The following is a 72,089-nucleotide window of genomic DNA, read 5'->3' on the forward strand; positions in this document are numbered from 1 at the left end:
TTGTTTGTTTTAAATAGATTTTGGGAAACACACACACAACAAAAGAAAATAATTCACCCCAAAGGCATTCAGTGGAATAGTTTTCTTATCATTTCGATCTATTTCACCCCAAGCTCACTGTCCTAGGACACTTCTGAATGTTGAATTAGAATGAATAGGCTAAGGGCACAGTTTGGCGGCTTTGAATAAGTAGCCTTAACTCTGTATCTTAGCTCTTCAAGAATAAGGACAAGGAATGAGACAGACGTTCTGGCTACAGTGGGATAAGTAGTAGGCCATAAGAGTGTCAGTACTCTGTGCTCCATTTCAAACAAAGCACAGGCTCACTGGAGAATCCATGCAAAGATTGTTTGTAGTTATATGCTTTTGAGTGATGCTGTCAACAGCTAAATAACTCTAAATTGTCTCTAAAAGACCAGCCTGGTCTCATAGACTAGACATAAAATAGTAAACGTAAATCCAGGACATTTAAATGTGTATGATATGTTACGTTTGGTAAGGTTACATATGACAATAGGTTACTTAAGGCAAAAACAAAAGTATGGGTGGGCATGTTACTCAAAGATCTAACATCCAGAAGGTTGCGTGTTCAAATCTCATCACAGACAACTTTTGAATTTTAGCTAATTAGTATCTTAGTATGCAACTACTTACTACTTTTTAGCTACTTTTCAACTATTTAGCATGTTAGAGTATCCTTCACCTAACACTAACCTTAACCTAACTCCTAACCCCAACCCCTAGCCTAGCTAACATTAGCCACATAGCTAACATTAGTGTTATCCACCTAGCTAACTTTAGCCACAACAAATTGGAATTTGTAACATATTATATATTTGGCAAATTCGTAACATATTGTACAAATTGCAATTCATAACATATTGTAATACTTGCAATTTGTAATTCGTATTATATCATACGAAATGGATGATGGACATCCACAAATTAATACATACCATATGAAAGGTAACAAATCATACTAATTGGAGTGTTGTGGATTTACATTTGCTATGTTACGTCTACCCCTGGGTCCAGGTTGAAAAGACAAACCTGAAGCGTCAAAAGATGTGTGTTTTGGCACTTTAGTCCAAGGGTAGGATTTATTGAGCGCCACCATTTCGCCTTGAGGGCAAGAGGGAGAGATAAAAAAGGTTTGACTGGAGCCAATGAGAACGCAGCATCCATCCCAGAACTCTATAATTCAGTTTCACTGGCGTAGAGTGCTGCCACAATCGAGTTACTACAGCTAGGAGAGTTTGAGAAGGACTTGCTCTCCAAGGACTTGCGTTCAGGGCACGACTGACTACATCTATTCACTGCGATTTCTTTGAACACTACTGCACAAACGTCCTGTGTTTACGAATTAACGTGGACTTTATTTTCTTTGGGGGGCTGCGACCCATGATGAGCGGACAGACTTATGAGAAGAAGGTAGCGAGCATTTTGACCGATCTCCCCGGATCTATGAGTTGCCATCCGAGCTCCAAGGACTCTCCGACTCTCCCCGAGTCCTCAGTCACGGACATGGGCTACTACAGCGGACAGACGGCTCACAGCCATCACGAATATTACCAGAGTCAAACCTACGGGCAACAAATGAATGCCTACCATCACCAATTTAACCTGAATGGAATGGGTGGTGCAGGAGTTTATCCCACCAAGTCTGAATACCCTTACACAAATTCCTACAGACAATATGGACATTACAACAGAGATCATCTGCAGGCTTCACCTCAAAGCTCAGGTAAATACTTAAGTATTAGCATTATTTCTGTGTTATATTTTGCCTGTTTCGTTGTATGCGTAAAGAGAGGGAGAAGAATGCATGCATACTCTGGAAAAACATTAGGGTAGTGTCTTGGGTAGTTTTATGTTAAATAGGCCCGCACAATTTAGAAACATTTGCATTGGTGTAATCTATACTGGTTGACTATTACAGCTGAAAGAAATATAATGAGATAGCAGAGATAGCAAAAACATTGTAAGGGTGAAAAGTCATATTTGGGTTTCAGACATTCATAAAGTGTTAAATTAATATTTTGTAAAGGTGGGATTTATTACAAGTTACTAGTAAAACTACAATACGGAAGTTGGAACCATGCTGCTAATTTTTGGCTTTTGATGAAGAATAGACAGCTATTAACAGGTAGTCATAAAACGATTATGGTTAGTAATTGCACTGATAGCAACTGTCTGCGAATCACTGGGCAAATATTTAGGGTTATTATACAAAACACTGACTGATTATTGAGGATATTATTGCAGGGTGAGCATGATCAAGACTTTTTGCATTTATTTGAGCGTTGCTATTGCAACTGCAACTAGCCTATAACAATGTAATAAAGATTATAGTAAACATATATTAATTAACACAATAATAAAATGAAGTTAATCATGATGATGACTTATTATAATTACGTTGTTTTGGCATTGTTTAAATGTTTTTCATAACTGATACTGAGAACTAATGAAACAATTGTTGCTTCTTTCTTTGTAGTGAAAGAAGAATCCGAGCCTGAAGTTCGTATGGTGAATGGAAAACCAAAGAAAATCCGCAAGCCGAGAACAATTTACTCCAGCTACCAACTAGCAGCGTTGCAGAGACGTTTTCAGAAAGCGCAGTACCTCGCCCTCCCCGAGAGAGCCGAACTTGCTGCTCAAATGGGACTGACGCAGACACAGGTAAATATCATCACGATTACACACATTGTAAGTGCAGCCACCCTTACCTCATAACAATTACCTCATGCTTTGACTTCTGTAGGTTGTCCTCAAATAGTGAAATGTCTCATATCTGGCGTACCTCGCCATATTAATCATCGGAAGCCTATAGGATATTTTTCATTGACAAATGTTTGTATTGTCAAAAAGCATTGGTTATTATATTGCATTTGAATGTTGGCCACATTTGTTCACACAATTTATTTAAAATGTGTGTTCTTGGCCAGATGTCCTTATAATGTAGGCCTATAGGCCTAGCTTTTATATTTAGACCGAGGCCTACTGATGTAAGCCACCATGATTAATGAACTATTTAAAATGCAGATGATTTGTTGAAAATTATATTTTCCTCTTTTGACATGACATTTAGACTAACAACGTTAATCTTTTCCCTAACAGGTTAAGATTTGGTTCCAAAACCGGAGGTCCAAATTCAAGAAGCTCTACAAGAACGGCGAGGTTCCCCTTGACCACAGCCCAAACGCCAGCGACTCCATGGCGTGCAACTCCCCGCCATCCCCGACGGTCTGGGACAATAACTCTCTCACTACCCCGCCCAGCAGGCCCCAAATCCCGCAGCCACCCCTCAGCTCGTCGCCCCCCTACCTGGAGGATTATAACAACCACTGGTACCAACAGGGATCGCATCTACAGCACCCGGGCGCAGTGCACCACCCAGTAGTACCACAGCAAAGCGTTGGGGCTGCTTATTAACAAAGACTATAGAGTTTTAATACGAGGCCCTTCCAAATCAACGGAACTTTATAGAGCTCTAAAAGTATAAACTGGCCGTTTTTGGACGTAGACCTGACAAAGGTGAAACATTGGTTATTTTGGATAATGTTGAGCGCAGTAGGTATTTCCCTGAAACGTTGGGTAAACCATTTTTACTGTAGGCTACCTACCATGGGAATATTCGTTGCAAAACTCAGTCTCAAATTCACAAGCACATAAGAGATGTCGAATCACATGTAGCCTATTTAAAGGAAGTCTGGCGTGGTTTTAAATTATTTATCACTTCCATTGTATTTCTTTTTTTCTTTTTGTAAATGACTATGCAAAATCATATTTTAACAAGATCCAAAACTCAATCATGAAAAAACTGCAGTTGATCCATATCACGGTTATGGGTTTGCAGAGCGCACGTCAGAAACTCAGGTCATAATTTATATCGATTTGTAGCCTACAAAATGTCGAAGGCTGTACATAGGTGTTAGTAGAAAGCAGAACCACTAAGATCATATTTGTTTGGAACGGAAGTACTGCACTGCTGCAAACCTTTTTATATTACTGTTGCAATTAGTATGTTTTTATTGTCTTTCTGTCAAAACAAATAAAGATATCAATTTAATATTGTTTTTCACTTGTCCATTTTTACAACGTTTTTACTCACTTTTAATTAATCACATATATGAATTGTTTCCTCTGTATTTGGCTTGTCCAGTCGACAGGAAATAATGGAACAAACGTGGCAGCTTAATTATACGTGTATTTTAGATTTGTTGATACTATCTCGTAAATGTTTCATTAAATAACTGTTTTCTTCAATGCTGAGTGTTGCACCAAATGTCCAACACCAGGAAAGGGTTAAATCGGTCTGTGTGACAGCTTGCCTGCCTCCCTGAAGGTTGACACAGTCATAATCGGTCCAGGTTTGTTTTTTAGGGCTGCGTGCAAAGAGGCCATAGGAGGCGAAAGGCAAACAGACATGCTTGAGTCTCTTGATTTTATTAGTATTCTATTGCCAGATTACAAGAAAGAATAGAGCAAGTCACAAGGTCCAAGTCCAATTACAACCGGTCTAGTCTTGAGTCAAGTCCAAGTCGGGCATTCTAAGAGCAAGTCGAGTCACAAGTTTTTTCAAGTCTCAAGTCAAGTAAAACAAATATATAGGCTACAGGCAATGACTTCTTCAAATACAAATCTTTGTCTACTTGTTGAGGCTACCAGACAGCCTTTTTCATTATTTTGTCTACAACACATTTTGATGATGTAATAATTCATTTTTAACAACAAATTCAAAATTCATAACTAAATGATTCATTTCAAGCAATTTTAACATACCAAAAGACCGGTAGGCCTGTGTTAGGGTTAGGGGTTTGCCCCATTGCTGGTGAGCTTGCAAAGTAAATTATTATTATTATGGTAATCCTGTCTCCCTACAATTTGAAGTTTGCTCTGTACCGGATCCTATAACTGTACATCAAATCAGCAATTGTTCACTAGCTCAGTGGTTTTCACACTTTTTGATCCACAACCCCCAAAAAGGAGTGGTTCAAAGCTTGCGCCCCCATGCACGCACATGCACGCGCGCAAGGGGAAACACCCGAGCACAATCGCGGCGCAAATGCAGCCTATCCTGACAGCAATAAACGATCAAGCATTTTCAAAACGCAAGATACAGAAAAATAAACGGTGTTTTACAACTGGATTTTGAGCTGAAAGTCATTCATGTTAGCAGTCAATATCAACTAGGGATATTATGTCACATTGTCACTTTGGAGTTCAGAGCAAGCAGGATCATATGGCCTACCTGTGGGCCTATGCAGCGGAGGTTGCAGGATCGGATGGAAAGCATGCTCCTTGTCTGTAGCCTTTTTCTTCCTCACAAATATCGCAATTAATTCGCCAGAGTATGTTACATCTTCATCCCATAAGTGAAGGTGGTGCGATGTTTCTGCTATCCTTAGACATATAGCCAGTACCACCACTGACGTAGGCCTGTATAACCCACACAAAATAAGTCAATTATCAATGAAATCACCAGTGTCCTCATTTATAAACTTTGCAAATTAACAAAATATGCCCCAAAACATGTGTGAACCAATTTTCACGCAAAAGTTGACATTTATAAAAACTGAACTTGAAGTGGGGATGTGCTTATACTGCTTAGACCATGCGTACTCAGTTTCTAGTGGTTGAAGTCTTGCATTGCAAGGCCAAAAAAGTGTCCTAGTAGCCTTTTGCAAATTAGGAATATATGACAACACTCTTATTCATAACAACAACACATAAACAGGTAGGTCTAGCTAAATGTAATAACAAGGTGCAATCATTTACCATTAGTACATTCTTTGAATTCTAAAATAATTTGAAATAGGAATATATTTCCTTTTATTTATTTCATGTCCATGATCATTGCAGAATACAGTCCTCACCTTTTCTGACTGTAATGGTTTCATAGGCTACTCAAAAAATAGCCTATAGGCCTACAACAGGTTTGGTTAGACTACCATTCGTCCCATCTCTCATTTAATTGGACCCACTACACAGTAGTAAATAGAGAAGGTCTTTCAAGTCGTCTATTTTGCTTTTCCGATCCTACGGTGGAACAGACGGTTCACCTTTTCCATTGACGTTTGTAGGCTACATCTGAGTACTGTAATGTGATTTCTAGCGTAGGCAATATTTCATTTATGAACATAATACATACACTACCGTTCAAAAAGTTTGGGGTCACTTAGAAATGTTCTGGTTTTTGAAAGAAAAGCACATTTTGTTGTCCATTAAAATAACATCAAATTGATCAGAAATACCGTGTAGATGTTGGTAATATTGTAAATGACTATTGAAAACGGCTGATTTTTAATGGAATATCTACATAGGCGTACAGAGGCCCATTATCAGCAACCATCACTCTGTCACGCCTGCTCCCGCTCCCTCTCCCTGGCTCCCCAGCATTACGCACACCTGCGTATCAGCGTATTATTGGACTCACCTGGTCTCAATCACCTGTTTATTACCTCCCCTATATTTTTCAGTTCCCATCTCTGTTCCCCGCTGCTGCATTGATTGCCGTATGTCGTTGTTTTGCCCGTGTGCTGACGCTGTGCCTGCCTGTCTTGTTTCATGTCCTTATTAAATGTTGACTCCACGTACCTGTTTCTCATCCACGGCGTTGGTCCTTACACACTCCTTTGTTCCAATGGCACGTTGTGTTAGCTAATCCAAGTTTATCATTTTAAAAGTGTTATAGTGTGGACACTATATAAATAATGACATGGTTATTATTGGCATTGACCGTGACCTTTCCCTTTTGATGATGTCATCACTAAGAGTGAGTTCTGTGCAAGGTGATTCTACCACCAGTTGAGTGGGTTATATAGTTCTGCTATATTTGTACCGTTTGTACGTGGCAATACACTTTTAGGTTTGGGTTGAAAGTAAAGGAAAGTAATATCGAAATGCGTGTGGGCATTCCTTGTCAAGTTACTACACCTTTTTGGCGACGAGGATAAAACTTTATCACCTTGTACAGGGCGAGGTGCTAGCTAGCTAAGAACATTGGAGGCAGTCAGTTAGCTAGCTAGCTTAATGAGCGACGGAGAGCAGGTGCCACTGGACGGAAACGCCGACGGGGACAATCAGCAGCAAGTGCAAATCGCTAACGAGGATCAAGGACAAGTTGGCGTTATAATGGCATTGTTTGGGACTATCACTGAGTTTGTGGAAGAGAACGAGGACTGGACGGAATATGTGGAAAGGTTAGGACATTTTTTCTTGGCAAATGGAATCATAGATGAGGCTAAACAGCGCTCTATTCTCTTGAGTGTGTGTGGGGCTAAAACCTACAAGCTAATGAGGAATTTGGCTACACCACGGAGACCGGGAGAAATTCCTTTTGGGGATCTAGTTGCTCTCGTTCAGACTCACCACAATCCAAAGCCGTCAGTGATTGTCCAGAGGTTCAAGTTTAACTGCCATTTTCGGAAAACAGGTCAGTCTGTTGCTAACTTTGTTGCTGAATTACGTGAACTCTCTGAACATTGTGAGTTTGGGGCTATGTTAGAGGACATGCTCCGTGACAGATTAGTCTGTGGCATTAATGAGGACAGCATACAGCGCAGGTTGCTGGGGGAAGCCACACTGACTTTCAAGAGAGCATTGGAACTATCTCAAGGGATGGAGATGGCCGCTAGTAATGTGAAAAATATTCAAAAGGCCAACAGTGAAAGTTGTGCAGTGCATCAGGTGACAAAAGAGGTGGCAGGAAAAAGGGGAAAAGCAGTGGAATGTTTCAGATGTGGAGGGACACATTATGGTAACAACTGTAAGTTCATGGAGACTGTCTGTCACAATTGCAACAAAAAGGGACATTTAGCAAAAAAATGCAGGGGTCCTAGGAGCAAGCCAGAGGGTGGGCGGACTGGGCTGGGCAAGTTCACAGCACCAAAGTCTCAGTCAGCAGCGCACCACCTAGAGAGCACAGAGGAGGAGGAAGAGCATTGTTCCTACAACATGTTTAATGTGAGGGAGCCACGCGCAGAGCCTATCTATGCTACAGTGGAGGTAGATGGAAAGCAGATGAGGATGGAGGTTGACACGGGGGCCTCTGCCTCTGTCATAAGTGAGGAGACCTACAAACAAAAATGGGGCTCAAGACAGGTTTCTGCCCTCACACCGGCAGGGATCAGACTGCGTACGTACACCGGGGAGACCATACCATTGCTGGGGGCTCTAGAGGTGGACATTGCATACAACAGCCAGGAAGCGAGAGCACGGCTCCTGGTGGTGAAAGGGAATGGGCCCAGTTTACTAGGGCGTGACTGGCTAAACAAAATACAACTGAGCTGGGGTGAGATAAAACACACCCGAGTGACTGAGGATGTCATTCAAAAGTATCCAGAGATTTTCAAAGATGAACTGGGCACACTGCAGGGCACTGCAGTTAAGCTGTTTGTGGATCCTCAGGCCGAGCCTCGCTTTTTCAAGCCCAGAACAGTGCCTTACGCCATGAAAAAGAAAGTGGAAGATGAGTTGGAGCGGCTGCAGGAAGCAAACGTCATTACTCCCGTTCAGTTCTCCCGCTGGGCAGCTCCTATTGTTCCCGTTCTGAAAAGTGACGGCACGGTGTGTATATGTGGGGACTACAAACTCACCATCAACAGGGCCTCTAAGCTAGACGCTTATCCGCTGCCACGGGTGGAGGACTTGTTCACGACACTGGCAGGAGGCAAGACGTTCTCAAAGATTGACATGAGTCACGCCTACCAACAGCTGCTCCTGGACGAGGACTCAAAAGAGTATGTCACAGTGAACACGCACAAAGGCTTGTTCAGGTACAACCGCTTGGTTTTCGGAGTGGCGTCCAGCCCAGCCATTTTCCAGAGGACAATGGACAATCTGCTGCAGGGGATCCCTCATGTAGCAGTGTACCTGGATGACATCCTGGTTACAGGGGAGACGGAGGAGGAGCACCTCCACCATCTGGACCAGGTGTTAAAGAGATTCTCTGAGGCAGGGCTGCGCCTGAAGCGTAGCAAGTGCACATTCCAAGCACAGAGTGTGACATACCTAGGTCATAAGATCACAGCGCAGGGTCTGTGTCCTGTGGAGGACAACGTCAGGGCAATCAAGGATGCTCCAAACCCCAAGAATGGGTCAGAGCTCAGGTCGTTCCTGGGCATGGTGAACTACTATGGTAAGTTCCTCCCGGAGCTGTCAACAGTGTTGGCTCCACAAAGACTGTAAATGGAAGTGGGGGCCAGCACAAGAGAAAGCTTTCAAGGAAGTTAAAGCACTACTACAATCAGCACAACTTCTGGTTCATTTTGACCAAGACAAAGAGATCATCCTGTCATGTGACGCCTCACCCTATGGCGTCGGGGCAGTACTCTCTCATCAGATGGAGGACGGGTCAGAGAGACCCATTGGATTCGCATCACGTAAGCTGACGAGTGCTGAGAAGGGTTATTCACATTTTGACAAGGAAGGTCTGGCCATAGTCTTTGCTGTGAAACGCTTCCATCAGTACCTCTACGGTTGTCATTTCACCATATGCACTGACCACAAACCACTGATGAGCCTTTTTAGTGAAGCAAGATGCATTCCGCCCATGGCTTCAGCAAGGTTACAGCGCTGGGCCCTGACACTGTCAGCTTACCAGTACACGATAGTGTATAGAGCGGGGAAGGACAATGCAAATGCAGATGCGCTCAGCCGTCTCCCGCTACCAGAGATGCCTGCCACAACGGTGGTGCCTCCCGAGACAATTTTCCTAATGGAGAGATTGCCAAACTCACCTGTGAATGCCAAACAGATCAAACAGTGGACAGACCGGAAACCCGGGTGCCTCCCGGATGAAAAGTTTAGCCAGATCTTACATCTGGTGGCCTAACATGGATCAGTAGGTAGAAGACAAAGTTAAATCATGTTCTGAGTGCCAGATCAACCAGAAGATGGCCCTGCCCGCGCCACTACATCTGTGGGAGTGGCCTGACCGCCCATGGTCCAGGCTGCATATAGATTTTGCAGGCCCTTTCATGGGTCACATGTTCCTTGTCATGGTGGACGCACACTCCAAGTGGCTGGAGGCGCACATCATGAGCAACATCACAGCGACCACAACCATCGAAAAGCTTCGGCAGGTGTTTTCAACCCATGGTCTGCCGGACTCTCTGGTGTCCGACAACGCAACAACGTTTACCGGTGACTTGTTCCAAGAATTCATGCGGAGAAACGGGATCTGCCATGTCCGCAGCGCCGCGTTTCACCCGGCCTCAAATGGCTTAGCGGAGCGGGCTGTGCAGACACTGAAAGAGGGGCTCAAAAGGATGACTGGGGAACCATCACAACTAAGCTCTCTCGGTTCTTGTTCCAGTACCGCATCACGCCACAAACAACAACAGGACAGGCTCCAGCGGTGATGTTAATGGGCAGAAAGCCAAAAGCTCACCTGGATCTACTGCGTCCGAACATCAGAGCACGAGTGGAACGGAAGCAGGAAAAACAAAAAGAGAGACATGACCACCACGCGAGGGAGAGAGAGTTAAAACCCAATGACACTGTCTACATCCGCAACTTCACAAGCAGCCAACGCTGGTTGCCAGGTGTCATTCTGAGCCAGAGTGGTCCCGTCTCCTTTGTGGTCAAACTGACTGATGGTCGAGTCATACGCAGACACCAGGACCACCTCCGCCTGCGCTATGGCAAAGACAAGACCATGTTTTCAGACGGAACAGCTGTGGGTGGTAGTATACAAGTTGAAATCCCACAGGAAACAGCATCTGAGGAACAAGGGCATTCAGTGGTTCCAGCAGAGGGTGATGGACATTCTCTCACAAACACCCAACCTGCTCCTGTGCCCTCAGACCCAGCTCCACTGGGACATGCCTTACCTGTGTCTCGTAGCACACCAGGAGTACTGCGCAGATCACAGTGTAGTCACAAGCCTTCTGAAATACTAACTCTGTAGTTGAGACTGAGAGACTCGTGGTGTTAGTGTTTGTTTGGAGCAGCAGACCTAGTTGAAAAAAAAATAAGGACTGTCATTTTGTTGTTGTTGTTTTGTTTACATTTACGGTAACACCAGCAGAAGTTCTACAGTGTGGTGTAGTAAAGAAAAGAAAACACTGATGTGGTTTACTTGTTAACCTTATGTTTTCCTTACAGGGGGGATATTTAAATTGAGGGGGGAGAAGTGTTATAGTGTGGACACTATATAAATAATGACATGGTTATTATTGGCATTGACCATGACCTTTCCCTTTTGATGATGTCATCACTAAGAGTGAGTTCTGTGCAAGGTGATTCTACCACCAGTTGAGTGGGTTATATAGTTCTGCTATATTTGTACCGTTTGTACCTGGCAATACACTTTTAGGTTTGGGTTGAAAGTAAAGGAAAGTAATATCGAAATGCGTGTGGGCATTCCTTGTCAAGTTACTACAAAAAGGCTAAGTGATCATTAGAAAACCCTTTTGCAATTATGTTAGCATAGCTGAAAAACTGTTTTCCTGATTAAAGAAGCAATAAAACTGGCCTTCTTTAGACTAGTTGAGTATCTGGAGCATCAGCATTTGTGGGTTCGATTACAGGCTCAAAATGTCCAGAAACAAATAACTTTCTTCTGAAACTAGTCAGTCTATTCTTGTTCTGAGAAATGATGGCTATTCCATGTGAGAAATTGCCAAGAAACTGAAGATCTCGAACTACTTCCTTCACAGAACAGCGTAAACTGGTTCTAACAAGAATACAAAGAGTGGGAGGCCCCGGTGCACAACTGAACAAGAGGACAAGTAAATTAGTGTCTAGTTTGAGAAACAGACAAGTCCTCAACTGGCAGCTTCATTAAATAATAGATGCAAACACCAGTCTCCACGTCAACAGTGAAGAGTCGACTCCGGGATGCTGGCCTTCTAGGCAGAGTTGCAAAGAAAAAGCCATATCTCAGACTGGCCAATAAAAAGAAAAGATTTAAGATGGGCAAAAGAACACAGACACTGGACAGAGGAAGATTGGAAAAAAGTGTTATGAACAGACGAATCTAAGTTTGAGGTGTTTGGATCACAACGAAGAACATTCAGGAGACGCAGAAAAAATGAAAAGATGCTGGTGGAGTGCTTGATGCCATCAGTCAAGAATGGTGGAGGCAATGTGATGGTCTGGGGGTGCTTTGGTGGTAGTAAAGTGGGAGATTTGTACAGGGTAAAAAGGATCTTGAAGAAGGAAGGCTATCACTCCATTTTTGCCATGGCATATCCTGTGGACAGCGCTTAAATGGAGCCAATTTCCTCCTACAACAAGACAATGACCCAAAGCACAGCTCCAAACTGTGCAATAACTATTTAGGAAAGAAGCAGTCAGCTAATATTATGTCTATAATGGAGTGGCCAGCACAGTCACCGGATCTCAACCCTATTGAGCTGTTGTGGGAGCAGCTTGACCGTATGGTACGTAAGAAGTGCCCATCAAGCCAATCCAATTTGTGGGAGGTGCTTCAGGAAGCATGGGGTGAAATCTCATCAGATTACCTCAACAAATTGACAACTAGAATGCCAAGGGTCTGCAAGGCTGTAATTGCTGCAAATCGAGGATTCTTTGACGAAAGCAAAGTTTGAAGGACACAATTACTATTTATAACATTGTCAACGTCTTGACTACATTTCCTAATCATTTTGCAACTAATTTCATGCATGTTTTCACGAAAAACAAGGACATTTATAAAGTGAGCCCAAACCTTTGAACGGTATTGTATCATAACCATTGCGGAATCAATTCCTCTCCTTTTCTGGCCATGAGTTAATATTCCCATAGTAGCCATACACCAAATTACCATGCGCATCTCTCATTTAACTGGGACTATTAGTTAGGGTATTATAATTTCAAGTTTTTGCTCTATGCATCCGATAGGGTGCGCGTTTTTTTTAAACATATTTTGCGTTGAAGAGTGTAGATAAAAATAAAAAAAACAGAATTAGTGGGCAGTGCAGTGTATTTAAATTCGGGGGAAAGTGAACGCAACACATTATTGCATTCAAACGATCTGTTTACAGGTCCACAACAATTTGCAATTGTTTTAGTCTTTCAGAAACGGTCAGATACCGCAAATGTCACTGCAAAAGAAAACACTCTGCCAACACCTCCAAAGACATTTCATCAAATTCGACATTGCTATTTCCTTTAGATAGCCTACTGTTTTGGCCTAATTCCAATACTTCCAAACTATACATGAGCAAATAAGGGTGTTATTGTCACCATAAAAGGTACAAGTATGGGTGTTTTTCAGGAGGACTTATAATGCTCGTTCACACGTGCACAGTTAAGAGGACAGGTCTGATTTATAACGGGAAACATGCGTTTGTACGTTTTGCGCCAAATTGAGAAAACTCTGCGCACGCAGATATTTAGTGTTAAATTTATGCAGCGGATATAAATTAGGACCCGGCTATTGCTGTGGCAAAGATGTATCTGTAGCAGATTGCCAAATGGTTAGTCTACTTTATATGGATAATATTAACATACGTAGGCTACTCTGTTTTTCCAGTCAAAACCCGAGAAAATTAAACAAGGTCTTTCTGGTCACTAATCTGGTGATGTGCGCCCGCCTTTGCGCGCCAATGCTGATGACTGGTCATTGGTCAACAGTCAAGACACGCAATTTTTGGGTTCTGAAGCAGAGATGAGATGTTTTTGAAAGGAGAATTTGGTCCAATGCAGTAAATGTATGTTATTGACCAGATCGAACACTCAAAGATATAAATATAAAATACAAATGGTATATGTGGCCTATAAAATGTGTTTTGTTTGTTTTCCCATTCAGTTTCCCACTATCAACCCCTTCAAACCTTCTCAATGCTCTGGCTCAGTGGTTCCCAAACTTTTTATAGTCCTGTAACCCTTCAAACATTCAACCTCCAGTTGTGTACCCCCTCTAGCACCAGGGTCAGCGCACTCTCAAATGTTGTTTTTTGCCATCAGCCACACATGCACTGTGGCAGGCTTACAATTTATTAAACATAAGAATGATTGTGAGTTTTTGTCACAATCCGGCTCTTGGGAAGTGACAAAGAGCTCTTATAGGACCTGGGCACAAATAATAATAATCAATAATTTTGCTCTTTATATAACCATCTTACATATAAAACCTTATTTGTTCATCGAAAATTGTGAATAACTCACCACAGGTTAATGAGATTGGTATGCTTGAAAGGATGCACATAACTCTGCAATGTTGGGTTTTATTGGAGAGAATCTCAGACTTAAATCCTTTCCCCCACACAGTCTGTGCCTGTATTTAGTTTTCATTCTAGTGAGGGCCGAGAATCCATTCTCACATAGGTACGTGGTTGCAAAGGGCATCAGTGTCTTAACAGCACGATTTTCCAAGGCAGGATACTTTGAGCGCAGCCCAATCCAGAAATCTGGCAGTGGTTTATGAAACTTCTTAAGGCTAGGCGTCCTGCTAGCGGGACAACTTCCGGTGAAACTGAAGAGCGCGCAATTGAAATAAATAATCATAAAAATTATGAATATTAAACATTTAGGTACATACAAGTGTCTTATATCGGTTGAAAGCTTAAACTCTTGTTAATCTAACTGCACTGTCTGATTTACAGTAGCTATTACAGCGAAAGCATGCCATGCAATTGTTTGAGGACGGCGCCCCACATCAAAATATTTTTCCACCGGCACAGGTTTCAAAAATTCACAAATAGCAATTGAATATTCACTTACTTTTTGAAAATCTTCCTCTGATTTGTCATCCAAAGGGTCCCAGCTATAACATGTAGTGTTGTTTTGTTAGATAAAATCCTTCTTTATGTCCCAAAAAGTCAGTTTAGTTGGCGCCATCGATTTCAGTAATCCACTCGTTCAACATGCAGAGAAACGAATCCATAAATCTACCGCTAAACGAATCCATAAATCTACCGCTAAACTTTGTTAAAACAAGTCAAAATGTGTTTCTATTGACTCCTCAGATACTCTAAAATGTAATCAAACTATAATATTTAATTCGGAAAGAAGTATGTTCAATCGGAAACCGATATTTGCAGGTGCGTCTTGTCTTCATCGCGCGCGCATACACAAATTTCCAAGAGTGTGCCCCAGTACTGAAACTCATTATTCTTATTTGTTTTGGAAGAAACAAGCCTGAAACCCTGAACATAGAGCGCTGACACCCAGTGGAAGCCATAGGACTGCACCCTGAGAGCTATATTTCAGAATGCCCCTATACTTTCCATTGCAACAGCATGGGCTCTAAAAAAAACCCAAAAAAATCTGGTTGGTTTTTCTTTGAATTTTCTCCTAACATATCTATTGTGTTATAGTGTCCGACATTATTTTAACATTTCTACAAACTACAAACTGTTTTCTTTCCAATGATACCAATTATATGCATATCCTGGCTTCAGGGCCTGAGCTACAGGCAGTTTACTTTGGCCACGTCAGTCAGGCGGAAAATTAGAAAAAAGGACTCTATCCCAAAGAAGATTTATTAAAATCAATATTCACAGAACTGCTTGTTGCACTTTCAATGAAGCTTTCTTGTTCAGATATCGGTAAGTGGACTGGAGGCAGGGCATGAAAGGGATAACAAATCCAGCTGTTTGTGTCATCCATTTTGGGAAAGTACCTGCGTATTTGCACACCCAACACACTCAGGTGATTCACTAGCTATATAACATTTACATTACGTTTTAGTCATTTAGCAGACGCTCTTATCCAGAGCGACTTACAGTAGTGAATGCGTACATTTCATGCATTTAAAAAAAAAATAATTACTGGCCCCCCGTGGGAATTGAACGCACAACCCTGGCGTTGCACACACCATGCTTTACCAACTGAGCCACAGGGAAGACTGTGGCTTAGTAACATTTGACATTGTCTGTAAGCTTGAGTTCATTTGCACACACAAAAAATCATACAATGATGGAAAGACCTGTGTGTTGTGCTTGTTAATGCAGACCGAGAAGAGCTTCAATTTCGTCCAGCACATTGAATGTAATTGCGGAGAGTCCCTGTGATCCTAGATTCAGATCATTCAGGTGAGAAAAAGCAGCACCCAGATAGGCTGTGTGAGAAACTCGTCATCATGCAAGCTGTCAGACAAGTGAAAATTATGGTCAGTAAAGAAAACTTTAAGCTTGTCTCTCAATTAAAAAAAACGTGTCAATACTTTGCCCATTGATAACCAGCGCACTTCTGTATGTTGTAAAAGCGTTACATGGTCGCTGCCCATATCATTGCATAGTCCAGAAAATAGATGAGAGTTCAGGGGCCTTGCTTTAATAAAGGTAACCATTTTCACTGTAGTGTCCAAAATGTCTTTCAAGCTGTCAGGCATTCCCTTGGCAGCAAGAGCCTCTCGGTGGATGCTTCAGTGTACCCAAGTGGCGTCGGGAGCAACTCCTTGCACGTGTTACCACTCCACAATGTCTCCCTGTCATGGCTTTTGCGCCATCAGTACAGATACCAACACATCTTGACCACCAAAGTCCATTTGATGTTACAAAGCTGTCCAGTATTTAAAAAAATTCCTCTCCTGTTGTCCTGGTTTCCAGTGGTTTGCAGAAGAGGATGTCTTCCTTAATTGACCCCCATAAACATAACGGATATATACCAGGAACTGTGCCAGGCCCGCCACGTCTGTTGACTCATCCAGCTGTAATGCATAGAATTCACTGGCCTGCATGCGAAGCAGTAAGTGTTTCAAAACATTACATATACATTTACATTTTACATTTAAGTCATTTAGCAGACGCTCTTATCCAGAGCGACTTACAAATTGGTGCATTCACCTTATGATATCCAGTGGAACAACCACTTTACAATAGTGCATCTAAATCTTTTAAGGGGGGGGGAGGTTAGAAGGATTACTTTATCCTATCCTAGGTATTCCTTAAAGAGGTGGGGTTTCAGGTGTCTCCGGAAGGTGGTGATTGACTCCGCTGTCCTGGCGTCGTGAGGGAGCTTGTTCCACCATTGGTGTGTCAGAGCAGCGAACAGTTTTGACTGGGCTGAGCGGGAACTGTGCTTCCTCAGAGGTAGGGGGGCCAGCAGGCCAGAGGTGGATGAATGCAGTGCCCTTGTTTGGGTGTAGGGCCTGATCAGAGCCTGAAGGTATGGAGGTGCCGTTCCCTTCACAGCTCCGTAGACAATCACCATGGTCTTGTAGCGGATGCGAGCTTCAACTGGAAGCCAGTGGAGAGAGCGGAGGAGCGGGGTGACGTGAGAGAACTTGGGAAGGTTGAACACCAGACGGGCTGCGGCGTTCTGGATGAGTTGTAGGGGTTTAATGGCACAGGCAGGGAGCCCAGCCAACAGCGAGTTGCAGTAATCCAGACGGGAGATGACAAGTGCCTGGATTAGGACCTGTGCCGCTTCCTGTGTGAGGCAGGGTCGTACTCTGCGAATGTTGTAGAGCATGAACCTACAGGATCGGGTCACCGCCTTGATGTTAGTGGAGAACGACAGGGTGTTGTCCAGGATCACGCCAAGGTTCTTAGCACTCTGGGAGGAGGACACAAGGGAGTTGTCAACCGTGATGGCGAGATCATGGAACGGGCAGTCCTTCCCCGGGAGGAAGAGCAGCTCCGTCTTGCCGAGGTTCAGCTTGAGGTGGTGATCCGTCATCCACACTGATATGTCTGACAGACATGCAGAGATGCGATTCGCCGCCTGGTTATCAGAAGGGGGAAAGGAGAAGATTAATTGTGTGTCGTCTGCATAGCAATGATAGGAGAGACCATGTGAGGATATGACAGAGCCAAGTGACTTGGTGTATAGCGAGAATAGGAGAGGGCCTAGAACAGAGCCCTGGGGGACACCAGTGGTGAGAGCGCATGGTGCGGAGACAGATTCTCGCCACGCCACCTGGTAGAAGCGACCTGTCAGGTAGGATGCAATCCAAGCGTGGGCCGCGCCGGAGATGCCCAACTCGGAGAGGGTGGAGAGGAGGATCTGATGGTTCACAGTATCAAAGGCAGCAGATAGGTCTAGAAGGATGAGAGCAGAGGAGAGAGAGTTAGCTTTAGCAGTGCGGAGAGCCTCCGTGACACAGAGAAGAGCAGTCTCAGTTGAATGCCCAGTCTTGAAACCTGACTGATTAGGATCAAGAAGGTCATTCTGAGAGAGATAGCAGGAGAGCTGGCCAAGGACGGCACGTTCAAGAGTTTTGGAGAGAAAAGAAAGAAGGGATACTGGTCTGTAGTTGTTGACATCGGAGGGATCGAGTGTAGGTTTTTTCAGAAGGGGTGCAACTCTCGCTCTCTTGAAGACGGAAGGGACGTAGCCAGCGGTCAAGGATGAGTTGATGAGCGAGGTGAGGTAGGGGAGAAGGTCTCCGGAAATGGTCTGGAGAAGAGAGGAGGGGATAGGGTCAAGTGGGCAGGTTGTTGGGCGGCCGGCCGTCACAAGATGCGAGATTTCATCTGGAGAGAGAGGGGAGAAAGAGGTCAAAGCACAGGGTAGGGCAGTGTGAGCAGGACCAGCGGTGTCGTTTGACTTAGCAAACGAGGATCGGATATCGTCAACCTTCTTTTCAAAATGGTTGACGAAGTCATCCGCAGAGAGGGAGGAGGGGGGGAGGGGGAGGAGGATTCAGGAGGGAGGAGAAGGTAGCAAAGAGCTTCCTAGGGTTAGAGGCAGATGCTTGGAATTTAGAGTGGTAGAAAGTGGCTTTAGCAGCAGAGACAGAAGAGGAGAATGTAGAGAGGAGGGAGTGAAAGGATGCCAGGTCCGCAGGGAGGCGAGTTTTCCTCCATTTCCGCTCGGCTGCCCGGAGCCCTGTTCTGTGAGCTCGTAGTGAGTCGTCGAGCCACGGAGCAGGAGGGGAGGACCGAGCCGGCCTGGAGGATAGGGGACAGAGAAAATCAAAGGATGCAGAAAGGGAGGAGAGGAGGGTTGAGGAGGCAGAATCAGGAGATAGGTTGGAGAAGGTTTGAGCAGAGGGAAGAGATGATAGGATGGAAGAGGAGAGAGTAGCGGGAGAGAGAGAGCAAAGGTTGGGACGGCGCAATACCATCCGAATAGGGGCAGAGTGAGAAGTGTTGGATGAGAGCAAGAGGGAAAAGGATACAAGGTAGTGGTCGGAGATTTGGAGGGGAGTTGCAATGAGATTAGTGGAAGAACAGCATCTAGTAAAGATGAGGTCAAGCGTATTGCCTGCCTTGTGAGTAGGGGGGGAAGGTGAGAGGGTGAGGTCAAAAGAGGAGAGGAGTGGAAAGAAGGAGGCAGAGAGGAATGAGTCAAAGGTAGACGTGGGGAGGTTAAAGTCACCCAGAACTGTGAGAGGTGAGCCATCCTCAGGAAAGGAACTTATCAAGGCGTCAAGCTCATTGATGAACTCTCCAAGGGAACCTGGAGGGCGATAAATGATAAGGATGTTAAGCTTGAAATGGCTGGTAACTGTGACAGCATGGAATTCAAATGAGGAGATAGACAGATGGGTCAGGGGAGAAAGAGAGAATGTCCACTTGGGAGAGATGAGGATTCCAGTGCCACCAACCCGCTGGCTCGATGCTCTAGGGGTATGCGAGAACACGTGGGCAGACGAAGAGAGAGCAGTAGGAGTAGCAGTGTTATCTGTGGTAATCCATGTTTCCGTCAGCGCCAGGAAGTCTAGGGACTGGAGGGTAGCATAGGCTGAGATGAACTCAGCCTTGTTGGCTGCAGACCGGCAGTTCCAGAGGCTGCCGGAGACCTGGAACTCCACGTGGGTCGTGCGCGCTGGGACCACCAGGTTAGAGTGGCAGCGGCCACGCGGTGTGAAGCGTTTGTATGGCCTGTGCAGAGGGGAGAGAACAGGGATAGACAGACACATAGTTGACAAGCTACAGAAGTGTTGTTTCTTGTATTATTGTCTCTTGTGTCTTTAGAGAACTGTTTCACTTTGATATCCTTTTTCTTCTGTCCTGTATAACATCTCCTGCCATGTCACTGATGCATCGTGAAACAGTGTTGTTTGATGAAGTCATTGTCTGTATAGTTTTTTTGGCCTTTCCCCCAGAATTGTCCCAGCCATATCTGCGGCAGCAGGAAGAATTAAGTCCTCCACAATAGTATGGGGCGTGCCTGTCCTAGCCACTAGGTAGCTCACCATATTAGACGCTTCTAGCCCCTTCTTATTTATGTTATGTGTTGCTTTCATACAGGTCTTACTACTCGAAAGTCGTCTTAATTCTCGCAAAAAAACTCCTGTGGCTTATTTTCCAAATTGGCGTGTTTGTTCCTAAAGGTTTCATTGAGTTGTGAGATAGTACTTTTGCACATACAACAAACACACTGTGGCTGAGGAAAGGCACTACTCCCAATATAAGTGAACCACAAATCAATGTAGTTCTTATCATATTTGCGCCTCTTCGATGGTCCAACGTCCCTGTGTGTTGTTCGGTGCTTTCCCGGGTAAGGGGGCAGTAGCTCTTCGGCTGCATCAGATTCACAACTGTCAATGTCCATGCTAGCTGGGCTAACAACAAATGTAGAAATACTGATGCTAGCATTGGATGTGCTCGTGGAAGCTGAACAACTTGTGTCATCGACAGGTGCAGGTGTAGTACTGCTGGTAGTAGCAGTACTACCAGTAGAGCTGGTATGTGTCTCTATGGACGCGGCCGTTACTTTATTTAACCATTTATCAATTTTCGAGTAAACGGAATGAGCAGCAGCTACGTTTGGCTACATATGGACCGTTAGTGGAATTCCTGCGACGGAGTAATGGTTAATGTAATTGGATGTTAATTATTTGACTAGGCTACCTGTATTTGACATTGTGTTGTTATTTCGCTAAACACTAGATGGTTTCATTTTATTTTTGGCAGTGAAACAAGGCTACTCAGGCGAGAAAAAAACCTCACCCAAATGTATAGCCCCGTTGGAAAATATAAATGGACTGTTTGAAAATGTGAATATATATATATTTTTTAAATAACACATACATACATATATATATATATTTTTTTTTAAATATGAATCACATTTTTATTTGGCGTACCCTTGATGGCATTGCGCGTGTACCACAGTTTGGGAATACCTGCTCTAGCTCATCCAACTTAATTGACAGTTTACTGGTTTACTGGGCCGAGTGTGAGTTTCACTAGCCAATAAATTTTTTGTTGCAAATGCGATACTGGCTGCATTCCAAACACTTAACAGACACACCGTCTCCCCTCAGCCCTCAAATTAAGTGGACACTTCTGATGACGTTTCATGACATCTGACAAGGGAGTAAGGAATGATTTTTGAATGGACCGCCCTTGCCTGGAAATTCGTCACTTGTTCGTCCAGCGATGATTGTGTTTTCAGCCAACGGTAACTTGTGGGTGCTTTATATGCACTACAGTCAATTATGATTGCATGTCTTCTTATATTAACTATATAATTATTAATATATGCCTACTGTATGATAGCTAGCAAATTCATTAGCTATCTAAAATTAGCCTGCCTAGCTGGAACTTCTGAACTTCTGTTTTATTTATACAATTTCCAAAAGCATCATTACTTTATCGAGACGTGTTTGTGCATTAGTAGCACAATTTCTAACTTATTTACATTTGTTTATACTTACACTTGTATGTTGACTTCTCCATATTGACGAGGTTTTAAGTTTTGGTGGACTTTTCTTAGCGGATGTACAATCCTCGCAAGTATAATTATGGGGTGTTTCAGGCCCCGTAGTGTACGCTCACAAACTCCATTAAAAACAAGGGCTGAGGGGCTTACATTGCAAACTTCACTTGCTTGGCTAATCATTTGGACCGCCGAAAAATGTGGCCACGGGGATTCCCCCAAGGGCATAAGGTGAGGATGTGTAAGTGGATGAGGATGTGTCTTTTATGAGTTTGAAACGCAGCCACTGTCTCTGGCTGCGGGACTGTGCCACAAAATGAGTGACAAAATGTTACAAAACCTGTCCAGATAGACCTGAGTCTTGAGGCTCCAAGTACAAGTCAAGTCTCAAGATATTTTATTTTCTATCAAGTCAAGTCTCAAGTCATCAAATTTGTGACTTAAGTCAGACTCAAGTCCAAGTCATTTGACTGGAGCACACCACTGGGGAGTAGTACGGAAATAAGACTGTTGCCTCAGGGAATTAAATAAACACGCACAGTGATTTATTAGACATAAGCTGTGTTCGAATACTAATACTAACCGCACTAACCATACTGTTTGTTACGTGAATTGAGTATATGGTATGCTTATTGGTCATAGTATAGATATAGTTAGTATGCCAAAAGTTCCCGGGTGTTGTACTAAATTCGCCAAACTACGAAGTATACATGCAGAGGACACTATTTCCGTATTTTAGGGCACATTATGCAATTCTTCAGGAAATGGGCTTGGCTTCACATCGTTTTCAGATTTGAAGAAAATGGAGGAAAATATGCAGCCGAAGTACAACCAGAGCAGATACAAATTCATTGTTTTAACTAATTATGACAAATGTTTAGCAATGTACTAAAGTCATGACTTTTCAAATAAGTTACCTCACACATTTTGTTTCAGAAAGGGGGATACCTAGTCAGTTGTCCAATGAAAGTATTCAACTGAACTGTATCTTCCACATTTAATCAAACCCCTCTGAATCAGAGAGGTGCAGGGATCTGCCTTAATCAACAGCCACAGCTCAGTCGGTTAACTGCCTTGCTCAGGGGTGGAATGTAATGTAATGTAATGTAAATGTAAAATGTAAATGTGGAATGACATATTTTTACCTTGTCAGCTCAGTGATTTGATCCAGCAACCTTCCAGTTACTGGCCCAACGCTCTAACCACTAGGCCCCCTGCGTTAGCTATGCTGTCCTAACGAACCACATAACATATCATTACAGCAGTATGTGCCGCTATGTTAGCTAGCTACCTAACGTTAGTTGGCTACTTATTACATCAAACTTGCCAGTGTATTAACTATAGGCTAACTAACTACCCAACGTATATTGACTTGATTATTCCCGTCATTCTTAGCTTAGCTAAATTATATAGTCATTGTGCATTCTCAATGGACATTCGGGTGCTTTGTAAATTCGCTCTGGCTATCTACTCCGATTCCAGAGCACTCTTGTCTGACCAGAGCGCAGAATAATGAATTTACAAGTGCTCAACACTCGTTGAATATGGCCTGTGTCAGTAAACATCAGCAAAAAAGCGTAATTAAATTGTTGCCAGCAGCACAGTTACAGTCATCAATGCTCTGAATAACATGAAAATACGTGTGTATTTGCATTGAATCAGTGCATCAACACAGACCTAAAGGCTAATCAACCAATTGCATCTTGAATTGTAAAATGTTTATTTGAATAATAAAGTTAAGAGTACTTTAAATAGTTTACAGTGATGATAATATATAAGCAAAATTCAACATCAATCACCACATTTTAAAACTTTCACCAATGTAATATATTGAAGAGATGTCAGTGGCATTTCCTAAGAACTTTTATGCATTGGGTGAGCTGAAAAGAGTAAGTATTTTCCATAATAAGAATTTGACTTCATATCGTAAACAACAATCATTGGTGCATATATGTTACTCCCAGTCGATTTAGGCCAACCTTTCTCCTTCTCTAGGCTATTTTTTAGTGTTCCTGTTTTTACTTTTTCGTGTCTATTTTTCTCAAAATTTTAATTGGACACAACCTGCATACCGTTAACACTGGCCACATAACCCCAAGATTATGAAGTATCTTGCTAAAATCATACAATATACATACAAACCGCTAATGCTGAGGTTCATATACAGTGGGGGGGAAAAGTATTTGATCCCCTGCTGATTTTGTACGTTTGCCCACTAACAAAGAAATGATCAGTCTATAATTTTAATGGTAGGTTTATTTGAACAGTGAGAGACAGAATAACATAAAAAACGCATGTCAAAAATGTTTGCATTTTAATGAGAGAAATAAGTATTTGACCCCTCTGCAAAAAATGACTTAGTACTTGGTGGCAAAACCCTTGTTGGCAATCACAGAGGTCAGACATTTCTTGTAGTTGGCCACCAGGTTTGCACACATCTCAGGGGGGATTTTGTCCCACTTCTCTTTGCAGATCTTCTCCAAGTCATTAAGGTTTCAAGGTTGACATTTGGCAACTCGAACCTTCAGCTCCCTCCACAGATTTTCTATGGGATTAAGGTCTGGAGACTGGCTAGGCCACTCCAGGACCTTAATGTGCTTCTTCTTGAGCCACTCCTTTGTTGCCTTGGCCGTGTGTTTTGGGTCATTGTCATGCTGGAATACCCATCCACGACCAATTTTCAATGCCCTGGCTGAGGGAAGGATGTTCTCACCCAAGATTTGACGTTACATGGCCCCGTCCATCGTCCCTTTGATGGGGTGAAGTTGTCCTGTCCCCTTAGCAGAAAAACACCCCCAAAGCATAATGATTCCACCTCCATCTTTGACGGTGGAGATGGTGTTCTTGGGGTCATGGGCAGCATTCCTCCTCCTCCAAACACGGCGAGTTGAGTTGATGCCAAAGAGCTCCATTTTTGGTCTCATCTGACCACAACATTTTTACCCAGTTGTCCTCTGAATCATTCAGATGTTCATTGGCAAACTTCAGACGGGCATGTATATGTGCTTTCTTGAGCAGGGGGACCTTGCGGGCGCTGCAGGATTTCAGTCCTTCACGGCGTAGTGTGTTACCAATTGTTTTCTTGGTGACTATGGTCCCAGCTGCCTTGAGATCATTGACAAGATCCTCCCGTGTAGTTCTGGGCTGATTCCTCACCGTTCTCATGATCATTGCAACCCCACGAGGTGAGATCTTGCATGGAGCCCCAGGCCGAGGGAGATTAACAGATATTTTGTGTTTCTTCCATTTGCAAATAATTGTACCAAATGTTGTCACCTTCTCACCAAGCTGCTTGGCGATGGTCTTGTAGCCCATTCCAGCCTTGTGTAGGTCTACAATCTTGTCCCTGACATCCTTGGAGAGCTCTTTGGTCTTGGCCATGGTGGAGAGTTTGGAATCTGATTGATTGATTGCTTCTGTGGACAGGTGTCTTTTTTACAGGTAACAAGCTGCGGTTAGGAGCACTCCCTTTAAGAGTGTGCTCCTATTCTCAGCTCGTTACCTGTATAAAAGGCACCTGGGAGCCAGAAATCTTTCTGATTGAGAGGGGGTCAAATACTTATTTCCCTCATTAAAATGCAAATCAATTTATAACATTTTTGACATGCGTTTTTCTGGATATTTTTGTTGTTATTCTGTCTCTCACTGTTCAAATAAACCTACCATTAAAATTATAGACTGATCCTTTCTTTATCAGTGGGCAAACGTACAAAATCAGCAGGGGATCAAATACTTTTTTCCCCCACTGTAACCATGGACCACCAATGATCCGCTACTGCAATGCATGGGCCCCATTGAACACAGATGTAATATACGCATAGATCAAACTCACCCTTTGGAATCCGAAGGGCATAATATAATATTGACTATTCCGATGTATTTTATGTAACCTAAGACGTCTTGAATGATAAGGACATTTTTATGTTCATTGAATATTAACATACTGAATTTGTATATGATATTACATTCTCAGACAAAGTAAATTTATTTGGGAAAGATGTGACAATTCTGTAAGCTTAGTATAAATAAAATATATGTATTTAACGATTGCATTTTGGAATTAAACCCCCACAACAGATTACTATTCAAAGAAAGTCAACTGTGTTCACCATGCAACATACACTTGACCTTTTAAGACTGTTCACTTTCAAAACCAGTTATGCCACATACAGCACTTCAGTCATATTGATATAGGCTACCATCCATTAAAGGCCTATAGCATCACTGTCTATATTTGCTTGTAATTACAGTAACATGAATTTACTTTGGGTTTTTACTGTAAGTCTCATTATCCAAAATGACATGACATATCTCTGCTATCTTTGACAGCTCAGATATACACATATGACCTTCCCTCTGTGCCTCCCTCACCGTGTGTGGCCCATGGTCATGGCTAGCTGCTTATATGTCACCAGGGGATCTATTTCTGCTGAAGACAAATGCACCTGGTGGCTATAGGGCTCTGGGCTGGTGTGTGTGGGCTGTAGAGGTTACAAAGGTCTCTTTATAATCTCCAAACTTTAGCAAGTGTAAGTGCCCTGGCTGGTCATGAACTGTTGAACTTGAATGTGATACGGCATGGCAACACATCCGAACAGCCCTAAATAGAGATTGTGCCAAGGATCCTGCACTCTTCTCCTTCCCTAGCACAGTAACAGTCAACAGCATGGTGTCACAGAGGTCTCTGGGGTTGTGGGGTATGGGTTGAACTGGGGGTTGACATGTAATCAGGATGGCAAATGTAGCCATGGAAAGACTGTTTGCAGCTGTCCCACACGTATTCAAAGCCTCATGCCTCCCCCTTGCATTGGAATCACTCACCAGAGCCATTTTGCTACAAATGTAAATTAAATTAAATGAGAAAGGCATTCTTGACAGCTGTGGACTCGTGAACCCCAGTTGACCTCAGGGATATGGTGGTTGGTGGTACCCAAGCCAGTCGGATCCTGACTGCTGGTGGATTTAATAATGTGTGATCGTGGAATTTTACTTGGTAGGCTGCCAGCATACACATTGATGGGAGTGTCATCATATTTTTTACTTTTGCTGTGTGCAAAGCCAGTTGAAGTCTGCCTCTGTTTCTCTCTCTATCTCAGTGTGTGTGTTATAGTTCTAATCCCTAGCATTGTGCCTAGGAGTCAATCATTCCCTCAAATGAAACTGGGGAATTCTATCCAAACAGGAAGTTGCTCACAATTACACTAGATGTCAGATTTTTTTTACATTTTAGTCATTTAGTAGGCGCTCTTATCCAGAGCGATTTACAGTAGTGAATGCATACATTTCATAAAAAAAATTTCTCCGTACTGGTCCCCCGTGGGAATCAAACCCACAACCTTGGCGTTGCAAACACCATGCTCTACCAACTGAGCGCAAGTTAATAACAATAATCACGATAGAGCAGCTTTGCTATTCGCCCACCACCGAAGGAACTGGGATTTACTGCAATAACATCCCCATTTCCCTCTCATTGCTATCCTGCGATTAAAATCCATCAGACACCTCTGATGCTCATAAACCAAGCAAGCCTCCATAGCATTGATCCATTGGAATTTATTGTATCTGTATCATAACCCATCTTGCACTCTCCCTTCCCCTTCTGCAGCCTACTCTGTCTCTCACAGGAACGGTCTTTTGAGTTTCCCTTGAATCTTCCTGATTGCCCTGTTTAAAAGGCCATACTCTGTCTGTCTAACTTGATTACCCATTATTCTAATCTTGAGATGTGAAATTGCATATAAGATGCCTTGTCACTTCATTCAGCAACTATAGTGCATTCGGAAAGTATTCAGACCCCTTGACTTTTTCCATATTTTGTTACGTTACAGCCTTATTCTAAAATGGATGAACGTTTTTTTTCCCCCTCATCAATCTACACACAATACCCCATAATGACAAAGCAAAAACTGTTTGTTTTTTTACATTTTTTTACTTTTTTTTTTTTTTTAAGCCGGAAATATCAGATTTACATAACTATTCGGACCCTTTACTCAGTACTTTGTTAAAGCACATTTGGCAGTGATTACAGCCTCAAGTCTTCTTGGTATGATGTTACAAGCTTGGCACACCTGTATTTGGGGAGTTTCTCCCATTCTTCTCTGCAGATCCTCTCAAGCTCTGTCAGTTTGGATGGGGAGCGTTGCTAAACAGCTATTTTCAGGTCTCTCCAGAGATGTTCGATCAGGCTCAAGTCTGGGCTCTGGCTGGGTCAGTCAAGGACATTCAGAGACTTGTCCCGAAGCCACGCCTGCATTGTCTTGGCTATGTGCTTAGGGTTGTTGTCATGTTGAAAGGTGAACCTTCACCCCAGTCTGAAGTCCTGAGCGCACTGAAACAGGTTTTCATCAAGGATCTCTGTACTTTGCTCCGTTCATCTTTCCCTCGATCCTTACTAGTCTCCCAGTCCCTGCCGCTGAACAACATCCCCACAGCATGATGCTGCCACCACTATGCTTCACCGTAGGGATGGTGCCAGGTTTCCTCCAGACGTGATGCTTGGCATTCAGGGAAAAGAGTTAGTCTTAGTTTCATCAGACCAGAGAATCTTGTTTCTCATAGTCTGAGAGTCATTAAGGCGTCTTTTGGCTAACTCCAAGTGGGCTGTCATGTGCCTTTTACTGAGGAGTGGCTTCCGTCTGGCCACTCTACCATAAAGGCCTGATTGGTGGAGTGCTGCAGAGATGGTTGTCCTTCTGGAAGGTTCTCCTATCTCCACAGAGGAACTCTGGAGCTCTGTCAGAGTGACCATCGGGTTCTTGGTAACCTCCCTGACCAAGGCCTTTCTCCACCGATTGCTCAGTTTGGCCGGGTGGCCAGCTCTAGTGTTCTTGGGGACCTTCAATGCTGCAGAAATGCTTTGGTACCCTTCCCCAGATCTGTGCCATGACACAATCCTGTCTCGGAGCTCTACGGACAATTCCTTCGACCTCATAGCTTGGTTTTTGCTCTGACATGCACTGTCAACTGTGTGCCTTTCCAAATCATGTCCAATCAATTGAATTTACCACAGGTGGACTCCAATCAAGGTTTACAAACATCTCAAGGATGATCAATGGAAACAGGATGCACCTGAGCTCAATTTCGAGTGTCATAGCAAAGGGGCTGAACACTTATGTAATGTAATATTTTGGTTTTTTAAATGTTTAATACATTTGAAAAAATGTATAACCTGTTTTTGCTTTGTCATTATGGGGTATTGTGTGTAGATTGATGAGGGGGGAAAAATGTTATCAATTTTAGAATAAGGCTGTAATGTAACAAAATGTGGAAAAAGTCAAGGGGTCTGAATACTTTTCGAATGTACTGTACAATGAATGAAATATACTGCTCAAAAAAATAAAGGGAACACTAAAATAACACATCCTAGATCTGAATGAATGAAATAATCTTATTAAATACTTTTTTCTTTACATAGTTGAATGTGTTGACAACAAAATCACACAAAAATAATCAATGGAAATCCAATTTATCAACCCATGGAGGTCTGGATTTGGAGTCACACTCAAAATTCAAATGGAATACCACACTACAGGCTGATCCAACTTTGATGTAATGTCCTTAAAACAAGTCAAAATGAGGCTCAGTAGTGTGTGTGGCCTCCACGTGCCTGTATGACCTCCCTACAATGCCTGGGCATGCTCCTGATGAGGTGGCGGATGGTCTCCTGAGGGATCTCCTCCCAGACCTGGACTAAAGCATCCGCCAACTCCTGGACAGTCTGTGGTGCAACGTGGCGTTGGTGGATGGAGCGAGACATGATGTCCCAGATGTGCTCAATTGGATTCAGGTCTGGGGAACGGGCGGGCCAGTCCATAGCATCAATGCCTTCCTCTTGCAGGAACTGCTGACACACTCCAGCCACATGAGGTCTAGCATTGTCTTGCATTTGGAGGAACCCAGGGCCAACCGCACCAGCATATGGTCTCACAAGGGGTCTGAGGATCTCATCTCGGTACCTAATGGCAGTCAGGCTACCTCTGGCGAGCACATGGAGGGCTGTGCGGCCCCCCAAAGAAATGCCACCCCACACCATGCCTGACCCACCGCCAAACCGGTGATGCTGGAGGATGTTGCAGGCAGCAGAACATTCTCCACGGCGTCTCCAGACTCTGTCACGTCTGTCACGTGCTCAGTGTGAACCTGCTTTAATCTGTGAGGAGCACAGGGCGCCAGTGGCGAATTTGCCAATCTTGGTGTTCTCTGGCAAATGCCAAACGTCCTGCACGGTGTTGGGCTGTAAGCACAACCCCCACCTGTGGACGTCGGGCCCTCATACCACCCTCATGGAGTCTGTTTCTGACCGTTTGAGCAGACACATGCACATTTGTGGCCTGCTGGAGGTCATTTTGCAGGGCTCTGGCAGTGCTCCTCCTGCTCCTCCTTGCACAAAGGCGGAGGTAGCGGTCCTGCTGCTGGGTTGTTGCCCTCCTACGGCCTCCTCCACGTCTCCTGATGTACTGGCCTGTCTCCTGGTAGCGCCTCCATGCTCTGGACACTACGCTGACAGACACAGCAAACCTTCTTGCCACAGCTCGCATTGATGTGCCATCCTGGATGAGCTGCACTACCTGAGCCACTTGTATGGGTTATAGACTCCGTCTCATGCTACCACTAGAGTGAAAGCACCGCCAGCATTCAAAAGTGACCAAAACATCAGCCAGGAAGCATAGGAACTGAGAAGTGGTCTGTGGTCCCCACCTGCAGAACCACTCCTTTATTGGGGGTGTCTTGCTAATTGCCTATAATTTCCACCTGTTGTCTATTCCATTTGCACAACAGCATGTGAAATGTATTGTCAATCAGTGTTGCTTCCTAAGTGGACAGTTTGATTTCACAGAAGTGTGATTGACTTGGAGTTATATTGTGTTGTTTAAGATTTCCCTTTATTTTTTTGAGCAGTGTATAAACGTAACATGCAACAATTTCTAAGATTTTACTGAGTTACAGTTCATATAAGGAAATCAGTCAATTTAAATAAATTCATTAGATCCTAATCTATGGATTTCACATGACTGGGCAGCAGTGCAGCCATGGGTGGGCCTTGGAGGGCATATGCCAACCTACTTGGCAGCCAGGTCCACCCACTGGGGAGCCAGGCCCAGCCAATCAGAATAAGTTTTTCCCCACAAGAGTGCTTTATTACAGACAGAAATACTATTCAGCATCACCCCCTCCCCACCCCCATCAGACGATCACGCAGGTGGTGTGGAGGTCCTGGGTTGGTGTGGTTTCGCGTGATCTGTGGTTGTGAGGCCGGTTGGACGTACTGCCAAATTCTCTAAAATGACATTTGAGGCAGCTCATGGTAGACAAATTAGCATTCAATTCGCTGGCAACAGCTCTGGTGGACATTCCTGCAGTCAGCATGCCAATTGCACACACCCTCAAAACTTGAGACATCTGTGGCATTGTGTTGTGTGACAAAACTGCTCATTTTAAAGTGGCCTTTTATTGTCCCAGCACAAGGTGAACCTGTGTAATGATCATGCTGTTTAATCAGTTTCTTGATATGTCACACCTGTTAGGTGGATTAATTATCTTGGCAAAGGAGAAATGCTCACTAACAGGGATGTAAACAAATTTGTGCACAAAATTTGAGAGAAATAAGCTCTAAGTGTGCATGGAAAATGTATGGGATTTTATATTTCAGTTTATGAAAAATGGGACCAACACTTTACAGTTTATATGTTTGTTCAGTGTATAAAGAAATAAAGCACGGGTGAGGACATGTAAATATTAAAAACAATATTTATCTTGCTGCAGGTGGGGGAATATAAGGCTCTTTGGTTTTTCCCCTCTTTCTAGTTTATGGCCTCGGGAGACCCCTGTTAAAGGTAAGTCTGCACAGTATGTCTATGACAATCGCTGAGGCAGTGGTGGTATGGGTTTATGGGGGATCAACAGCAAGGCAGAGAGAGATTTGTGTAATGTTTTAATATATTTATGTTACCATAGATGTGGTAAAGAGGTCAATGGAACTCGACCCAAACGATGGAAATGCCATGGAAACGCGTGGGGGTAAGATGCCATCCGGGAATGATCCCAAATCTCTTCATTGCCGCCCAGCAAAATGAGCCTAATATTTGTATGGATGTCAAACCCAAAAGCCTATACGTTCATGTCATCGCCATATAATCAACTGCATTGCAGTTAAAAACGACTTTGGCTACTACCACCGATTTCTGTATGCTAGCTATGCTACTAGCTTATACGAACGGGAGTTAGCATTTTTAAACCTGAAAAGGAACAACTTCTAAATGTTGTGCAGAGAAAACAAAAACGCTGAAATACAACCAGCATATGATATTCTTAAAATGATTGATAACAAAAACAACTCTGAATGTAATTGTTAATTCAAGTAAAATTATATTTATATGATATTTAGGGTACAAGTAAAGTCCAAAACGATTTCCATATGGCGAAAATGCATATGTCCATAATGGATTTTACATAACTGATACTTTTTTGCCAAGACACTGAAAGCAAGAGGCTGTGTGAAAAATAAAAAAATACTTGTTTTTTTCTTCTAAAACGCATGCATTCGATGTCATTAAGCAAGCTCACTATAACGCAACTTGCACCATACTGAATTAACATCAGCTCGCTCCAATGGATACTGTCTAAAGTAATATAAATCGCTTTTTCAGGATGTTTAAACAGTTTAAACGCAAGAATGTTCAAATCAGTTGGAAGTACTATTAATCAGAAACTGCTTCGTGATCGAATAATGCACCCATTTATCATTTTATTATGACAACAGGCAGTTTTATTCCTGGATTTACTTAAAGAGAGGGAGGGGGGGAAATACAGAGAGAATTTTGGCAATGCCCGCTCGCTCCCTTCTACTCATGTCATGAAAAAGGAAAACAACGCAAAAAAAGTGTGGGAAAGATGAAGGAAAACCTACTTCCTTATACGTCCCTTGCAACATACAAAACAGAAAGTGTGCTCTTATAATTCCACGTTGAAAACAAAAATATGCAGTAAAAGATTCCTCGTCCACCGCAATTAAATGAGCATGCTTTAATTGTCTGTTTTCTCAAAGGCTGCTACACGAAAATGTCCACTCCTTACTGGAAAAGCTTTATTTATCGGTAACTATGTAATGGCTATTCATAATCGATTAAAATAAACATATAATGTGATATGTTAGCACTGCCCTGCTGGTATAGTCGAACACCTGTCTCCTGCAAATGGCGGCAAATGTTCCATGTCCCCCCAGTATAACTATTTATCTTCTCATGGACATTCGTTCTTTCTACCACTTAATGAGGAGTGATATTTTGTAGACTTTGACTAGGTTTATCCCGCGCGAATACAAGCTTTATTCAACAAACACTGTCGAAATTACCTTAATAGGTGGGCCCATTCAACGAAGCACCGAGGATTTCTCACTCGTCCAGATGTTCTGAGAGTAGGCCTAGCTAAGGCTTTGACCTCCTTAGTTGTAGGCCTATCGAGAGGGGATAGCTCACATTTCAAATTCCGTGCAAGCAAAACAAGCATACTCTGTACACCAATAAGCAACACAAATACGAATGTATGATGTTTCAAAACGAATATTTGACAGTGGTGTAATGTACTTAAGTAAAAATACTTTAAAGTACAACTTACGTAGTTTTTGGGGGTATCTGTACTTTACAATTTATATTTTACACAACTTTTACTTTTACTTTACTACATTCCTAAAGAAAATTATGTACATTTTACTCCATACATTTTCCCTGACACCCAAAAGTATACTCTTTACATTTTGACAGGAAAATGGTCCAATTCACCCTCTAATCAAGAGAAGATCCCTGGTCATCCCTACTGCCTCTGATCTGGCGGACTCACTAAACACAAATGCTTCGTTTGTAAATTATGTCTGTGTTGGAGTGTGCCCCTGGCTATCCGTCAATAAAAATAAAAAAATAAAATTGTGCCGTCTGGTTTGCTTAAGGACATTAGGACATTAAATGACTTATACTTTTACTTGATACTTAAGTATTTTTTTAGCAATTTCATTTACTTTTGATACTTAAGTATATTTAAAACCAAATACTTGTTTACTTTTACTCAAGTAGTATTTTACTGGGTGACTTTCACTTTTACTTGAGTCATTTTATGTCAAGGTATCTTTACTTTTACTCGAGTATGACAATTGAGGACTTTTTCCACCATGATCTTTGATTGTTTTTCATATACACCCTTAGAAAAAAAGGTTATGGATAGAATCAAAAAGGTTATATGCTTGCTTCATTCATGGCACCCCTTAAGGTTCTATACATGACCTCAATTGGTTCCATATAGAACCCTATATGGATCTCAAGGGTTCTATATAGAACCAATTTTGGTTCAGTGAAGAAGAACTCCTGGGGGTTCTGATCAAATAACCCTACAAAGGGTTCTATATAGAACCTTTAGGGGTGTCATAATATATGAAGCAAGCAATAGAACCCTTTTAAATTCTTTTTTTCAGAGTGTAGATTCGAACTGTTGATATAAGTTTTTTTGCAAGTCAGATTTAATACCAATAGCACGGATCTTATTCATAATGTCAATAAAATAAATATCTAACAAAATGCAATGTTCTGAACAATGATGGGTTCCAATATTGTAGGCTTTACTATTCTGGAAGAAGCTCAGACCTATCATAGGTCTACCCACGCGCGTATTCATAGACCTCACCTGAATATGAATTGTTTGGAAATCTAACTATCACTCACTGTCAAAGTTCTTTAAAATACATTTCTATCGCTCTAGAAGAATGCTTCAATGGTAGGCCTATATATAGCATATAGGATGGTAGACTGTATAGCATATAGGCCTACTATAGTGTTAAGATAGATATGCTACTATGAAGACAATAGAATATCAAGATAGAATCATTTCAAAATTGGACTCGAACAGCTGAAGATATTTGCATGCCTATAAACGTCACTGCAGGCTCCAGTTAATTGCCCAGTATCCCCCGCAATATCCCCGTAGCCCTGGTAGCTCGCCGTGATCGTATAGTGGTTAGTACTCTGCGTTGTGGCCGCAGCAACCCCGGTTCGAATCCGGGTCACGGCATTGCAAATACAATGTCACGGCAAAAGGGATGTTTTGAAAATATTAGGATTAAATATTTAGTACAGTATTACCCCACATTGGCTTGCAGTTGATTTACTTTAATTGCAATAAGTGATTATAGGTCTACTCATGCATTTGATTAAATTACATTTTCATACAGGTTTGTAATTATCATATTTTCACCATGCAGAAAGTATACATACCCCTTAACTTATTCCACATTTTGCTCTGTTACAGCCAGAATTCAAAATGGATCAAATAAAACATTCCCACCCATCTACACACAATATCCCGTAATGACAAAGTGAAAACAGGTTTTTAGAAATGTGTATTTAAAATTAAACACAGAAATATCTAATTCACATAGGCCTAAGTATTCACACCCCTGAGTCAATACAAGTTAGAATCACGTTTGGCAGCAATTAAAGCTGAGAGTCTTTCTGAGTAAGTCTCTAGGAGCTTTGCACACCTGCACAATATTTTCACATTATTCTTTTTGAAATTCTTCAAGCGCTATCAAGTTGATTGTTGATCATTGCTAGACAGCCATTTTCAAGTCTTTCCATAGATTTTCAAAATGATTTAAGTCAAAACCGTAACTAAGCCACTCAGGAACATTCAATGTTGTTTTGATAAGCAACTCCAGTGTATATTTGGCCTTGTTTTAAGTTATTGACCCTCTGAAAGGTCAATTTGTCTCCCAGTGTGCCTGTGCTTAGCTCTATTCCATTTCATTTTATAAAAAAAAACAACATCCTAGTCCTTGCTGATGACAAGCATACCCATAACATGATGCAACCACCACCATGCTTGAAAATATGAAGAGAGGTACTCAGGACATAAAGTTAATTTCTTTGCCACATTTCTTTGTTGCAGTTTTACTTTATTGCCTCATTGCAAACAGGATGCGTGTTTTGGAACATTTTCATTCTGTACAAGCGTCCTTCTTTTCACTGAGTCATTTAGGTTAGTATTGTGGAGAAACTACAATGTTATTGATCCATCTTCAGTTTTCTCCTATCACAGCCATTAAACTTTGTAACTGATTTAAACCTCTACAGGATCGGTGTCCCCCCGCGGGAAGGTTGAGCTAATGTAGGCTAATGTGATTAGCATGAGGTTGTAAGAAACAAAAACAATTCCCAGGACATAGACATATCTGATATGGGCAGAAAGCTTAAATTCTTGTTAATCTAACGGCACTGTCCAATTTACAGTGGCTATTACAGTGAAAGAATACCATGCTATTGCTTGAGGAGAGTGCACAACTATGAACTGGAAAATGTATGAATAAACCAATTAGGCACATTTGGGCAGTCTTGATACGACATTTTAAATAGATATGCATGGTTCATTGGATCAATCTAAAACTTTGAACATACACTTCTGCTGTCTAGTGGCCAAAGTCTAAATTGCACCTGGGCGGGAATAATACATTATGGCACAAAATGCATGTTTTTTTCTTTGTATTATCGTTTACCAGATCTGTGTTATATTCTCCTACATTAATTTCACATTTCCACAAACTTCAAATATGCAAATCCTTGCTTCAGGTCCTGAGCTACAGGCAGTTAGATTTGGATGTCATTTTAGGTGAAAGTTGAAAAAAAGGGTTGGATCCTTAAGAGGTTTTAAAGTCACCATTGGCCTCATGGTGAAATCCCTGAGCGGTTTCTTTCCTCTCCGGCAACTGAGTTAGGAAGGACGCCTGTATCTTTGTAGTGACTGGGTGTATTGATACACCATCCAAAGTCTAATGAATAACGTCAACATGCTCAATGGGATATTTAGCGTCTGCTTTTTTAATTTTTTTACCCATCTACCAATAGGCAAAGTTATTCAATCTTTGCGAGGCATTGAATAACCTCCCTGGTCTTTGTTGTTGAATCTGTGCTTGAAATTCACTACTCGATTAAAGGGACCTTACAGATATTTGTATGTGTGTTGTACAGAGATGGGGTAGTTTTTCAAAAATCATGTTAACCCCTATTATTGAACACGGAATGAGTCCCTGCAACTTACTATGCAATTTGTTAAGCATATTTTACTCCTGGACTTATTTAGGCTTGCCATAACAAATGAGTTGAATACTTATTGACTCAAGACATTTCAGCTTTAAATGTTTAATTCACCTTCAACATTTTTCTACAAACAAAATTCCACTTTGACACTATGAGATATTGCGTGTAGGCCAGTGACACACAATCCCAATTTAATCCATTGTAAATTCAGGCTGTAACACAACAAAATATTGAAAAAGTAAAGGGATGTGAATACTTTCTGAAGGCATGGTATATCAAACAAAGCACTTTAAAATGATCAATAACTAATGACACCTTCACAATAATAGACGCCGAGATCCATCAGTGTATATCAAACAATTCTGACATGTATTTGCACAATAAATTCATATTTGCTGTGACGAGGCTTTCCAAACGTGGACTGCCTGGGACACTACTGTTAATCACATTAATAATACGGTCATAACCAATTGACACACATATTCAGGTGCATGTACCTTGCTGGAATCAAACCATAAGCATGTTGCCACCTGACAGCACAATTCTCACCAAAGACGTTCCAAAAATTAAGAACAGTGCGTAAAGTGGACACAAGAAATAGGCTAACCATACATAGAAATTGTCATCAAAAAACATAGGCTACATTGCATTGAAAGACAACAACAAAAAGACAATTGACATTTAACACATAAATCAAACTTGATAGGCTAGATGAGACGTGTTCGGGTGTGGGGTAGGCAGATATAGCCTTAAGGCACTTGAAAAGTTAGAAATGGCCAGGTGAGTTTTACAGCACCGTGCAGTGTGTTGAGATGGTCTGCTCACATCATTTGAGGTCTGGGCATAGGATTCTGGAGATGGTTTGGGTACCAGTGACCAAAATTGTTCATGTAATTGTTGGGGTGCATAGGGGTCCCTTTGTTTGCCATTGACACCTCCCAAAGTTGAGGAATCCCGGGTGAACACGGAGAAATAGATGACGTACTGTGGAGATGTTCCCCCTCTGGCCCGCTGCCATGCTTCATTATCTTCTTATATTTCGAGCGCTTGTTTTGAAACCATATTTTAATCTAAAAAGATAAAATAGATGTTTAGAAAGTGAAAATATGAGGGAAAAGCCACACATTACAGCGTATGCTATGGCATCCCTCTCTCCACCACCACCACCACCACCACCACAACAATCATTCAACAATTATCTTCCACACAATAGAAATGATTTACATTCGTCATGGCTTGCAAACTCGTAATGGCTTGTCATATTCACATTTTATAATTTCGAAATTACATTGAAAATTGGAACAATTTTATAAGTTTAAAAGGAAAATAGCCCAGAAAATGGCATTCGTTCTTAAACTTCTTGTAATTTTAACACATTTCTTCAACTTTGCCAGTCAGTGCATGGATCCAGAACCCTTAGGCCTATTGCAATTCAGCAAAATGGATGAGCGACACTTCACTAGTTCATTAAATGCTAGCTCCCCTATTGTTCAACATTTTATGAAGCCAATGATGCATGAGTCTGACAACAATCCCATGCTAAAAATATAGTAAAATAAAATAGCCCCAGCTAGCTTGAATATAACACTGGAAACAAGGAGGGAGGTCAGATGCATTTCTATGTATGACGTATTCTACTTAGTCAGAACAAGATGCTATTCTGATCAATTTTACGACGGTATAAAATATTCAATAAAAGCCACAGAGCCCGAGGTGGACAAAGTCAAACCATTCTCATATATAGCAACAAGACACAAAGCCAAATCAGACCCAGACAGGATGGTGTGGTTCAGAGATTTTGCCAGGGAGTGTTTTGAATGACAATTTAACTCAATCAACCTAGGATTGCCTATCATTTAAAAACATATTAATGTTATTGAGTTTAGATATTGAATAGAAGTGTTGCCTATACAATATAACAAAAATATATTGAGCAAAACAATGTTTAAAGGCTTGAAAATGTATCCCATAAAAGACAGATGTGCATGGTGAGATGTTAGACCCAAACATTATGCTCACCACCTATTTACCTTTCATTATGTTTACAGGTCCAAGGGAAATGGTTGCCATAATCTCTATTTCACCCTTAGATTTCAGAATTTTACCTGACATAAATGAATAATGCCAACAATGACTTTGAAAGTAGATCATCTGCATGACAGCCTACTTGTCCTATTTCAGTTACAATCTGTAAACTGTGTGTGTGTGTGTGTGTGTGTGCCCACAGCCTTCATTGTACTGCTCTATGCCCATTTCTGCGGTAATGTATAAGTGTGCTTTAACATGACTTCGACCAAAAGATTGTTGGTAATTAGACACTGATGTTTTTTAAAGACAATACATAGGCCTATAGTTTAGAGTGGCAGCATGTATTTCTGTCTTTCTGTTACTCTGTTAAGCCTATTTGTACTTGCAATATTGCAATTGAGCTATGTTTGCTTTAAATCACAGAGAGCTCTCTGTGAGAAGGTTTTAGCCGCAATGGTAATTTAAGACTAAGAATAAAGCTGCATTAAGAAATTGACTTAACAAAGCTCTCAATTAGCCTTTTCATTTGGTCTTGAGCAGTGCAGAAAGCCACAATAATACCCACAGATCTGTGATCTATGTAAACCCTCTCGATACAACTAAAGGGGAAGGTTGTTTTGTGTTTTTCTTCAATCAAACACAAACATGAACTTGTGGCAGTATTGGTGTTACATTTTCAAATGTTAACCTGTGTGAGACAGATTCAAGGGTTTCATGTCAACATTTTTGACAAAATGTGTCATAATGCTAGTAGACAGCATTGCATAATATTTAATTATCTGTCACTTCTATCAAGAAGGCTAGTAATTTGATCTGTGCACAAATTCAAATAGTCCAGTCTTGCAGTAGAATTAAGGTATGTGAGGCATTTGGATCTTTAATTTTATTTGAAGCAAATTTGACCTAATTTGATATTCCAAGATTGAAATTAATAGGGAAAAAAAATGAAATAAATACAATGTGTATTTAAAACGTTTAATGAGGTGTTTTGTACCTATCTAACTTGTCTGCACTCCACTTTAATTGTTATAAACTATTTGGTTTCTTAGGCCTGAACATAAGGATGACCTAGAAATACAACACTGCACAAATAATTTATTATAATTTGGTAATTAGTCTACTGATATAAGATCGTTTTAAAATCACATTTCCTACTATTGATGGCTATTATGTCAAGCTGAATTTAGCCCACCTGTGTTTGGGTCAGCCCTAATTTAGCCGCCAAATCGGCGCGCTCGGGTAAAGCCAGGTACTGGGTCTGCTGAAACCTATGTTGGAGCGCCTGGAGCTGAAGACTGGAGTAGATGGTCCGTGGTTTGCGTATTTTCTTTCCTTTACCATTCAAACGAATTTCCCCGTTCTCAATCACTGTAGACTTCTCATGGTCTGTGGATAGAAGAGAGAATTCCAGTCAAACTGCGCTGAACAGTAGCCTAATCTGGTGTAGCCTACATTCACTTTGATTTACAACTTTCCACTTTTACATCAGGGCAGAAGATAATATACGATTTAGGCCTACATGAGAGTTGTTATCGTATGCTTTAACTTGGATAGGCAACTCGTATTATCATAACATTAGATCCTAGGCTATTTCAAACATATAATGAGGACTCAAGTGAGGAAGACAGATATTTATATCCCAGGGACTCTTAAATGTGTTGTTTATATAGTATAGTCTGATATAGTCCATTTCAAATGTAAGCAAAACCCGTTGCCTATAGCCTACCAAACAAATTCACGAGAAGGCCTAGTATCTATGTAAGAGTTCGTATCAACATAGGCCTATGCCTAGGCTACTTGAAATTCACGGCCTGGAACTCAGGCTGCATGCCCAAATGTCAGGTTATCTCCTATGAAAATGCCACAGTAAATAGACACAACTATAGTGCTGTGCATGGATGAAATGGTTCTTATTTTCTGGAATTGCTTTGTTAATCTTGACTAATAATGGGAGTAAACGACTGCTTGAGGTACTCATGCATAATCGGGCTAACCCGCAGAAAATTATGGTTAATAAAATGAATGGCACCATCTGTGTTCATTACGGAACATGAGTAGTAAAGATAATCCCAAAATTCCTGCATTTAAAGTAGGAAAACATTTTGATTACCGTAGCACTGACTGTAAATTGCTTTTGAATGTATTGCCTTTAAACCCAAATTTGATTAGGACAATTTTGTCATTTTTGTCAACAATAAATATGTACAGACTGACAGCTATAATGCATGTACATCTGAGGTATAGGCCTACCATAGCCTACAAAGAACTGTCTGATAATTTAGCCTACATCTGATAATATGTAGACTACAATTGTAATAGGCCTACATTTTAAAGCGCAGTTCCATACAATCCACACTCCTTTTACCGCTCAATTTGCACATTGCACACTTTCATTGTAGACGACGCATTTGATTGATTTAAAAATTGGTATGGTGGTATGATAGACCAAGAGCTGTGAGGAACAAACAGATATTGATATTACACGTACCCGTCTCATCTAATCTGGAGTGCGCCAAACTGTGATTGTTGTGCTGGTAGGGCATGTAGGCACTCGGGTAATGAGTGTTCACCGCTCTGGGGTAGGCGTAGCCCAGGGAGCGGCCATAGGAGGACGCGCTGGGGGAGAAGGGACTACCGTGTTGAGAGTGTCCGGCAGATTGTAAGCCATTAACGGGGTAGATGTGAGAGTGTCCTTGGGAATGCTGCTGGTGCTCAGGGTGCCCGTGCCCAAACTCGAAAAAGGTCGATTTGGAGGGGTCTGAAGAATTCAAACTATCAGCCATGAAACCCATAGACATCATTAGCTAATACAGAAGTCCATAAAACCGTCGGTCTAAAAAGGGATGCATTGAGCAATGTCGGTGAGTGAGGAAAAGTTGAACTGGATCCACCATCAAGTCAATAACATTTCCTGTATAAAAAAGGTATTCCAAACGAAGAAAGGAAGAAAATGTACATCCAGGGATCTGTGAAACGAAAAAAAAAAGAACTACATAAAAGTCAATCCTTCTTTACATCATTCGTAAACCTCACAATATCCTCCAGACACTCATGTAGACTCGGTGTGCCTCAAACCCCACTGCCTTCCATCAGCGTGCGCTCTGATTGGTCTCGAATACCTACGATGTCACTCGAGCCTGCAGGACAGACTCATTAAGTTCATTAACATATGTTTCGTGAATGCACTCCTTCAGCCACTAATGTAATGTCACTCAAACGATTTGATAAACAATCATTTGCGCACAGTGCGCTGCTCGATTTACCTAACATAATAAATAAATAACTTATTTTGAAACAGAAAGTCCAGAATGACATTACTGAATAATTTAAATACAGCCTCATGTTATTTATATAAAAAAAAAATTACAGTAAAAGTTTCGTTCCATTAACTCAAAATGGAAATAACATTGATTAATCGCATATTTTTATTAAAACGTTTGAAATAAAAATCTAAGCAAATCAATTAGGTGGTCTAAAGGTTAGCGAAATCGGCCATCCTTTGTATGATTGATTTAGATTGTTACCAAAACAGCACAACATTTTAGAAGCATTCATAATAGACAAGCAGTGATTTGGGGTTTGAGCGGTCACTTGGTGCCAATAGGCTTCCAGCCCCGCTAACTCCAAAGGATCAGATACCAAACACGAGTAGTATTAGGCCTAAGGCTATTTCTATTTCACTCTCATTTGAGTAGATGCAGATAGATAAGCTATGTGTTTGTTATGTTGACAACACATACCTAAAATGGAAATTGACCAAATATTGGCATATTCAATGTATAGACTTCATTGAATGAAACACTTTGACGGTCAAATGATAAACCTCAGCCATGGGCTATTTAAAAAGCATATAGACATGAAAAACATGGCAGGTGCATTATTGATCTTAATTTAACTAACACAATAATCTAGATAGGCACATGCGTTTTCAACCATCCAGTATTTTACACTATTATAAATCAATACTAGGTCATAATTAACCCTCAATAATAAACGTTATAACTAATATTCACTAATGGAAATCTTATCCAGATAGGTCTACCCTATGGGCCTACTTGGTTTATTATAAAGGATCAAATTCCCATCAGAACAGCCAATTCTAACTCAATCGAATGAACAAGATAAATATCTGATCCTGGTGAATTAACTGCCCCCTAGGCAAAGCAGTTTCTTAATCTCAGCAGTTTGACAGCTATTTTAATGTCAGTGTCTGTAATTCTCACCGTGGCGCCAGTTAAAGTGAAAGCAATTTAAGTACTAGCAAAGCCTTTCTTTCACATCACCGTGACACTTAATCGCATATGTAAGGCCTAGTTTTTGAATGGCGCACAACCACTATTTTCTATAGATTTACTTATATTTTTGTCATTCTATTAGTTATGGGGTCCACATGATGGTATCAGGAACAATAAAATAGCCCAGAACATCCCTCTGTCATCTCTCGCAGCAAGTGTGAAGAAAAAAAGGAACTAAAGGAGCGCAACGTGACAATGATGTTTACATGCGTGTACCAATTCTATCATTACATATTTACATTTACATTACATTACATTTAAGTCATTTAGCAGACGCTCTTATCCAGAGCGACTTACAAATTGGTGCATTCACCTTATGATATCCAGTGGAACAACCACTTTACAATAGTGCATCTAAATCTTTTAAGGGGGGGGGCATTTAGAAGGATTACTTTATCCTATCCTAGGTATTCCTTAAAGAGGTGGGGTTTCAGGTGTCTACGGAAGGTGGTGATTGACTCCGCTGTCCTGGCGTCGTGAGGGAGCTTGTTCCACCATTGGGGTGCCAGAGCAGCGAACAGTTTTGACTGGGCTGAGCGGGAACTGTGCTTCCTCAGAGGTAGGGAGGCGAGCAGGCCAGAGGTGGATGAACGCAGTGCCCTTGTTTGGGTATAGGGCCTGATCAGAGCCTGAAGGTATGGAGGTGCCGTTCCCCTCACAGCTCCGTAGGCAATCACCATGGTCTTGTAGCGGATGCAAGCTTCAACTGGAAGCCAGTGGAGAGAGCGGAGGAGCGGGGTGACGTGAGAGAACTTGGGAAGGTTGAACACCAGACGGGCTGCGGCGTTCTGGATGAGTTGTAGGGGTTTAATGGCACGGGCAGGGAGCCCAGCCAACAAATATTGACCTACATATAATAGTTTGAGTCAGTAGACCTATACAGACTACAAGGTAAAGGTTCACTCTACAAGGTAAAGGTAAAGGTTCACTCGTTGCTAACCGGTAACTGCTGCAGAGCCTGCTTTAATAAGGGGCAACGTGTCAAGGATACGTTTTGCCCTTTTATCAAGTGCCAAGATTCAGCCAACCTTTATTGAGCCTAAACTTTAATCCATTGTCGGAGATGTGCTTTTTGGTTATTTTCACAATGTAAAAAATGCAATGGGATAATTTTCATAAAATAGGGAATAAAATAATTGTGTCTGAATATATATATATATTTTATTCTTAGATCGTTAAACTATAACAAAAACAAAAACATTCAAACACACTCATATTATCTAAAACATGACAGCGACTAATGGCTTGTTGCATAGGCCTAATCAGTGCACAGTCAGCAAAACACATTTGATGGGGCACGTTCAAGAAAGTATACAATTCCTGACCACAGGCTCAGAGCAAACTTGTCTGACATCTCAGCCTCTGACACTCTGAACTCAAACACTGAGCAAATTCACATACAGTACCAGTCCAAAGGTTGGACACACCTACTCATTCAAGGCTTTTTCTTTAATATTTCTACATTGTAGAATAATAATGAAGACATCAAAACTATGAAATAACACATGAAATCATGTAGTAACAAAAAAAGTGTTAAACATATCAAAATATATTTTATATTTGAGATTCTTCAAAGTAGTCACCCTTTGCCTTGACAGCTTTGCACACTCTTGGCATTCTCTCAACCAGCTTCATGAGGTAGTAACCTGGAATGCAATTCAATTAACAGGTGTGCCTTGTTAAAGTTAATTTGTGGAATTTCTTTCCTTCCTAATGCGTTTGAGCAAATCAGTTGTGTTGTGACAAGGTAAGGGTCATATACAGAAGATAGCTCTATTTGGTAAAACACCAAGTCCATATTATGGCAAAAACAGCTCAGATAAGCAAAGAGAAACGACAGTCAATCATTAAATTAAGACAAGAACTTTGAAAGTTTCTTCAAGTGCAGTCACAAAAACCATCAAGCACTATGAGGAAACTGGTTCTCATGAGGATCTCCACGGGGAAAGAAGATCCAGAGTTACCTCTGCTGCAGAGGATAAGTGCATTAGAGTTAACAGCACTTCAGATTGCAGCCCAAATAAATGCTTCACAGAGTACAATTTTTTTTTTTTTTTCACCTTTATTTAACCAGGTAGGCCTGTTGAGAACAAGTTCTCATTTATAACTGCGACCAAGATAAAGCAAAGCAGTGCGACAAAAACAACAACACGGAGTTACACATAAACAAACGTATAGTCAATAACACAATAGAAAACTAAAATCGAAAAATCTATGTACAGTGTGTGCAAATGTAGAAGTGTAGGGAGAAAGGCAATAAATAGGCCATAGAGGCAAAATAGTTACAATTTAGCATTAATACTGGAGTGATAGATGTGCAGATGATGATGTGCAAGTAGAGATTCTGGGGTGCAAAAGAGCAAGAGGGTAAGTAATAATATGGGGATGAGGTAGTTGGGTGTGCTACTTACAGATTGGCTGTGTACAGGTACAGTGATCGGTAAGCTGCTCTGATAGCTGATGCTTAAAGTTAGTGAGGGAGATATAAGACTCCAGCTTCAGAGATTTTTGCAATTCGTTCCAGTCATTAGCAGCAGAGAACTGGAAGGAAAGGCGGCCGAAGGAGGAGTTGGCTTTGGGGATGACCATTGCAATATACCTGCTGGAGCGCGTGCTACAGGTGGGTGTTGCTATGGTGACCAGTGAACTGAGATAAGGCGGGGCTTTACCTAGCAAAGACTTATAGATGACCTGGAGCCACTGGGTTTGGCGACGGATATGTAGTGAGGGCCAGCCAACGAGAGCATACAGGTCACAGTGGTGGGTAGTATATGTGGCTTTGGTGACAAAACGGATGGCACTGTGATAGACTACATTCAATTTGCTGAGTAGAGTTTTGGGGGCTATTTGTAAATGACATTGCCGAAGTCAAGGATCAGTAGGATAGTCAGTTTTACGAGGGTATGTTTGGCAGCATGAGTGAAGGAGGCTTTGTTGCGAAATAGGAGGCTGATTCTAGATTTAATTTTGGATTGGAGATGCTTAATGTGAGTCTGGAAGGAGAGTTTACAGTCTAACCAGACGCCTAGGTATTTGTAATTGTCCACATGTTCTAGGTGAGAACCGTCCAGAGTAGTGACAGACACATCTCAACATCAACTGTTTAGAGGAGACTGCGTGAATCAGGCCTTCATGGTCGAATTGCTGCAAAGAAACCACTACAAAAGGACACCAATAAGAAGACTTGCTTAGGCCAAGAAAAAGGAGCAATGAACTTTAGACCAGTGGAAATTTGTCCTTTGGTCTGATCAGTCCAAATTTGAGATTTTCGGTTCCTACCGCGGTGTCTGTGAGACGCAAAGTAGGTGAACGGATGATCTCAGCATGTGTGGTTCCCACCGTGAAGCATGGAGGAGGAGGAGTGAAGGTGCTTTGCTGTTGACAATGTCCGTGATTTATTTAGAATTCAAGACACACTTAACCATCATGGCTTCTACAGCATTCTGCAGCGATACGCCATCCCATCTGGTTTGCACTTCGTGGGACTATTATTTGCTTTTCAACATGACAATGACCCAAAACAGGCTGTGTAAGGGCTATTTTACCAAGAAGGAGAGGGATTGAGTGCTGCATCAGATGACATAGCCTCCACAAATCACCCGACCTCAACCCAATTGAGATCGTTTGGGATGAGTTGGTCCACAGAGTGAAGGAAAAGCAGCCAACAAGTGCTCAGCATGTGGTAACTCCTTCAAGACTGTTGGAAAAGCATTCCTCCAGCAGCATTGCATTGAGAGAATGCCAAGAGCGTGCAAAATGAAAGAAAAACCCTGGAATGAGTAGGTGTGTCCAAACTTTTGACTGGTAGTGTAAAGACTTATGTGGACACCTCTTAAAATAAGTGGCTTCGGCTAGTTCAGCAACACCCATTGCTGACAGGTGTATAAAATTCAAGCACACAGCCATACATTCTCCGTAGACAAGCATTGGGAGTAAAATTTGCCTCCCTGCAGAGCTCAGTGACTTTCAACGTGGTACCGTCATAAGATGCCACCTTTCCAACAAGTCAGTTCGTCACATTTATGCCCTGCTAGAGCTTCCCTGGTCAATTTTAAGTGCTGTTATTGTGAAGTGGAAATGTCTAGGAGGAACAATGACTAGCCGCGAAGTGGTAGGCCACACAAGCTTACAGAACAGAACCAGTGAGTGCTGAAGGGGGCAATGCGTAAAAATTGCCTGTCCTCCGTTGCAACACTCACTACTGAGTTTCAAACTGCCTCTGGAAGCAACATCAGCACAATAACTGTTCGTCGGGAGCTTCATGGCCAGGCAGCCTAAGATCATCATGTGCAATGCCAAGCGTCGGCTGGAGTGGTGTAATGCTCACCACCACTGGACTTTGGAGCAATGGAAGCGCGTTCTCTGGAGTGATGAATCACGCTTCACCATCTGGCAGTCCGACGGACGAATCTGGCTTTGGCGAATGCCAGGAGAATGCATAGTGCCAACTAAAGTTTGGTGGAGGAGGAATAATGGTCTGGGCTGTTGTTCAAGGTTCGGGCTACTGTTGGTCCCTTAGTTCTAGTGAAGGGAAATCTTAACGCTACAGTATACAATGACATTCTAGATGATACTCTGCTTCCAACTTTGTGGCAACAGTTTGGGGAAGGCCCTTTCCTGTTTCAGTATGACAATGCCCCCATGCACAAAGCGAAGTCCATACAGAAATGGTTTGTTGAGATCGGTGTGGAAAACTTGACTGGTCTGTACAGAGCCCTGACCTCAACTCCATCGAACACCTTTGGGATGAATTGGAACGGCAACTGCGAGCCAGGCCTATTCGCCCCGGGTTAGCAAATAACCCAAATTGGGTTGCTTTTAACCTAGCAGTTTTTTTAGTGTATATGCATACTGAGAGTACTCAACCACTGGGTTAGGGCTGGAACAACTGTGTCCCTCCCTGTACTCCCCGACACAGCCAACCAGCCTGAACAAAGCCACAAATTATTGTCAGAGAAATTAGTCCGAAAAATGACCTCCAAGCTGAAATGCATGCAGGCTTTGTAATCGAGCACTGCTATAGCTCCATACAATGCCTCAGCTGCATAGGCTTTCGAATTGGGAAGCTTGTTGTAGCATGATGTAAAATGGAGCAATAGTATGGCAAACTGCTATACTGTTACCTGCGGTATCTGTTCAACCTGTTACGGAAAATAGTGCACAATTTTTGTTGTGCCGAAAACAATAGCTAGTCATAAAAAAGAACCTTGACTATGGTAGACCATGGGATCAGTACACATTGGACAGATTAGCATGTGATACTCCTAGACTCTTAATTCATCACAGCAAAACAACCATTATGGAAATCCTACACGTGGAACTGACAGCTTGACGCACGAATGGATCAATAGGTCAAATGAACAGAAACAGAAAATAAAGGCTTTGGGACTGAAGCCTATGGGCATGTACCTCGCTGCTTACAAGGCACTTAGTTGCTCAATCCATAGGGCTGAGCTCTGAATGTCTGTCATAACCGTACAGGGTGAGGGCCAGGGTGTGAGGCAGACGTGTGAGTGAGTGAAAAGGAAAGGTAGATGCTCTTTAAGGCTTGTAATTATGTCTGCATTACAGGAGAAGAACAAAGGCGAGCCCTGGAGTCATAGCACTGGGATGAGTCCTCGCTGTGGCTGCCTTAATACACGCAAGGGAAAATGTTAATAACAATACTCCTGAGCAAGGCCCAGACTCACTGGCGTCTCCCTTGTCCACAAGGTGTGCATGGGCATGTGTTTATGTGTGTGTGTCTGTCAGTCTGTTTTGTCCATCACGCTGCACTGATACAGAATGACAACATTCCCTATGTACAAATCAAATGCACATTCTCATGTAACTGCTGTGGCTGTGATCTTCCCCCTTGGCACGTCATGTTTTACAAGCAGTGCTCTGTTAGAATAGTGAGGCCTGGTGTTAGACTGAATGTCACTCCACTGCCCCTGAGAGAACATCATGAATGCATTTGGATCAGATCACAACGACAACATAGAAAATTATGCAGATTGTGCACATCATGTGTATCAGTTTTCAACATGAAGTTGAAATGCTAATTGTCATAAATTAAAGCTTTTGAGTTTTTGTAGGCTATTCTCAACCTTCCAATTGTTAAATGACACCCAAAATACATTCACAATTGTAGATCATCTATGGTACATATCCACTTCATTTTAACAGTTAATATTGTGTTTTTGTAGTTTTACTTGAGGCAGGGATATCAGAACTTCTATTACGAAACTGGACTATTTTACATATACTGTACAGTGCACATACCACTCAACCAGATTTGCTGTTTTCCATTCATGTTCTCGCCCTAGGAGTGAAAACAAAACAGAACAAGAGTTTATGCCACAGAGGATGAACTCTTAATCTTTCCTTCAGGCACCATTTGACTGAGCATAACACTCATGTCTGCCTGCTTAGCCCATTGCTTTCAGACAGTGCAGCCATGATGTTTCTGATGGGACCTTCCTCTGAGGATGTTTGAGGACTGGGGCTATTCTGTGAACAATAAATAGATCTGGTGTGCATGTTTATTTCTCTACTAGCTACTCAAAGTCCTAAGCCATTTATAAGAAACACAACATACTCATATGATGTTACAAAAATCTACACTATTGATAATTGGATACATTCATTGAAATGACTATTATTTGGCTAATAAAATGTGGTCCAAGCTGATGGGAAACAATATTTTCTTTATGCATAATTTTGCTCCTAATCTCAGCTCGTTACCTGTATAAAGGACACCTGGGAGCCAGAAATCTTTCTGATTGAGATGGGGTCAAATACTTATTTCCCTCATTAAAATGCAAATCATTTTATAACATTTTTGACATGCGTTTTCTGGATTTTTTTGTTGTTATTCTGTCTCTCACTGTTCAAATAAACCTACCATTAAAATTATAGACTGATCATTTCTTTGTAAGTGGGCAAATGTACAAAATCAGCAGGGGATCAAATACTTTTCCCCCCCACTGTAGCTGGATTATCCCGTCCTACCCTGCAGCACCCCAACCCAACACACCCACTAAGCTTTAGGATCATAGTGAAACATTCATTATTGATTTCAGGTGTGTTAGGCCAAGGCCAGAGCGACAACCAACAATGCGGCAGACCCCCAGGGACTGCCTTAATAGGCATCTCCTTTGATGTGGGCATGTTTTCAATACAGACTCATTTTGTCGTACAGTATTCCATATAAGGCATCCAGACCTTATGAAAGTTGCACAGTATACCCTTAATCTGGTAATAAATCAAATCTAGTGATACATAACTTGACATTTCTGCCATCCATTGTGGGAGGATAACTAACCTTCCAAAGAAGGGCAATTAATTTCTTTGCTGCTATAAATGCTGGGTTACACAGTTTCTTCTGATAACATATCTCCAGTATCACACTTCTAATATATGACTCCCAATCAGGAACAACGATACCCAGCTGTTCCTGATCAGGAGTCACAAGACTAACACAGAAACAGACATACTAGAAAACACATACAGACTTCTTCTGCCACGTCCTGACCAAAATACTACACAACTACTCCCTCTGCTGGTCAGGACGTGACAGTACCCCCCCCCCCCCTTAAAGGTGCAGACCCCGGAACGCACCTTAAAAGAAAACACAAAAATCCCCAATACCACAACAAAAAAGAATACCCCCTAAACAAAAAAGGGAGGGAAGGGAGGGTGGCTGCCGTCAATGACGGCACTGTGCTACACCCTCCCTCCCCAACCCACCTATCCTGGAGGTGGCTCTGGTTCCGGCCTCCTGCCCTCCAGGTTGTAGGCAGACTCATTGGGGTCCGGGTTGTAGACAGACTCAATTTGTTGTGGATCGTGGGCAGGTTCCCTCATTTCCACGCAATAGGCAGACTCATTCAAAACACAGTTAGTCACATTCAGTTCTGAGTCGTAGGTAGACTCCTTCGGTTCCGGGTCGCAGACAGACTCACCCGGTTCCAGGTCATAGGCAGACCCCTTCGGTTCCGGGTCGCAGGCAGACCCCTTCGGTTCCGGGTCGCAGGCAGACCCCTTCGGTTCCGGGTCGCAGGCAGACTCCTTCGGTTCCGGGTCGCAGGCAGACTCCCTCGTTTCCGGGTCGCAGGCAGACTCCCTCGGTTCCGGGTCGCAGGCAGACTCCCTCGGTTCCGGGTCGCAGGCAGTCTCCCTCGGTTCCGGACTGCACACTGCTGCCGGATACTCTGGACTGCACACTGGTGCCGGATACTCTGGACTGCACACTGGTGCCGGATACTCTGGACTGCACACTGGTGCCGGATACTCTGGACTGCACACTGGTGCCGGGCTCTTGAGGCTGGGCCGACGCACTGGAAGCCTGGCGCGTGGGGCTGGTAGAGGTGGTACCAGGCTGAAGACACGCACCCTAGGGCTAGTGCGAGGAGCGGGAACAGGCTGAATAGGACTAGGCCGACTCATGGGAAGCTTGGTCTTGTTTGCTGGTACTGGTCGTGCCAGACTGGAGGAACTCACTTCCGGGATAGCACGCGAGGTGGGAACCGGAAAGACTGGGCCATGGAGGCGCACATGTGGCCGTGACCGCACCGCCTGCACAACCCGTCCTGGCTGGATGGAACTAACAGCCCTGTACGAGCGGGGTGCTGGTACAGGGCGAACTGGGCTGTGCAGGGGCCTGATGGTTGCCGTGCGTAGAGCGGGAGTAGGGTAGCCTGGTCCTAGGAGGCGTACCGGCGACCAGATGAGCTGCGCAGGCATACTCCTACCAGGCTGGATGCCCACTCCAGCACGGCATCTGCGAGGGGCTGGAATGGCGCGCACCGGACTGTGCGTGCGTATGGGCGAGATAGTGCGCACCTCAGCGAAACATGGCGCCCTCCACCTCATACGCTCCTCCATATAAATCACGGGTAGCTGGCTTATGGCTCTTCCTTGGCCTAACCAAACTACCCGTGAGCCCCCCCCCCAATTTTTTTTATTGGGGGTGCCTCTCCGGCTTCCTCGCCAGTCGTGTACCCCGGTAGCGTTCCCGGTCCTCACCAGCCTTTCGCCGTTCCTCCCTCTCTCTTTCCACCTGTCCCCATGGAAGGCGATCCTTTCCAGCCTGGATCTCCTCCCAAGTGTAGGAGCCTTTTCCCTCCAAGATCTCCTCCCAGGTCTATTTCTCACCATAGTCCATGTACTCAACGTTCCTCTCCTTTTTCCGCTGCTTGGTCTTGTTTAGGTGGGTTGTTCTGTAATGGTTGTCGTCAGGAATGGATGACCAAAATGCAGACGGGATGTGAATGCTCATCTTTCTATTTAATTAGAATAAAATGAACACCAAAAAACAAGAAACAATATACCGACAGGAACAGTTAGCAGGCTAACATAAAGCAGTGCTAAAACAACAACCCACAAACCCCAGGTGAAAAACACACTCCTAATATATGACTCCCAATCAGGAACAACGATACCCAGCTGTTCCTGATCAGGAGTCACAAGACTAACACAGAAACAGACATACTAGAAAACACATACAGACTTCTTCTGCCATGTCCTGACCAAAATACTACACAACTACTCCCTCTGCTGGTCAGGACGTGACAATAATGTACTGCAAAAATTCTAATGACCTCCATAGGCTGGTCTTCCCTGGCTGTTTGACACTGCAGGGACACCTGTCACCATCTCATCCTGCTAAGACATGATGAGCATTATGTTGTGTACTGACTGTGCACCATGACAGGGAAGCCTGTAGAGCTGTTTATAACCATGCCAGTGAGAAAAGTAGGGAATTAGCTAGGGAGGCTGACAGATCAATAATGGTACATTGCTATACTGACTATTAAAAACTCACATTTTCCCGAAAAAACATCAGAATATCGGTCTCCAATCGTATGGCCACTGGTTTCATCATCTGATTCAGGTCTACTGTGATTGAGACAAAAATAATAGCCAAAGTTATTTAACGTTAGCCAACTTTTGGCTAGCTCTAGCTAATTGTACGTCATCAAATTTACTTCTGTTGAAACGGGAAAAAACAAAGGCTACAAAACATTTTCATACACACAACAGCTATTATATACTGCTACCTGACAGATACCTATGTCTTATCGGCTCTTAACCAACCATGCTATTTTGTTTGTTTTTTCACAATGTTCGTTTCTTGTTTTGTACATAATGTTGCTGCTACCGTCTCTTATGACCAAAAAGAGCTTCTGGACATCAGAACTGGGATTACTCACCTCAAATTGGACGAGGAGTTCTTCTTCAATGAGTCGGACGTGAGGGATATACTACGGACACCCGACCAGGCCCAGATCCCCGTGATTCGCTGGAAAAAGGAAACGTAGGTGTCGTGGAAAGAGATCAAGATGCCTTGTGAGGATCAGTCAACGAGTGTCTAATCTGCCGTTGCATTCCGTCCTGCTAGCTAACGTTCAATTGCTGGAAAATAAATGGGACGAACTGACAGCACGTATATTCTACCAACGTAACATTAAAAACTGTAATATCTTATGTTTCATCGAGTCGTGGCTGAACAATGACATTAAGAACATACAGCTGGCGGGTTATACACTCCATCGGCAGGACAGAACAGCAGCCTGTGGTAAGACATGGGGCGGGAGCCTATGCATATTTGTAAACAATAGCTGGTGCACAATATCTAAGGAAGTCTCAGGGTTTTGCTCGCCTGAGGTAGAGTATCTCATGATTAGCTGTAGACTACACTATCTACCTAGAGAGTTTTCATCTGTATTTTTCGTAGCTGTCTACATACCACCACAGACAGAAGCTGGCACTAAAACCGCACTCAGTGAGCTGTATTCCGCCATGAGCAAACAGGAAAACGTTCATCCAGAGGCGGCACTCCTAGTGGCCGGGGACTTTAATGCAGGGAAACTTAAATCAGTCTTGCCTAATTTCTATCAGCATGTTTAACCTGTTGGGGCTAGGGGGCAGTATTTGCACGGCCGGATAAAAAACGTACCCGATTTAATCTGGTTACTACTCCTGCCCAGTAACTAGAATATGCATATAATTATTGGCTTTGGATAGAAAACACCCTAAAGTTTCTAAAACTGTTTGAATGGTGTCTGTGAGTATAACAGAACTCATTTGGCAGGCCTAAACCTGAGAAGATTCCTTACAGGAATCAGGCCTGTCTGACAATTTCTTGCCCTCCTTGATCATCTCTAACAAATACAGCGGATCTCTGGCATGACGTGACACTTCCTACGGCTCCCATGGGCTCTCAGAAGGCGGGAAAAAGCTGAACGATGTAATTCCATCCCCAGGCTGAAACACATTAACGTGTTTGGCAAGTGCTCTATCAGAGGGCCATTAGACTGAGGCTCGTGCATGAGGGGATAGCATGCTTTTACTTTCACTCTCTTTGTAATAAAACACGATTTCCCGGTCGGAATATTATCGCTTTTTTCCGAGAAAAATTGCATAAAAATTGATTTTAAACAGCGGTTGACATGCTTCGAAGTACGGTAATGGAATATTTAGAATTCTTTTGTCACGAAATGCGCCGTGCACGTAACCCTTCTTTACCCTTTCGGATAGTGTCTTGAACAAAACGCCGCTATTTGGATATAACAATGGATTATTTGGGACCAAACCAACATTTGTTATTGAAGTAGAAGTCCTGGGAGTGCATTCTGACGAAGAACAGCAAAGGTAATAACATTTTTATTATAGTAAATCTGACTTTGGTGAGTGCTAAACTTGCTGGGTGTCTGGCTATCTACTTAGAATATTGCAAAATGTGCTTTCACCGAAAAGCTATTTTAAAATCGGACATATCGAGTGCATAGAGGAGTTCTGTATCTATAATTCTTAAAATAATTGTTATGCTTTTTGTGAACGTTTATCGTGAGTAATTTAGTAAATTCACCGGCAGTGTTCGGTCGGAATGCTAGTCACATGCTAATGTAAAAAGCTGGTTTTTGATATAAATATGAACTTGATTGAACAAAACATGCATGTATTGTATAACATAATGTCCTAGGGTTGTCATCTGATGAAGATCATCAAAGGGTAGTGCTGCATTTAGCTGTGGTTTGGGTTTATGTGACATTATATGCTAGCTTGAAAAATGGGTGTCTGATTATTTCTGGCTGGGTACTCTGCTGACATAATCTAATGTTTTGCTTTCGTTGTAAAGCCTTTTTGAAATCGGACAGTGTGGTTAGATTAACGAGAGTCTTGTCTTTAAAATGGTGTAAAATAGTCATATGTTTGAAAAATTGAAGTTTTTGCATTTTTGAGGTATTTGAATATCGCGCCACGGGATTACACTTGCTGTTGAGGAGCCCATAGAGGTTAATGTGCAACCAGAGGGAAAAATATTCTAGACCACCTTTACTCCACACACAGAGACGCGTACAAAGCTCTCCCTCGCCCTCCATTTGGAAAACCTAACCATAACTCTATCCTCCTGATTCCTGCTTACCAGCAAAAATTAAAGCAGGAAGCACCAGTGACTAGATCAATAAAAAAGTGGTCAGATGAAGCAGATGCTAAACTACAGGACTGTTTTGCTAACAAAACAGAATATGTTCCGGGATTCTTCCGATGGCATTGAGAAGTAGACCACATCAATTACTGGCTTTATCAATAAGTGCATCGAGAACGTTGTCACCACCGTGACTGTATGTACATACCCCAACCAGAAGCCATGGATTACAGGAAACATCCGCACTGAGCTAAAATGGTAGAGCTGCCGCTTTCAAGGAGCGGGACTCTAACCCGGAAGCTTATAAGAAATCCCGCTATGCCCTCAAACGAACCATCAAACAGGCAAAGCGTCAATACAAGACTAAGATCGAATTGTACTACACCGGTTCCGACGCATGTCAGATGTGGCAGGGCTCGCAAACTATTACAGACTACAAAGGGAAGCACAGCCGAGAGCTGCCCAGTGACACGAGCCTACCAGATGAGCTAAATAACTTCTATGCTCGCTTCGAGGCAAGTAACACTGAAGCATGCATGAAAGCATCAGATGTTCCGGACGAATGTGTGATCACGCTCTCCACAGCTGATGTGAGTAAGACCTTTAAACAGGTCAACATTCACAAGGCCGCTGGGCCAGACGGATTACCAGGACGTGTACTCCGAGCCTGTGCTGACTAACTGGCAAGTGTCTTCACTGACATTTTCAACCTGTCCCTTTCTGAGTCTGTAATACCAACATGTTTCAAGCAGACCACCATAGTCCCTGTGCCCAAGAACACTAAGGTAACCTGCCTAAATGACTACCAACCCGTAGCACTCACGTCTGTAGCCATGAAATGCTTTAGGTAACAACACACCCGCCATGCTGTTCCTCAACACGGGTGCCCATCAGGGGTGCGTGTTCAGTCCCCTCCTCTACTCCCTGTTCACTCATGACTGCATGACCAGGCACGACTCCAATACCATCATTAAGTTTGCTGATGACAAAACAATGGTTTTGATGAGACAGCCTATAGGAAGGAGGTCAGAGACCTGACCGTGTGGTGCAAGGACAACAAACTCTACCACAATGTGATCAAGACAAAGGAGATGCTTGTGGACTACAAGTTCCTTGGTGTCCACATCACCAACAAACTAACATGGTCCAAGCACACCAAGACAGTCGTGAAGAGGGCACGACAAAACCTATTCCCCCTCAGGAGACTGATAAGATTTGGCATGGGTCCTCAGATCCTCAAAAGGTTTTACAGCTGCACCATCGAGAGCATCCTGATGGTTTGCATCACTGCCTGGTATGGCAACTGCTCGGCCTCCGACTGCAAGGCTCTACAGAGGGTAATGCGTACGGCCCAGTACCGGAGCGCCAAGTCTAGGTCCAAGAGGCTTCTAAAACAACTTCTACCCCCAAGCCATAAGACTCCTGAACAGCTAATCAAATGGCTACCCAGACTATTTGCATTGCCCCCCCCCCCATGCTGCTGCTACTCTTTTATTATCTATGCATAGTCACTTTAATAACTCTACCTACATGTACATAATTACCTCAATTACCTCGACACCAGTGCCACCCGCACATTGACACATTGACTCTGTACCGGTACCCCCTGTATATAACCCCGCTATTGTTATTTACTGCTGCTCTTTAATTATTTGTTATTCTTATCTCTTACTTTTTTGAGATTTTGTTAAAACTGCATTGTTGGTTAAGGGCTTGTAAGTAAGCATTTCACTGCAAGGTCTACAGCTGTTGTATATGGCACAATAAAATTTGATTAGATGTTTTTTTGATAGCTAGCTAGAGGCTAGCTAGTACTGAACTGGCTGTGGTAGCTACTAGCTAGCTTCCAGTAGTTTATTCACTTCAGTCGAGAGGGGATGAACATTAGCCTAGTAACATGTCAGTTACGCTACTAGCTAAGCACTTGGAATAATAACAATGTTTTCTGTCAAACAGCAGTTACATTGCAGCAGATCAGTCAACTAAAGAGGAGCCAGTTTCTGCTCTGCTTGCTTTTACAAGTCAGAGAAAAAGCGCAACACACAGACAGAAGCTGCCTCTTCTATGCTGGTCCTGTATGCCAGCCTTTCAGAAGCTTTGCTTTCACACAGCCTGTTTGCACACTCTGTGGTGTCAGTGTAGTCCTAAATCCAGCCAGCTGAAACCGGAAAACAGTCTGCTCTGAGGAACTGCTCTGACGAATCCGGATGGTCCTAAAGCACACCGTTCCTGCATTGTGTATCACAGCACAATGATAAAACTGGGGGGGTGGGGCAAAAATGCAATTTCCGAATGAGGGAGGGGGTCATGTCCCCCGTCCCCAGTGAAAGTTACTCCCCTGTCTTGTGTAATGACCAGCAGAACTTGGGTATTATGAATGCAGGCACATATTCCTAGTTTATGTGCATACAAAATTATGGTAAAATGGCTGTGCAACTGAAAAGACATGTACACTTATATTGTCAGGATTCATTGTATAGTTCCAGTAATGCAATGCTTCCCCCTCAATTTGATACTTTATTATTTTGTAGGCATAATATAGGCCAACAACTCTACATTTATACATCAAGAAATACAATTGCAATTCTTAAACAAACAAGCAGAAAATAAACTAATATTACGCAATTTGTAAAGCACAAAAAGAAACAGAATCAGAATTTGCCAGACTGAAACAAATGCATAAACGCACATTTCAGCTTTGAGAAATGTTTTATTTGCCTGGTAGGCTATATTAAATTGATTATTTGCAGATAATTAAAATCTGTCAATATTTCGATGTATGACCAAAAGGGATAATGCAACTTGTTGAAATCAACCTTCGAATATTCATGAACGACTGACTCCTGCTGCCTGGACCAAACCATCATTTTACGCACATCAATATGACGGATTCAGAGCTCGCTTACCAACAGCCGGACCAACGACCAACACCTGCATCGAGAGGAAGAGGGTGAAATGTACCTACTATAGCTAGCCTCCAAACCTAAATGACTGACGAGTTCCCGGAATACCACTATACCTGGGAAATACCAGAGTACGTCTGGTTTTGGGCCAAAGCTTTAAATTCATCGTAGGAGTAATTGTTGCCAGAAAGCAGAGTGAGGAGAGCGCTTCTGCAACGCACCTCCACCTCGCCACTGATAGACTTACATTTGTAATTGATTGGCTGTGTAAAGGACCGTATCTTATTGTGCTTTTAAGACAAATGGGAACTAGGAAAAAACGAAGTAAGTCAGGGGTCTTGACGTCGGACGGTCGGAGCTCTAGAAAGATGTCCGAGTTTCCGACTTGGAATTCCGAGCTGGATGACCATTCAAAATATTTTTTCCCAGTCAGAGCTCGTTTGTACAAATACAAATGCATGCACATAAACTAACGTATTTATAATCTATTGGAATAGGCGCATGGAAATAACTAATTTCAATAGGCTATAGAATACCCACACGATAGATAATATACCTGTTTTTAGAAGAGATATTACACAACATGACCTTAAAACAGGGCAAGATTAGTATATTGCAAATTAATTAACATTGTTGGACACATCATACCATGTGTTTGTCATTTGTTTCCTGTTATCATAGGGCCTTTAGAATCTCCACAATACAAAATAAATGTAAAGTCAAGACAAGAAAGTATTAATCAGAAGCAATAAATCAGAATGTTGGACGTCTGTCTCCATAAATCCAAACAGAGAGGAGGAGGGAGAGACAGAAAGAGAGCAAGAGAAGAGAGAGAGAGGTGATGGACTGCCAGTGTGACACCAGTAGCTCTGGATTAGGTTACAGCAGCCTTCTCTCTCTCCAGTCTCCACGCCTGCATTACATCTGGAACAGAGATTGGGGCTGGGGCTACCCTCAGTGTTTACAACACTATGTTGTTTTCTCACAGCCCTCGCAAAACTCCAGTCCCAACAAACATTCCAGACACACCAGCTCAACATGGTGGAGAAATGTATATGCTTTTTCCACTGTAAATCTTAAATCCAGCCCCATGCCAATGGCGGCTGGTATATGTGAATATAAAGGGGAGGGGTGGTGGTCTGGGTCTCTAGCTTGAATCAGCAGGTCATCAGAGTGTGGCAGTGGCCTGGAATGTTCTTCGAGACATGTCTGAGAAACTGAGAATCCACCCAACTCATCTCTGTGGCTCTGAGATGGCAGCGCAGTTCAGCTAAGTTCACGCCAGCAGGAAGGGCGGCATGACTGTTAAATGTTTGTTTATAGACATTGAGGAGGCATCTACGGAGCTGAAATACATCTGAATAATTTGATACCTCCAGGACAATGAGAAGGCAACCAAAGAGAATAACAGAGCGTTTTTAACAAATCCTTATATCAGTATACCAGTTCATATAATTATTTAATATGCTACAGGTGTTGGCTAGCACTATCAGAGTATACTGTACAGTAGCACAGTTACACACTCAGTATTTCATAACTTTCCCCATTTCTCATTCTCCTCTTCCTTGTTTGTGTCCTCGTTACAGAGCAGTTGAGACAACAGACAGAGATGAAATACTCCAGCAAGAGAACAATGACTGACTGAGGGGACTTGAACTAAGGGAACACATGCAGACCCAATCAACAGACAATACTGCACGGTTTGAGGTTGCTAGGTGTTGCCTTGTAAAGACAGTAGGCTCTGTAAAGACCGGTTTACCAGGTCCACGGATTATCCTTCTGAAGTTACCTACGTAGCTACACCTCTGGTAATGTGACCACCCCCTTTGTGGTCCACAGGGAACTGTAGGGGTTCCATAAGCGTTGATGTAAACGTCTAGCGTGATGGGGCCTTGCAGGATGGAGGAAGACATCTGTCTGGATGAAAATGACAGGACAGGTCAACCTGTCTCACCTCAAGGGCTGCTGGCTATGGGGATAGATGACAGCACCAGAAAATAGATAATATGTTCCTCTAAATATATTACGTTCTATAAAGCTATCCAACACTATAGTATGTGAAATTATGTTTAGATAAGTTACTTTGGAAATCCCCACTTCCTGTGTTTAGTACTAATGTATGCAGTTGTCTAGCAAGACAACTCTTTAGATCTCCTACATGTGATCATCTTTCTTACTGTATATGCAGTATTACTGTGTTTAGAGTCAATGTGACATGAAGACTAACTGCCACAGGGTCAAATCCCTCTCTTTATAGCTCTTCACCAGGAACAAAACAATAGGATCAAGTTTAGCTGCTGACAAGAAACCCCAGCTCTGTCAAGTGTTAAGTTCCATTGTGACCTACAATGACACACAATGGTCCCCACAGCACTTGGCCTGTCCCTACTGCCCAATGAATAACACACAGTGTTGCTCGGCAATGAGACAAGGAAACATGTCAAACTGATGTCAAAAGGGTTTCTGCATGGTAGTCATGTCATTGTCACATATGTTAGGCGTGATAAGCAACATGAAGGTAAGTTACTGTGAACTCATGAACCAAATGTCACTTTGGTCAACCTTAAAAAGAAACCATGATACAATCAGTGTTATATAATGATGTGGAATAAAATTATAACAGGTGGAATGATATCTGCTGTCTTGCACAACCAGAAACACTACAGAAACGGACACCAGAAATACACTACAGAAACTGACACTTCACTGATATTTTCAACCTCTCCCTTGCTGAGTCTGTAATACCTATATGTTCCAAACAGACCACCATAGTCCCTGTGCCCAAGAAAGCGAAGGTAACCTGCCTAAATGATTACCGCCCTGTAGCACTCACGTCGGTAGCCATGAAATGCTTTGAAAGGCTGGTCATGGCTCACATCAACACCATCATGCCAGAAACGCTAGACCCACTCCAATTCGCATACCGCCTCAACAGATCCACAGATGACGCAATCTCAATCGCACTCCACACTGCCCTTTCCCACCCAGACAAAAGAAACACCTATGTTAGATTGCTGTTCAAATCAAATCTAATATTATTGGTCACATACACATGGTTAGCAGATGTTAACCTGTCTGGGCTAGGGGGCAGTATTTTCACGGCCGGATGAAAAACGTACCCAATTTAAAACAGGTTACTACTCTGGCTCAGAAACGAGAATATTAATATTATTAGTAGATTTGGATAGAAAACACTCTGAAGTTTCTAAAACTGTTTGAATGGTGTCTGTGAGGATAACAGAACTCATATGGCAGGCAAAAACCTGAGAAAAAATCCAACCAGGAAGTGGATTATAGTTTTTCAAGACTGGGACTATTCAGTATACAGTGACTTTGGCTTCAATTTGCACTTCCCAAGGCTTCCACTAGATGTCAACAGTCTTTAGAACATGTTTCAGACTTTTGCAGTCAACAGAGAGCGAACAAGACCTCCCGGAGTCTGATGACCGAGAGAATGACAGGCCACAATTACGCGCATTCACGTGAGGAGGTAGCTGTGTTCCATAATGTTTTTCAAGACATTGGAATCGTCCGGTTGGAATATTACTGAAGTTTTACGTTAAAAAGGCCCTAAAGATTGATGTTTTACAAGGTTTGACATGTTTCAACGAACGTAAATATAACTTTTTGCCGTGAGATTTTCGGCGCGCTTCCTACATTTCGAGTAGCTTACTGAACGCGGAAACAACAAGGAGTTATTTGGACATAAATGATGGACTTTATCGAACAAAACAACATTTATTGTGGACCTGGGATTCCTGGAAGTGCCTTCTGATGAAGATCATCAAAGGTAAGTGAATATTTCTAATGCTATTTATGATTTTAGATGACTCCAAAATGGCGGGTATCTGTAATGCCTGGTGTATTTTTCTGAGCGCAGTACTCAGATTATTGCAAAGTGTGCTTTCCCCGTGAAGTTTTTTTGAAATCTATCACAGCGATTGCATAAAAGAGATGTTCATCTATAAATCTTTGAATAACAGTTTAATATTTTATCAACGTTTATGATGAGTATTTTTGTAAATTGTTGTGCTGATTCACTGGCAGTATTGGAGGCAAAATATTTTCTGAACATCACGCGCCAATGTAAAATGCTGTTTTTGGATATAAATATGAACTTTATCGAACAAAACATACATGTATTGTGTAACATAATGTCCTAGGAGTGTCATCTGATGAAGATCGTCAAAGGTTAGTGCTTCATTTCGCTGTGTTTTGGGTTTTATTGACACATGTCCTTGCTTGGAAAAAGGCTGTGTGATTATTTTTGTCTATGTACTCTCCTAACATAATCTAATGTTTTGCTTTCGCTGTAAAGCCTTTTTGAAATCGGACAATGTGGTTACATCAAGGAGACGTGTATCTTTAAAATGGTGTAAAATAGTCGTATGTTTGAGAAAGTTGAATTATGACATTTTGTTGTTTTTCAATTTGCCGCCCTGATATTCCACTGGCTGTGTCCCGCAGGTGGGACGCTACCGTCCCACCTAGCCCATAGAAGTTAATGCAAGTGTAGCAAAATGCTTGTGCTTCTAGTTCCGACCGTGCAGTAATATCTAACAAGTAATCTAACAATTTCACAACAACTACCTTATACACACGTGTAAAGGAATGAAGAAGAATATGTACATACAGTTGAAGTCGGAAGTTTACATCCACTTAGGTTGGAATCATTATAACTCATTTTTTCAACCACTCCACAAATGTCCTGTTAACAAACTATAGTTTCGGCAAGTCGGTTAGGACATCTACTTTGTGCATGACACAAGTCATTTTTCCAACAATTGTTTACAGACATTATTTCACTTATAATTCCCTGTATCACAATTCCAGCGAGTCAGAAGTTTACATACATTAAGTTGACTGTGCCTTTAAACAGCTTGGAAAATTCCAGAAAATTATGTCATGGCTTTAGAAGCTTCTGATAGGCTAATTGACATAATTTGAGTCAATTGGAGGTGTACCTGTGGATGTATTTCAAGGCATACCTCCAAACTCAGTGCCTCTTTGCTTGACATCACGGGAAAATAAAAAGAAATCAGCCAAGACCTCAGAAAACAATTATAGACCTCCACAAGTCTGGTTCATCCTTGGGAGCAATTTCCAAATGGCTGAAGGTACCACGTTCATCTGTACAAACAATAGTAGGCAAGTATAAACAGTATGGGACCACGCAACCGTCATACCGCTCAGGAAGGAGACCCGTTCTGTCTCCTAGAGATGAACGTACATAGGTGTGAAAAGTGCAAATCAATCCCAGAACAACAGCAAAGGACCTTGTGAAGATGCTGGAGGAAACAGGTAGAAAATAATGTATATCCACAGTAAAACGAGTCCTATATTGACATAACCTGAAAAGCCGCTCAGCAAGGAAGAAGCCACTGCTCCAAAACCACCATAAAAAAGCCAGACTACGGTTTATAACTGCACATGTGGACAAAGATCGTACTTTTTGGAGAAATGTCCTCTGGTCTGAATGAAACAAAAATAGAACTGTTTGGCCATAATGACCATTGTTATGTTTGGAGGAAAAGGGGGAGGTTTGCATGTCGAAGAACACCATCCCAACCGTGAAGCACGGGGTGGCAGCATCATGTTGTTGGGGTGCTTTGTTGCAGGAGGGACTGGTGCACTTCACAAAATAGATGACATCATGAGGGAGGAAAATGATGTGTATATATTGAAGCAACATCTCAAGACATCAGTCAGGAAGTTAAAGCTTGGTCGCAAATCGGTCTTCCATGGCTTAAGGACAACAAAGTCAACGTATTGGAGTGGCCACCACAATGCTCTGACCTCAGTCCTATAGACAATTTGTGGGTAGAACTTAAAAAGCGTGTGCGAGCAAGGAGACCTACAAACCCGAGTCAGTTACACCAGCTGTGTCAGGAGGAATGGGCCAAAATTCATCCAACTTATTGTGGGAAGCTTGTGGATGGCTACCTGAAATGTTTGACCCAAGTTAAACAATTTAAAGGCAATGCTACCAAATACTAATTGAGTGTATGTAAACTTCTGACCCACTGGGAATGTGATGAAATAAATAAAAGCTGAAATAAATTATTCTCTCTACTATTATTCTGACATTTCCCATTCTTAAAATAAAGTGGTGATCCTAACTGACCTAAAACAGGGAATTTTTACTAGGATTAAATGTCAGGAATTGTGAAACTGAGTTTAACCTGTTATGCCTAGGGGGCAGTATTTTCACGGCTGGATAAAAAACGTACCCGATTTAATCTGGTTACTACTCCTGCCCAGTAACTATAATATGCATATAATTATTGGCTTTGGATAGATAACACCCTAAAGTTTCTAAAACTGTTTGAATGGTGTCTGTGAGTATAACAGAACTCATATGGCAGGCAAAAACCTGAGAAGATTGAAGAGTGTTTATTGAAGAGTGAGGATCTTAGCTGTCCCGTGACACTTCCTACGGCTGCCATAGGCTCTCAGAAGGCGGCAAAATACTGAATCGGGGCTTTGCAGGCTCTGGCTGAAACAAAGTAGCGCGTTTGGGTAGTGGCTGGTTACAGTACTGTGAGACTCAGGCTCGTGCCCGCGTCGACCGAAAGCTTTGTTTTCTTTCCTCTGTTTAGCTAAATGGACATTCCCGGTCGGAATATTATCGCTTTTTTTTACGAGAAAAATGGCATAAAAATGGATTTTAAACAGCGGTTGACATGCTTCGAAGTACGGTAATGGAATATTTCGATTTTTTTTGTCACGAATTGCGCCATGCGCGCGACCCTGATTTACCATTTCGGATAGTGTCTGGGACGCACGAACAAAACGCCGCTATTCGGATATAACGATGGATTATTTTGGACCAAACCAACATTTGTTATTGAAGTAGCAGTCCTGGGAGTGCATTCTGACGAAGACAACAAAAGGTAATCAAACTTTTATAATAGTAAATCTGATATTGGTGAGTGCTAAACTTGCCGGGTGTCTAAATAGCTAGCCCGTGATGGCTGGGTTATGTACTTAGAATATTGCAAAATGTGCTTTCACCAAAAAGCTATTTTAAAATCGGACATATCGAGTGCATAGAGGAGTTCTGTATCTATAATTCTTAAAATAATTGTTATGCTTTTTGTGAACGTTTATCGTGAGTAATTTAGTAAATTGTTAGCAAATTCCCCGGAAGTTTGCGGGGGGTATGCTAGTTCTGAACGTCACATGCTAATGTAAAAAGCTGTTTTTTGATATAAATATGAACTTGATTGAACAAAACATAATGTCCTAGGTGTGTCATCTGATGAAGATCATCAAAGGTTAGTGCTGCATTTAGCTGTCTTCTGGGTTTTTGTGACATTATATGCTAGCTTGAAAAATGGGTGTCTGATTATTTCTGGCTGGGTACTCTGCTGACATAATCTAATGTTTTGCTTTCGCTGTAAAGCCTTTTTGAAATCGGACAGTGTGGTTAGATAAAGGAGAGTCTTGTCTTTAAAATGCTGTGAAATAGTCATATGTTTGAAAAATTGAAGTTTTTGTATTTTTGAGGAATTTGTAATTCGCGCCACGCCTATCATTGGATATTGGAGCAGGTGTTCCGCTAGCGGAACGTCTAGATGTAAGAGGTTAAATGTATTTGGCTAAGGTGTATGTAAACTTCCGACTTCAACTGTATAAATATATGGATGAGCGGTGGTCGTGCGGCATAGGCAAGATGCAGTAGATGGTATAGAGTACAGTATATACATATGAGATGAGTAATGTAGGGTATGTAAACATTATATAAAGTGGCATTGTTTAAAGTGACTAGTGATCCATTTATTACATCCAATTTGTAATTATTAAAGTGGCTAGAGATTTGAGTCAGTATGTTGGCAGCAGCCACTCAATGTTAGTGATGGCTGTTTAACAGTCTGATGGCCTTGAGATAGAAGCTGTTTTTCAGTCTCTCGGTCCCAGCTTTGATGCACCTGTACTGACCTCGCCTTCTGGATGATAGCGGGGTGAACAGGCAGTGGCTCGGGTGGTTGTTGTCCTTGATGATCTTTTTGGCCTTCCTGTGACATCGGGTTGTGTAGGTGTCCTGGAGGGAAGGTAGTTTGCCCCCGGTGATGCGTTGTGCAGACCTCAATACCCTCTAGAGAGCCTTACGGTTGTGGGCGGAGCAGTTGCCGTACCAGGCGGTGATACAGCCCGACAGGATGCTCTCGATTGTGCATCTATAAAAGTTTGAGTGTTTTCGGTGACAAGCCTTCTTCACAACGCTGTCTGTGTGGGTGGGCCATTTCAGATTGTCAGTGATGCGTAAGCCGAGGAACTTAAGACTTTCCACCTTCTCCACTACTGTCCCGTCGATGTGGATGGGGGGGTGCTCCCTCTGCTGTTTCAAGAAGTCCACTATCATCTTCTTTGTTTTGTTGACGTTGAGTGTGAGGTTATTTTCCTGACACCACACTCCGAGGGCCCTCACCTCCTCCCTGTAGGCCGTCTCGTCATTGTTGATAATCAAGCCTACCACTGTAGTGTCGTCCACAAACGTGATGATTGAGTTGGAAGCCTGCATGGCCACGCAGTCATGGGTGAACAGGGAGTACAGGAGAGGGCTGAGAACGCACCCTTGTGAGGCCCCAGTGTTGAGGATCAGTGATTGGAGATGTTGTTTCCTGCCCTCACCACCTGGGGGCGGCCCGTCAGAAAGTCCAGGACCCAGTTGCACAGGGCGGGGTTGAGACCCAGGGTCTCAAGCTTAATAACAAGTTTGGAGGGTACTATGGTGTTAAATGCTGAGCTGTAATCGATTAACAGCATTCTTACATAGGTATTCCTCTTGTCCAGATGGGTTAGGGCAGTGTGCAGTCTGATTGCGATTACGATTGCGTCGTCTGTGGACCTTTGGGGCGGTAAGCAAATTGGAATGGGTCTAGGGTGTCAGGTAGGGTGGAGGTGATATGATCCTTGACTAGTCTCTCAAAGCACTTCATGATCACGGAAGTGAGTGCTACGGGGCGATAGTCGTTTAGCTCAGTTACCTTAGCTTTCTTGGGAACAGGAACAATGGTGGCCCTGTTCATTGACTACAGCTCAGCGTTCAACACCATAGTGCCCACAAAGCTCATCACTTAGCTAAGGACCCTGGGACTAAACACCTAACTCTGCAACTGGATCCTGGACTTCCTGACGGGCCGCCCCCAGGTGGTAAGGGTGGGCAACAACACATCTGCCAAATTGATCCTCAACACTGTGGCCCCTCAGGGGTGCATGCTTAGGCCCCTCCTGTACTCCCTGTTCACCCATGACTGCGTGCCAAGCACGACTCCAACATCATCATTAAGTTTGCTGACGACACAACAGTGGTAGGCCTGATCACCAACAATGATGAGACAGCTTATAGGGAGGAGGTCAGAGACCTGGCAGTGTGGTGCCAGGACAACAACCTCTCTCTCAATGTGAGCAAGACAAAGGAGCTGATCATGGACTATAGGAAAAGGAGGGCCGAATAGGCCCCTGTTAACATCAACAAGACTGAAATGGAGCGGGTCGAGGGTTTCAAGTTCCTTGTTGTCCACATCACCAATAAACTATCATGGTCCAAACACACCATGACAAAGGGCACGACAAAACTTTTTCCCCTCAGGAGACTGAAAAGATTTGGCATCGGTCCCCAGATCCTCAAAAAGGTCTACAGCTGCACCATCAAGAGCATTCTGACCGGTTGCATCACTGCCTGGTATGGCAACTACTCGGCATCTGACTGTAAGGCGCTACAGAGGGTAGTGCGTATGGCCCAGTACATCACTGGGGCCAAGCTTCCTGACATCCAGGACCTATATACAGGCGGTGTCAGAGAAAGGCCCAAAAAATTGTCAAAGACTCCAGTCACCCAAGTCATAGACTGATATCTCTGCTACCGCACAGCAAGTGGTACGGGAGCGCCAATCCTAGGACCAAAAGGCTCCTTAACAGCTTCTACCCCCAAGCCATAAGACTGCTGAACAACTAATGAAATGGCCACCCCGACTATTTACGTTGACCCCCTCTCTTTTTTTACATTGCTGCAAAACCTGCTGTTTATTATCTATGCATAGTCACTTTACAAATGATCTTGGCTATCCTGTATCCCCTCATATTGACTCGGTACAGGTAACCCCTGTATATAGCCTTGTTGTTGTTAGGTACATTTATTGTGTTACTTTTAGATTTTTTTTTACTTTATTATATTTAGTAAATATTTTATTAACTATTTCTTGAACTGCATTGTTGGTTAAGGGCCTGTAAGTAAGCATTTCACGGTAAGGTCTACACCGGTTGTTTTCGGCGCATGTGACAAATAAAATTTCCTTTGATATGTTTTTATTATCTATTGCTGTTTAAACATTGAAATGCAGATAGTTATTATGGCTCTATAGATCCATATTATATGTGCAAATGTATGTATGTGTGTGCGCATATGCTTTGTAATTAAGTGATAATGCCCGAGAAGCCATTGTTTTGAGGATATATTGGCACATTCCAATATATTCTCCAAACACCGGCTTCAAGGGCATTATCACTTTTATACAACGGGTTACCAACATATTTAAATAATGATTGACATATTTTCATTAAAAAATGAATTGATGAATTTATTCATACTATTTCATCCTTCCACAAGATATAGTCCCCACACTGGCTGGCAATGTTCTTATCCCTTGCTTGCTAGCTAGCCAACTACGGCTAACTTAGTCACTTCAAAAGGTGCAGCCAGAATAACAGCAAAGTAGCCGCATTTGCTTCATCTGTTTTCTAGTTACGTTTATTTGGATACATCCATAACAATGAGCTAATGAGGCGCGATTTTGTCTGACATAGAAAATGTGCTCACTCGTTAGGACACGGTTGTTCAGAGGAGCTAGCCAACAGCACAGCTAACACAGTCACTTCAAGCTGAAGCTGGAAAGACTGCAAACTAGCTGCACGTCGTTCCGTTTGAACGTTTTTCAATTGACATTTCTTTCTGTATATCCATAAAAATTATGCCAACTGATTCATGATTTCGACTGGGTGAGAAACGTTGCCTGCCTATGTCTCGCCCCGACACGTTCATTACTATGGGACAGCCGGAGAGCTGGAGATGGAATTTGAATATTGAAACAATGTCGCAATATGTCGGAGAGACAGACAGCAGGGTTTATACAAATCTCCGCTGTTGAAAACTAAATGTTAGTCTAAAAGAAATTAGATAATGTCTAGATGCTTTTAATAGTAGAGATCACATTTATAATGTGCCTGGCTGGGTTGATGAAACAGTGGACTGCTCAGTCAGATGGAACAGAGTAAATAGGCATTTCGACGTCATAGAATTAGCCAGTGGTAACTTGTGGAATAGACACCGGCTGGAATGCGGTTTTAACCAATCAGCATTCAGGATTAGACCCACCCGTTGTATAATATCAAATATTCCCCACACAGATCAAAAGTAAAACCATTTAGACCCATGCATGACCATAAAACGGTCCGTAACGGGCATGATGAATTTCCAAGGAGCACAGTGTTGCAAGCTGCCCTCCTGATCTCTAACCCCTGCTCTGCAGCAGCCTTTTTGCTGAACTGCTTCAGGTGTTTAACCATATCATATTAAAGTGCTTGTTACTGGAGAGTGAGAGACTACTGGGGCCAGGAAGGTAGAGGGATTTAAAAGGGGCGTGGTGCTCCGGATTGTTAGATTGTCTATGTCTGTCTGTCTGAGGTCTAGCTGCCAGAAGACATCAAAGGCTCAGTCATTCCTTCATACCATCTTTGAACATAAAACACCCCTCCCCCTCTTCCTGCATTCTTGACCTACATCAGTTGTAGTTTTCCTTTCATGATGTTAACTATTGTAGACCTGTTCTATGTTCTTTATTGGCATAGCTTGCTTTAAGCAAAGTGTGTCTATTGAATAATCTCAAACAAACTCATTTTTGGGGGACAGCCCACAGCAGTCTAAAACATTCTCTTCCACAAAAAGCATGACTAACAGCTAAGTTGCATCTGATTATCATTCTATGAAATGGAGTTGAACACCATTCGCAAGCTCAGAGGATAAATAAGATATGACCATACTATTTCCTCAAAGAGAGAAGTGGAGGTGTTCTTGGTCTGAGCAAGCCTTCTCTGACAGAGTAGCCCACCCATCAACTGTCAGTCTAGATTGATGGGTATGAAAGAATTACATGAAGGAGAGATCAAAGTCCGGTAGGAGACATACGCCTCACCGTTTAACTCTGTCATCTCAGCCCATCTACGTTAATCACAACCCTTCCCTGTCGATCTGGTTGACCCTCGGATGACTAACAGAGAAGGCACCTGTGCATTAAAATTCAAACAGTGTTTGATATACCAGCTAGACATAACAGTGTTACATTACCACAAGACAAACTCAAAATGTTGCTCACAACAAAAGGGAACTAACAAAGAAAATCACTGACAACCATACAAAAGGGATTCTGAAAGGCACCCATGTAGGTGCCCACTAAAAGTTGGCAAAGCCACTAGTAAGGGGTTCTAAGAGACCCACCATGGATGCCCACTAGGTTTACCTCCAAAAAGACAAACTAAACACCCACAACAACTTAGGATGGGGGGTAAAAATAATATGGAGCAAAACAAACAGGCAAAACCAAAACTCAGGCTTCTTTCAAAGTTATATAGGTTGAGCTTGCAATTACGACTCAGCTAACATGAAGTGTAGCTTTCCCAACATCTCTCAAGCTCAACTGGAGTACTGGGCCTGCCACTCCTAAATAGCAGCTGGGCCAACACAGGTGAAAAACCCTCCAACTAATGAGACGGCAACCAGCACAGGTGTAACACATAATGACTGACAAGGTGACACCAATATGTGCGCCCTACATGCTAAAATGCTATACGTGCTAAAAGTCCAACCTCAAAACATAAATGGAAAAACCAAAACCTGTAACAATAGTAAACTAAAATCCGGGACACTCAAATTAGTATGGTATGTTACATTGGGTAAGGTTACAATGGGGGAAAAAGTATTTGATCCCCTGCTGATTTTGTACGTTTTCCCACTGACAAAGAAAGGATCAGTCTATAATTTTAATGGTAGGTTTATTTGAACAGTGAGAGACAGAATAACAACAAAAATATCCAGAAAAACGCATGTCAAAAATGTTATAAATTGATTTGCATTTTAATGAGGGAAATAAGTATTTGACCCCCTCTCAATCAGAAAGATTTCTGGCTCCCAAGTGTCTTCTATACAGGTAACGAGCTGAGATTAGGAGCACACTCTAGGGAGTGCTCCTAACCACATTTTGTTACCTGTAAAAAAGACACCTGTCCACAGAAGCAATCAATCAATCAGATTCCAAACTCTCCACCATGGCCAAGACCAAAGAGCTCTCCAAGGATGTCAGGGACAAGATTGTAGACCTACACAAGGCTGGAATGGGCTACAAGACCATCGCCAAGCAGCTTGGTGAGAAGGTGACAACATTTGGTGCAATTATTCGCAAATGGAAGAAACACAAAAGAACTGTCAATATCCCTCGGCCTGGGGCTCCATGCAAGATCTCACCTCGTGGAGTTGCAATGATCATGAGAACGGTGAGGAATCAGTCCAGAACTACACAGGAAGATCTTGTCAATGATCTCAAGGCAGCTGGGACCATAGTCACCAAAAGAACAATTGGTAACACACTACGCCATGAAGGACTGAAATCCTGCAGCGCCCGCAAGGTCCCCCTGCTCAAGAAAGCACATATACATGCCCGTCTGAAGTTTGCCAATGAACGTCTGAATGACTCAGAGGACAACTGGTGAAAGTGTTGTGGTCAGATGAGACCCAAATGGAGCTCTTTGGCATCAACTCAACTCGCCGTGTTTGGAGGAGGAGGAATGCTGCCCATGACCCCAAGAACAC

General features: G+C 42.5%; 2 protein-coding genes, 1 non-coding gene and 1 pseudogene across 3 annotated transcripts; 3 read left to right on the plus strand and 1 right to left on the minus strand.

Moving 5' to 3' along the window:
* The first annotated feature begins 1,213 nt into the window (after positions 1-1,213).
* Positions 1,214-4,072, plus strand: LOC106578313 (homeobox protein Dlx3b). The gene is made up of 3 exons (XM_014156998.1): positions 1,214-1,744; positions 2,498-2,682; positions 3,121-4,072. Exons 1-3 carry the CDS (start codon positions 1,402-1,404, stop codon positions 3,433-3,435), a joined length of 843 nt encoding a protein of 280 aa, XP_014012473.1. The 5' UTR covers positions 1,214-1,401; the 3' UTR covers positions 3,436-4,072.
* A 2,707-nt stretch (positions 4,073-6,779) lies between these two features.
* Positions 6,780-11,356, plus strand: LOC123728979 (uncharacterized protein K02A2.6-like; annotated as a pseudogene).
* A 23,135-nt stretch (positions 11,357-34,491) lies between these two features.
* On the plus strand, positions 34,492-34,563 carry trnah-gug (transfer RNA histidin (anticodon GUG)). Its single transcript has one exon. It is a non-coding gene; the product is annotated as a tRNA-His (tRNA).
* A 2,107-nt stretch (positions 34,564-36,670) lies between these two features.
* Positions 36,671-41,724, minus strand: LOC106578312 (homeobox protein Dlx4b). The gene is made up of 3 exons (XM_014156996.2): positions 41,101-41,724; positions 39,805-39,998; positions 36,671-37,654 (listed from the first exon to the last, which is right to left on the minus strand). Exons 1-3 carry the CDS (start codon positions 41,411-41,413, stop codon positions 37,406-37,408), a joined length of 756 nt encoding a protein of 251 aa, XP_014012471.1. The 5' UTR covers positions 41,414-41,724; the 3' UTR covers positions 36,671-37,405.
* Between the last annotated feature and the right edge of the window lie 30,365 nt (positions 41,725-72,089).

This window comes from Salmo salar, chromosome ssa19 (assembly GCF_905237065.1).
Source record: "Salmo salar chromosome ssa19, Ssal_v3.1, whole genome shotgun sequence".
NCBI lineage: Eukaryota > Metazoa > Chordata > Actinopteri > Salmoniformes > Salmonidae > Salmo > Salmo salar.

Coding starts and splice junctions, on each gene's coding strand:
- LOC106578313 (XM_014156998.1), top strand. CDS start 1,402: ATGATGAGCGGACAGACTTATGAGAAGAAGGTAGCGAGCATTTTGACC. Junction 1,745..2,497: donor GGCTTCACCTCAAAGCTCAG/GTAAATACTTAA, acceptor CTTTCTTTGTAG/TGAAAGAAGAATCCGAGCCT. Junction 2,683..3,120: donor TGGGACTGACGCAGACACAG/GTAAATATCATC, acceptor TTTCCCTAACAG/GTTAAGATTTGGTTCCAAAA.
- LOC106578312 (XM_014156996.2), bottom strand. CDS start 41,413: ATGATGTCTATGGGTTTCATGGCTGATAGTTTGAATTCTTCAGACCCC. Junction 39,999..41,100: donor CTCCAGATTAGATGAGACGG/GTACGTGTAATA, acceptor TTCTATCCACAG/ACCATGAGAAGTCTACAGTG. Junction 37,655..39,804: donor TAGGGCTGACCCAAACACAG/GTGGGCTAAATT, acceptor TTATCTTTTTAG/ATTAAAATATGGTTTCAAAA.